The sequence below is a fragment of the Aplidium turbinatum genome, chromosome 16, assembly GCF_918807975.1.
Source record: "Aplidium turbinatum chromosome 16, kaAplTurb1.1, whole genome shotgun sequence".
NCBI lineage: Eukaryota > Metazoa > Chordata > Ascidiacea > Aplousobranchia > Polyclinidae > Aplidium > Aplidium turbinatum.
Window position 1 is genome coordinate 9961473 of NC_137487.1, and position 51992 is coordinate 10013464.

At 37.4% G+C, this 51992-nt stretch overlaps 2 protein-coding genes across 2 annotated transcripts; both read right to left on the reverse strand.

Annotated features, from left to right (window-relative positions):
- Positions 1–2767: 2767 nt before the first annotated feature.
- On the reverse strand, positions 2768–6590 carry LOC145785188 (uncharacterized). Its single transcript, XM_082596881.1, has 5 exons — positions 6387–6590; positions 5009–5191; positions 4022–4182; positions 3425–3549; positions 2768–2955 (listed from the first exon to the last, which is right to left on the reverse strand). Exons 1-5 carry the CDS (start codon positions 6588–6590, stop codon positions 2768–2770), a joined length of 861 nt encoding a protein of 286 aa, XP_082453007.1.
- A 12887-nt stretch (positions 6591–19477) lies between these two features.
- On the reverse strand, positions 19478–33835 carry LOC145785124 (pre-mRNA-splicing factor SLU7-like). The gene is made up of 13 exons (XM_082596825.1): positions 33615–33835; positions 28537–28771; positions 27902–28011; positions 27230–27353; positions 26522–26745; positions 26065–26132; positions 25203–25399; positions 24363–24467; positions 23366–23507; positions 23004–23188; positions 22744–22859; positions 22513–22621; positions 19478–21717 (listed from the first exon to the last, which is right to left on the reverse strand). Exons 1-13 carry the CDS (start codon positions 33791–33793, stop codon positions 21538–21540), a joined length of 1974 nt encoding a protein of 657 aa, XP_082452951.1. The 5' UTR covers positions 33794–33835; the 3' UTR covers positions 19478–21537.
- Between the last annotated feature and the right edge of the window lie 18157 nt (positions 33836–51992).

Consider the following 51992-nt stretch of genomic DNA (forward strand, 5'->3'; position numbering starts at 1 on the left):
GGACCCTCTCTCCCCTTATCTGACAGTTTCAGCTAACCCCCTCCCCCCGTTCTGACGCATCATATGACATTTTGATATACCCCACCCCTATTTAAAGGCTCAAACAAGTCTAATTTCAACCCAAGTAGAATAAATTTAAACCAATTAACTGCCATTTTCATCAAGTTTGAGCTTTCTGTGTACTACCGTTGACTACCCCGTGTGTACTACCCCCAGACCCCCATTGGACTCCAGCCGCCGATTCAGCCGCTGCGCGGCTGACTGACACAATGTCTTGGCCTCCCCCTAACAAAATTTCTAAATACGCCACTGGTCCAAGGTATACAGTACATTTATCTAACGCTAATTTAAACTTTACTATTATAACATCAATTAGGGAACGTTCAAATATTACGTAACGCCTTCGAGGGGGAGGGGGGGGGTTTATGCAAAGCGTTACGTTAGCGTCACATCGGGGGGGAGGGGGTTCAAGCAAAACGTTACGTAACGCTTTCGAGTACGGAATGGTAGTTTTTTGTGCTGAATTCGTAGTGAAAAAGCGTTACATGGGGGAGGGGGGGATTTAAAAAAGCGTTACGTTGGCGTTACATGGGGGAGGGGGGGGGTCAAAAATTCGGAAACGTAATATTTGAACGTTCCCTTACTCCAAAAGTGATATGACATTTGGACAACACCATGAACTCCAAACAGACTTAAGCAATGATATCCATATGCAGACAATAGGCAAAAAGTGTTTACTAATTCCTTTTAATTGAATCTTGCTTGAACATTTTTAATTATTTCAGACATGTTGGATCAATGTGCTTGGCCTACGCAGTTTTTGAAGTCAAGATTCAGTTGGTCAAGCAAAAATAGTCGGCTACACATTTAGCCAAACGCAGCAGCACCACTTTTCAAGATTAAACAATAGAAACCCGTTAATGATGCAGAAATCAGTAGTCTTAACAGCATCAAATTTTACGTCTTGAAGCAGTTTAACATCGCCTGTCTTAATACGAGAAGTAGAATGGGGTGACTTTGGTCCAGTTATGAGACACCGCTTACTTTAATTTTACAATGGTTCTGGGAGAAAACTTTAATTAACCCATATTGAGGGCTATCAAGAGCCCTTACATGTTACCAAGTTTGAAGTCATTTGGTCCATGCGTAGAGTTAGAAAAAAAAAAAAACTATAAGTGGTTTTCACTCCAGTGTTTTAAAAAAACTATAAGCAGTAATCTTTTTTCAAGACATGCTCATTGCCAACCCCAAAAAGGGGTGTCACTGGCCCCTTTCAGAGTTTTTAAAATACTTTCAACAATCAGCACTCGTGATTACGTATAAAATATCAAGTTAATCGAACGAAAATGTACCACTAATATATGGCCTGGCACCTGGTTTCCGTTTGTATTTCCTATAGGCATGTCAATTTTTGAAATATTAATCTGCACTCCATCAAGCCAAAATTGATGAAAATGGATCACTAACACAACTAAAATCCTGTAATAAACGACAAAAAGTGGATTAACATCATACAAAAGTGGCCAAAGTCACCCCATATTTTCTACATGTCAAGGGGTGACTATAGCCACCTAGGTGAAAGAAGCAAATGCTCAGCAGCCAAATTACATAATTAATACTGAACCTAGAGCTAAGACCTACTTTCTGTCAATGCTTGGCATACCCAGTATGGTCAGACACTGGCGTGCCAGGTAAAAGTTTGCAAAGTTATTTTTTGGTGTTATTTGGCGGCCATATTGGATCCTCCAGAGTGAACAACTGAATTCACATTTTTCTTAAAAAATTCTGAAAACACACAAAAGAGGATATTTACAAACCTATGCAAATTACCAAAATATTGCAGAAATATTTTAAGTTGCTCAATTTAACCAGTAACCTTTTTTTTGTTTGGTATAAAGTCACCCTTGATGGCCAATGTCAACCCATTTTACGGAATGATTTGTTCTTGATGAGAAACATCTGAAGTAGCATCTATCCATGATCGAAAAATGTTTGGAACTGCCTATTTCATCCAAAAATTTGTTAATTTTTTAAATTGGTACACTATTGTTTTTGTGGCAAAAATGGGACCCCCTCAAACTTAAATAAACGAAAAACTACTCGTTTTTCCTTTACAGTACTTTGCTAGAGGAGAAAGTTGCCCGACTTCCCTCCCCCTCTCGGAGCACCTGCTCGGTGCCCATGAGATTAGCGGGCCCCTAATCAAGGCACTTCTAACAAAAACGCACTTTGTATAAATATACGACTTAGTTTCTTAAATTTCCAGGACCTCTCGGAAGGGTTGCGGGACCCTCAAATCATCTCGGGTCCGAGTCCAAAAAATATACCTCCTTGTCAATGTACTGATTATATGTCTCGGCTTTTGTTGTATTGCATCTGTGATGTGTCATTGTCTGTACAGTGGGCTATGTTGTCGCAACGCGTTCAAGACAAAAGTGTTACAGTATAAATGTCATAATGGGACAAACTGATGTTTCTCACAGCTAGAGCAAGAGCAAGACGCTAGCCGTTTTGGTAACTTCTTCACTTCAAAGTACACGCAACACAATTCAAGTTTAAACTCTCTCTCCTCAGAATTGTTTAGAGAGTAGCCTATAGCATACCTACCCAAACAAACGAAACAATTTCTCTGTTATGGCTGTGAAAGCTTTGTCGTTTTTAAGTGTAAAATTCGCACAACATGGACTACTCTTTGTATTGTTGAGTAGCCCTAAAAAGGGCTGTTTTGGTAGCCCTAAAAAGAGCTTTTGAATGGGCGTTGGGGATACTACAGCAGCGGATATGATTCGGCAATGGCTCGAACAGCTTCTGGAAAGTACTGTTCCCGTGCGAATTGGTGCCTCCACATAAATTCATCCAAATAGCCAGGAATCATATCTCTGCTGGTACCCCCCATTCTTTTTAGCTTCCTTTTGCTGTTGAGCCACATGTTTTCTACGTGATTGGTATGAGCTCCTGTGGCAGACACGTATCGATAACTGTGATTAACTGTTTGGTGTACATATCCAAGATCTAAAAAATGCAATATGAAGTGCTGTATAATTAGGCTATAATGTTTTGTTTTATGAATGATCTATTAAAAATGATGTATTCAAAATGATCTATAATCCTTTTTTAAATTAAAAGATTTGCTACAAAACGTTCCATTCATCTGGCAAGTAGCATGCTAAATGATTGTTTTGACATAAATTCGTTTAGACGATTATTACCCACAATCCCGTATCACTAGGCTACGGTCATTAAAACTTCTTGAAATTCTTTCTATCAAATACACTAAGAAACTTGTGGTTAGTCTACGTGTCGAGAACTGCAGATGATTAGACGCAGCCCCTTGTTATTTATTTAACGGGGACACTAGGCTAACACAGGCCTATTGACTTTATTGCATCTTTGCAATGAAAGTGAAAGAGAAACAAACACTCACTAGATAAATTTGAGTATGCGCCCCATTCGTCGGAATGGATTTCAGTGCCAGGAGCAATGTAGCGTACAATTTCCGCCTCGAGAGTGGCTCGGTCTCGGCGTGGCACCAGTTTGATGAAACATTCCCTAACAAAAATTGGAATTACAACCACTTTAAACATGGTGTTTATTGACGTATCATAGTTTATTGTCTACAAATAACAAGTAGCCTATCGATTACAAGATATTGGCCAATTGTTGTATCAACTGTGTTCGCTAGACTTAACCACTAAGCAATTATTACCATGCAGAATTTTCACCACAAAGATGTTGACTGAAAACTGTTATCATAACTTAACGATTAACAAGGCTGAGTAACCTTCTTCTTTCCGATCGAAACAGGCAATGTAAAATCTTGTTGGGCTAAGCATGTTTCAGAGGTTGAAGGCGCCAAAATAACAGGTCGTTGACCGTAAAAGCTCAATTGCTTTGCTTTTTATTTCGAAATTGTTTAGTTAGAATATAATTCTTACCCCATACCAGAATGTTAGTGATATTTTGGACTTAGATAAATCAAACATATCAAGAAAGTACGTGACATGTTAGTATTGTCACCTACTTTGTTGTGGTATCAATTCCACCGAACATCCACTGTTGGGGCACTGGACGCCCTTGTGCGTTCCCAGGTTTCCGTCGTGCGACGAGAGATTCGTCAATGGCCACGACGTGCCCCGGTCCACCGATCTGATGGATATTTCGCAACAGATCTTCAGAACAGACCTGCAACGTTACCAAAATATATCACTATTGAAACTACCTCAAAGGCGTAATCGAGAGCTAGGCTAGAATCCCCTTGAAACCTTAGCAACGTAACGATTGGGCAGTGGCGTAGATCAGTGCTACTCAAACTTTTTTATACAGCGTACCGGCAGAGGTCTTATTGTCATTCGGCGTACCTTCACACATTTCAAAAAAAAAATAGCTATAACAAGGCCAATCTTAGTTTTGCAAGTGTACATTGAGCAAATTCACTAACAGTTTAATCAAAAATCAGTGAATCAAATCCAAAATAATTAAACAGTCAATCTAAAATTTCTAAAACGATTTATTATTCTCTACTTTAAATTGGAGGGTTACAACTCCCCCTTTGGCACGCGTGTGACGTCACGACATTGAGAATAATGCTTTCAGTTTCTATGTCCCTAAAACAAAGTTTGCCTTATTTTAAACGAAACTGCATTGAAAGAGCGAGTTTTGCCAATACCAAGCATTCAAATATCTCAGCCAGGAATTAGCAACAAGAAAACATAGAGACTTAGCATTATTACCGAAAAATGCCCAAGAAAACATGATGTTATCCTTTTGCTATGCCACCGTACAGCACCATTTTACAGGAATATTTATACCCACATTTTTGTTGAAAATGCTTTCAGAATGCACCAAATTCAAAGTAATTTTTAACAAATTTCTGGGGGAGGCCCCCAGATCCCCCGCCGCTGAGTGTCGCCTTTGGCGAAGACGCCGTCGGGCTTAACCCCCCTTTTAAAAATTCCTGGCTACGCCACTGGTACAACATATAACCTATAGCTGCATTAAATTAACAAACCTCACGTAGAAAAGCCATCCACTGCACCACTGTTGCTTTGCTAACTCTCGCATAGCGACGAATTCCTCTTTGTTGTAACTCGTCTTCGGCCCAAAGAAAAATTAATTCAATGCCAGTTGTGAGGTTCAAATTAGATTTTTCAAAAAACGAACCCTTGCGAATAGAACTCGTGGTTCTGCAAGTCTACACAGAAATGTAATAAATAAAAATGGTTAAATATTGAAAAAAAATTTCAAAGATATAATTAAACTTTTAAGGTTAAATATAACTTTGTCTCCGGTAGGAGAAGGCGGGGCAAGTTGAGCAGGTTTTTTTTCAAATCTAATCTTTTTTATTTCACTAACTTTTTCGAAGACTCAAGTATTGCATTTCAAAAACATGCTAATAAACCAAGTTTTAAGACAGAAACTGGTTGGTTTTATTTATTACTTTGCACTGTATTCAAGTTTAAGTAACGATTGCACAACTTGCCCCGGATTATTTTTCCGGGGCAAGTTGTGCAGCACCATGGGGCAAGCTGTGTAGCACCATGGGGTAAGTTGAGCAACAGTAGGGTCTAGGGGAAAGTTGAGCAACATATTACGGCCAGCAAAAGTACAGACAATTTAACAAATCAGCTATTTTTACATTCATTCACTATCTCCAGACTTTGAAACTGTGTTAAAATGGTTAATAGGCTACAACATTTGTAAATTAACAAAGGCGGTTTACACGAACAGTTGCACAACTTGCCCCGTCATCAATTGCACAACTTGCCCCATTCACACTTTTTTTTAAAGAACAAAAAATTTCAAGTAAACTAACAAATGCACGAAGAAATTTTACCTGCGAAAATACAACTACATCATGTCTACTGACCCCTACTGCTAAAGTTTGACTAGTTCTACTGTGCATCCCAAAAATCAAAATTTTGTTTGCATCCGAATTCAGATCCTAAGACCTAAACACCTTATATCGTTGATCAAGCCTGACCTGCCCAAAAATCTGATAACTGCGATTCAAGGCTTCAAAGGCATTATAGGTAAAATATAATAACGGCGTTAAAGATTCATTACGCTCTTTATTTCCTTTCAAACAGGGACTTGCACAACTTGCCCCGTTGCACAACTTGCCCCGCCTTCCCCCTATTTCTCTTCATGGGCAGTGAGCACCTATGGAGAGAAGTAGAATTCAGTGAAACGTCTGCGTTGGCATGAGCAACAATACAACATAACAAAGGTCATTAAGCGGAATCAAAGTAACCATAAACCGGTAGTGTTTAAAGTGCAGCCCGCGGGCCGCATGCAACACGCGAGAACACTATCTGCGGCCCCCGACTGGGCATTGTACATTGTAAAATACATTTATCAGACTCTTTGGAAACTGATTTAACTCTTACCTTTTGTCTGCAACGCCACACTATTCCATCCGCGACACTACTTTTCACTCCATCAAACATGTTGCTTCCACATTTAGGGCAAATGCATCTTGTAGCAAGCAATCTGTACTCCCTAAGCCATGCAATTGCATTGCTTGTGGAAGAAAACACTCCCATTGAGTGCATATCACTGTAATTTAGTTCATGCAAATTTCTGGAAGCCATTATTTTTGAATGTCCGAAGCATGTATAGTAAAATGCAAAAGAAACTTTATGTGCAGTCTCAAAGATTCATACAATCAAAAAAAGTAGGCCGGTTTGTGATGTCACAAGAGAGCGGGACATCTGACAACTTAGTCTAGTCACCCAATCAGCAAATCCGTGACTTGTTAAATCACATAATTTTTTTGTCGATTAGATGTTTATATTGTAAAAATTGAATTGCTGAGAATTGGTACAAAATAGTAAAGTTTAAACCATCAGTTAATGGCTCCAGTGTTTATTTGTGAATTAGGGTTAACTGATTCGTATAGAAGAAGCATAATGCCATCCAACGATAGTAAAATTGTTAGATTCCGAGCAGAAATGAGCAAGCTACAGCATATTTGGTGGAGGCAGTATTCATCGATCACAGCAAACTGTGGGCGGCTTATACTGAACCACGATCGAATCGCCTTGAAAAATGCATTGAAAAAAAGCTTCGTCGAGCGGTTACGTTTGAACAACGATTTCTCGTTTTGTGGATAACATATAAACGTGAAAGTTGTTAGGTTAATAAAACAAGACATACTCTTTTAATTTGTGTTGGTTTGGTATTTTTATTGTAAAAATTGAATTGCTGAGAATTGGTACAAAATAGTAAAGTTTAGGTTAGCGCTACATAAATATAGTGCCTACTTTAGATTGGCAATTAATCCCTTCGGGTAGATGAAGCATAATGCCATACAACGATAGTACAATTGTTAAAATCCGAGCAGAAATGAGAAAGCTACAGCATATTTGGTGGAGGCACTATTCACCGATCGCATCAAACTGGGGGCGGCTTGTAATGAACATTTGAAACTGATCGCTTTGTGTTTGCATTGTTTTGGTAAAAAGCTTCGTCGAGCGGTTACGTTTGAACAACGATTGCTCGTTTTGTGGATTAGATATAAATGTGAAAGTTGTTAGGTGAATAAAGCAAGACATACTCTTTTAATTTGTGTTGGTTTGGTATTTTTATTGTAAAAAATGAATTGCTGAGAATTGGTACAAAATAGTAAAGTTTAAACATTCAGTTAATGGCTCCAGTGTTTATTTGTGAATTAGGGTTAACTGATTCGTATAGATGAAGCATAATGCCATCCAACGATAGTAAAATTGTTAGAATCCGAGCAGAAATGAGCAAGCTACAGCATATTTGGTGGAGGCAGTATTCATCGATCACAGCAAACTGTGGGCGGCTTATACTGAACCACGATCGAATCGCCTTGAAAAATGCATTGAAAAAAAGCTTCGTCGAGCGGTTACGTTTGAACAACGATTTCTCGTTTTGTGGATAACATATAAACGTGAAAGTTGTTAGGTTAATAAAACAAGACATACTCTTTTAATTTGTGTTGGTTTGGTATTTTTATTGTAAAAATTGAATTGCTGAGAATTGGTACAAAATAGTAAAGTTTAGGTTAGCGCTACATAAATATAGTGCCTACTTTAGATTGGCAATTAATCCCTTCGGGTAGATGAAGCATAATGCCATACAACGATAGTACAATTGTTAAAATCCGAGCAGAAATGAGAAAGCTACAGCATATTTGGTGGAGGCACTATTCACCGATCGCATCAAACTGGGGGCGGCTTGTAATGAACACTCGAAACTGATCGCTTTGTGTTTGCATTGTTTTGGTAAAAAGCTTCGTCGAGCGGTTACGTTTGAACAACGATTGCTCGTTTTGTGGATTAGATATAAATGTGAAAGTTAACATATAAATAAAGCAAGACATACTCTTTTAATTTGTGTTGGTTTGATATTTTTATTGTAAAAAATGAATTGCTGAGAATTGGTACAAAATAGTAAAGTTTAAGTTAGCGCTAGATCAATATAATGCATACTTTAAACTTGCAACCAATGAATTCGGATAGATGCAGTATCGTGCATTCCAACGATGGTAAAATCTTTCAAATCCGAGCAGAAATGAGAAAGCTACAGCACATTTGGTGGGGGCAGTATTCACTGATCACAGCAAACTGTGGGCGGCTTGTAATGAACACTGGAAACTGATCGCTTTGTGTTTGCATTGTTTTGGTAAAAAGCTTCGTCGAGCGGTTACGTTTGAACAACGATTGCTCGTTTTGTGGATTAGATATAAATGTGAAAGTTAACATTTGAATAAACCAAGACATACTCAATTTTAATTTGTGTTGGTTTGGTATTTTTATTGTAATAAATGAATTGCTGAGAATTGGTACAAAATAGTAAAGTTTAGGTTAGCGCTACATAAATGTAATGCCTACTTTAGATTGGCAATTAATCCATTCGAGTAGATGAAGCATAATGCCATCCAACGATGGTAAAATTGTTAGAATCCGAGCAGAAATGAGCAAGCTACAGCATATTTGGTGGAGGCAGTATTCATCGATCACAGCAAACTGTGGGCGGCTTATACTGAACCACGATCGAATCGCCTTGAAAAATGCATTGAAAAAAAGCTTCGTCGAGCGGTTACGTTTGAACAACGATTTCTCGTTTTGTGGATAACATATAAACGTGAAAGTTGTTAGGTTAATAAAACAAGACATACTCTTTTAATTTGTGTTGGTTTGGTATTTTTATTGTAAAAATTGAATTGCTGAGAATTGGTACAAAATAGTAAAGTTTAGGTTAACGCTACATAAATATAGTGCCTACTTTAGATTGGCAATTAATCCCTTCGGGTAGATGAAGCATAATGCCATACAACGATAGTACAATTGTTAAAATCCGAGCAGAAATGAGAAAGCTACAGCATATTTGGTGGAGGCACTATTCACCGATCGCATCAAACTGGGGGCGGCTTGTAATGAACACTCGAAACTGATCGCTTTGTGTTTGCATTGTTTTGGTAAAAAGCTTCGTCGAGCGGTTACGTTTGAACAACGATTGCTCGTTTTGTGGATTAGATATAAATGTGAAAGTTAACATATAAATAAAGCAAGACATACTCTTTTAATTTGTGTTGGTTTGATATTTTTATTGTAAAAAATGAATTGCTGAGAATTGGTACAAAATAGTAAAGTTTAAGTTAGCGCTAGATCAATATAATGCATACTTTAAACTTGCAACCAATGAATTCGGATAGATGCAGTATCGTGCATTCCAACGATGGTAAAATTTTTCAAATCCGAGCAGAAATGAGAAAGCTACAGCACATTTGGTGGGGGCAGTATTCACTGATCACAGCAAACTGTGGGCGGCTTGTAATGAACACTGGAAACTGATCGCTTTGTGTTTGCATTGTTTTGGTAAAAAGCTTCGTCGAGCGGTTACGTTTGAACAACGATTGCTCGTTTTGTGGATTAGATATAAATGTGAAAGTTAACATTTGAATAAACCAAGACATACTCAATTTTAATTTGTGTTGGTTTGGTATTTTTATTGTAATAAATGAATTGCTGAGAATTGGTACAAAATAGTAAAGTTTAGGTTAGCGCTACATAAATGTAATGCCTACTTTAGATTGGCAATTAATCCACTCGAGTAGATGAAGCATAATGCCATCCAACGATGGTAAAATTGTTAGAATCCGAGCAGAAATGAGCAAGCTACAGCATATTTGGTGGAGGCAGTATTCATCGATCACAGCAAACTGTGGGCGGCTTATACTGAACCACGATCGAATCGCCTTGAAAAATGCATTGAAAAAAAGCTTCGTCGAGCGGCTACGTTTGAACAACGATTTCTCGTTTTGTGGATAACATATAAACGTGAAAGTTGTTAGGTTAATAAAACAAGACATACTCTTTTAATTTGTGTTGGTTTGGTATTTTTATTGTAAAAATTGAATTGCTGAGAATTGGTACAAAATAGTAAAGTTTAGGTTAGCGCTACATAAATATAGTGCCTACTTTAGATTGGCAATTAATCCCTTTGGGTAGATGAAGCATAATGCCATACAACGATAGTACAATTGTTAAAATCCGAGCAGAAATGAGAAAGCTACAGCATATTTGGTAGAGGCACTATTCACCGATCGCATCAAACTGGGGGCGGCTTGTAATGAACACTCGAAACTGATCGCTTTGTGTTTGCATTGTTTTGGTAAAAAGCTTCGTCGAGCGGTTACGTTTGAACAACGATTGCTCGTTTTGTGGATTAGATATAAATGTGAAAGTTGTTAGGTGAATAAAGCAAGACATACTCTTTTAATTTGTGTTGGTTTGGTATTTTTATTGTAAAAAATGAATTGCTGAGAATTGGTACAAAATAGTAAAGTTTAAACATTCAGTTAATGGCTCCAGTGTTTATTTGTGAATTAGGGTTAACTGATTCGTATAGATGAAGCATAATGCCATCCAACGATAGTAAAATTGTTAGAATCCGAGCAGAAATGAGAAAGCTACAGCATATTTGGTGGAGGCACTATTCACCGATCACATCAAACTGTGGGCGGCTTATGCTGGACCACGAGCGAATCGCCTTGAAAAATGAATTGGAAAAAAGCTTAGTCGAGCGGTTACGTTTGAACAACGATTGCTCGTTTTGTGGATTAGATATAAATGTGAAAGTTGTTAGGTGAATAAAGCAAGACATACTCTTTTAATTTGTGTTGGTTTGGTATTTTTATTGTAAAAAATGAATTGCTGAGAATTGGTACAAAATAGTAAAGTTTAAGTTAGCGCTAGATCAATATAATACCTACTTTAAACTTGCAACTAATGAATTCGGATAGATGCAGTATCGTGCTTTCCAACGATAGTAAAATTTCTCAAATCCGAGCAGAAATGAGAAAGCTACAGCACATTTGGTGGAGGCAGTATTTATCGATCACATGAAACTGTGGGCGGGTTATACTGAACCACGATCGAATCGCCTTGAAAAATGCATTGGAAAAAAGCTTCGTCGAGCGGTTATGTTTGAACAACGATTGCTCGTTTTGTAGATAACATATAAACGTGAAAGTTGTTAGGTTAATAAAACAAGACATACTCTTTTAATTTGTGTTGGTTTGGTATTTTTATTGTAAAAAATGAATTGCTGAGAATTGGTGATAGTAAAATTTCTCAAATCCGAGCAGAAATGAGAAAGCTACAGCACATTTGGTGGAGGCAGTATTTATCGATCACATGAAACTGTGGGCGGGTTATACTGAACCACGATCGAATCGCCTTGAAAAATGCATTGGAAAAAAGCTTCGTCGAGCGGTTATGTTTGAACAACGATTGCTCGTTTTGTAGATAACATATAAACGTGAAAGTTGTTAGGTTAATAAAACAAGACATACTCTTTTAATTTGTGTTGGTTTGGTATTTTTATTGTAAAAAATGAATTGCTGAGAATTGGTACAAAATAGTAAAGTTTAAGTTAGCGCTAGATCAATATAATACCTACTTTAAACTTGCAACTAATGAATTCGGATAGATGCAGTATCGTGCTTTCCAACGATAGTAAAATTTCTCAAATCCGAGCTGAACCACGATCGAATCGCCTTGAAAAATGCATTGGAAAAAAGCTTCGTCGAGCGGTTATGTTTGAACAACGATTGCTCGTTTTGTAGATAACATATAAACGTGAAAGTTGTTAGGTTAATAAAACAAGACATACTCTTTTAATTTGTGTTGGTTTGGTATTTTTATTGTAAAAATTGAATTGCTGAGAATTGTTACAAAATAGCCTACAAATATTTAAAAATCAATAGGCATTCCGGTTTTACTTCTATTCCGCGTTTTTGCACCCTTCCTAAAAGTAGTTGCGTTTTTTTGCATGACGTCACAGATTTTTGTGACGTCACTAACCAAGGCGGCCGATCCTAAACCAGCACCGCATATGCTACTTTTAATATGAGTAGTGATAGTGCATATTTTTCATTGACTGGTAGGCGGTAGCGCTGCTCTTTTGGTGTATTGTAGCAGTACTTTGAAAATAGCAGACGCCCACCTCTGATGATTACAGATTCTACACAATACAGCAAATATGTTATGAACAGTTAGATTTGCAAGATATTGTATTTTTAAACTTTCACTTCAATGGGAGTGCTGGGTGTGCACTTAACAGATTGTAAAGACTGCTGTCCATTTTGCGGTATGGTACCTACTGGATGGAACAATTCACAAGAAAAAAACCCTTTTAATTAGCGGAAATTTTACTCTGTCAAACAAAGTGACCGGGCCTGTGTCATGGGTTCAAAACCTCTACTGTATGAAAAACTGCCGGGGCTCTCAAAGTCGAAGGATAAAGATTTTTACAATCAATCAACAAGCCGCCAGATGTGTACTGATCCAAAATTTTAAGAATCCTGTTCCTATCCTGTTTTTGCTCTTTGAGATCCGAATCTGATCCCGCAACCGGCAATTTCTGGATATCCAGTGTAGCGCTGCAACAGTCGAAACTCGAGAAGTTACTATATAGGGAAGGGTTGCCAGATGTAAACTTGGCAAGGAGCCAACTGCACGTTCAAAAAGGGCCAAAAAAGAGTCAACTTTTAAAACAAGGGGCCAAAAATAGGGCCAACTCAATTTTCAAGTACTAAGAAGCTATTTCACTGAATTAGCAACACATTCTTAGCAATATAGCTACATATTTCACTTGTAAATAAAATAATAAAGTAATAGCCTACCTTAGTTAATAGTTACTGTGTAGGCCTACACAAAAATAAGGAAAATCGACAAACATTATTGTTTGACATAGGAATCAATCAGCCAGTTTATTAAACGTTAAGCTATTTCCAGAAGTAGCACAGACAATGCAGCACTGAAACATAACATATATACAGACAAGGGCGCGGGAAGTAGGGGTGCTCAAGGGGCTACAGCCCCCCTAGAGCTAATTCAGCCCCCCTTGAAATTTTCGATTATTGCTTCAGCCCCCCCTAGAAAATTTTGACAATTTAAGGTACATGACGTTGTAAAGGAGGTGAGGCTTATTGTCGATGCCTACTTCGTTCAAAGAGTTGCAGTTGCAATTGGTGAATAGTCTAAACGTAAATCTTTATTCATGTTGCTTTTTGGTTCTGATTAAATTGCCTGCAATTTGCTGGGTTTCTGTCCTACTCGTTGGTGCGTTCGTGCTTCTGCCCTCGCTCGTGTTGTTAAGTGCTACCTTACCCTGTTGCAATGTCTGACCGACATGACAGAAGATAGTGCAATGAGAGGAGACGCACGTACAAAGATATTCGGCTTCGTAAAACAAGCACGCACGATGCGACTTTATTTTTCGATTAACTGCAGTGGCCGGTGAAGTTTTTCAGCCTGCAGAAACCGTCGCAAGATACCTTCAAAACAAGAAGATCTCTGCTTCTACAGCTTTAGAATCCATCACCATTCTCCACAAACGGATCAAAAATCTCAGAAAAAATGAATCCATTTCTAAGCTTACGGAAGCAGCGAACGTCTTTACGCCTGCCTATAACCTAAAGACGCCAAAGGATCCCCGAGAGTGCAAAACTCCAGTAAGATTTTGAAACACAGAAGAATCGGATGCTTTGTCGTCTGCGGGAGAAAGAACGTGGAAACGGCAATACACCGAAGCCCTTAATTTGGTTCAAGCTGAGCTTGATCGAAGATTCGACCAGGCGGATCTGCTTACAGCAGCCAACAAGGAGAAGGCCCTTCTGAGCTGTGTAAACGGTGAGGAAAGATCTGATACTGGAGATCATCTTACCCGATGCCATCAGAAAGATCGCCTAAAAACGGAACTTACCTTGCTCAGCGATGTTGTAAGAGGAAAAACCGCAAACTCCGTTCAAAAAGTTGCTGAGATACTATCGCAACTAACCCCTCAAACACTAGATCTTTTCAAAAAAACGCGAAAATTCGTGGAGCTCTGCCTTTGCCTCCCGGTTTTAGCTGCATCATCAGAACGTTCTTTTTCTGCTCTAAGACGCCTGAAAACATGCTTGAGAAGCTCAATGACACAAAAAGACTTAGGCTACTCATCTTGCGTTGATACATGTCCACCAAAACACTGTCGATGTCAAAGAACTCATGACACAGGTTATAGAGAAAACACCTGAGCGAAAAACAAGCTTCGGAAGCGTGTGAGAGCTCATTTCCACAAACTGTCGTTTTCATATCACTTTCTAATTTGTTCGTTTTCATTTTGAAAACAGCTGCTTTTTTGTTGCCGTTCTTCATTTGTTACAATTTACAAAGTGTGTGACTTGGCGTCGTTTCTGACACAGGAGGGGACCGAATGCTTACTACCGTACCAGCTTTTCAATGTTCACCCACATAAGGGGGGTCTGGGGGGCAAAGCCCCCCAGAAGCTGACAACACTACGGCAGCTTCAGCCCCCCTAGAGAAAAATAGTTCCCGCGCCACTGTATACAGACAATACAGCATGTAAGAACATGCTTTTAGAGAGCAGGGCCTCTGAGAGATATTTTCACTAGGGGTACGAAAAGTCATTCCGGCCCCCCTCTCACTCCGAGCCCCCTTTGTCTTGGGCAAAAAGTGTGATGTTTGTTTAGGCGTATTGCACACCACACAACATTTTACTGCAGAATTGGACATCTGTGGGCAATAATAGTATCAGGCTGCAATAAAACTATTATTTATAGTGTTTTGTGCATATCATGTGATCTGTCCATCGCCAATTTGTGTATCCTTCATTGAATTCGTGTGTCAGTTGTTAATGGTGCTGTTGAGAGGTGTCGCTTGTACATCTTTAATGTAAAAATTTTCAATTCATTTTTTTATTTCTCTTAGATGTAGTTTATAATTATTTCTGAAAAGGACAATATGTGGTGTCGAAAACGTTGGATTTAGTAGTTTTTTCATGCTTTTTTGTGTGTTTAATGTTAAATCCGTTAACGTTACTGAGTGTTTATATGTATCTGGCACAAGCCAAGCTCTCGATCTAGGCTACCAAAGCTCAAACATAATATCTTGTTAAAACATAATCAAGTTAATCATCTGACCAATCCTAACCTTTCTTCATTAACTTTTGCATTCACCACATGCCCAGCACTAGCAGAGATGAACGAGAGAAGTCTTTTTTTTTTGACTCCGGCTCCGGTCCTGCTCCGAAATTATTCTCCGGCTCCTGTTCTAACTTCAAAATTTATTTTGAAGTGACATAAGCGTGAAACTACTGTTAATTTTATAATCGCCTTGAATATTATGTCAAGTACCAGCCGAACAAGCAAGTCTTGTTGTTTCAAGAAAACCTCTGAAACGTCAATCGTGTTTTCGTGTTGATAGAATTATTACGTTACTTTTACAGACATAAAGCTTGTGTTTAGCCTACTTAAATCCATATATCTCTCTCCACGGAGTTAGTAGTCTATCGAATTGTACAAAAACAATTTACATTTTTAGCAATTCCTTGTTCTTCCCGAAACACAAATTTAAAATAATTGCTGTCAGTTTCTAGACAAGAGACTGGGCTTGCAAGGAATTGACTCATGAAACGGCACCAGAGTATCTGTAGTGTGTTGTTTTAAAACGCTATTTTTAACTCTACTGCTCTAAAAAACAATTTTATGTCATCTTGTGGGCTGAAAATTAATCGTTGTTTTTCATCATCCATTTAAACATTGGCATAGCACGGCCAACGGTAATTCAACGTCTAAATGTCGTTTGTCTGTATGTGAATGTAAATACTTGGTGTAGCACAATATTTCTTCGAAGCTTTCGCCGCATCTTGAAAGATGTTGTATGAACGTTAGCGAACGATTGTTATCCGCTTGCTTGCTTCAACGAAGGCATATTATTGAAGGTATTTTTTCTTATCCTTGTCTTTATATAACGCACATCCTCTGTGTTTGGCTGCAATCAGCGTAAAAGCTTAGCAAAGCGAAGTCTGTTTACTTGTGAAGGCATAGACGAGTAATTCTCTTTGAGTTTTGTATTAACTGCATTTGGTGAAACGAGATGTTTAAATCTTAACTCTTAAGCATAAATTGAGAAACTTTATGTAAATTAAATTTTGTATTCTATTTGAATAAGATGCACTAGTAGAATCAATTGCTGTATAACTGTTACGACTTGATATCATTTGGATTATTGTTTGTACGGATTATCACTTCAAGCCCTGCTTCTGCTGTCTTGGTGAGTCGACTAAACTGTCCCCCACCAGCTCTGTATAGGATTGAAGTAGCCCATATCTGCGTACTAAATTTGTTAAACAAACCTGCGATCTGCAACTTATGATCTTGTGGCTAAACTTGCGACCTGCAAACCTGCGACCTGCAAACTTGTGACCTTGTGATCTTCTGACCTGTGATCTTGCAACCTTTCTGCCATAATAAACTAACAGAACTCAAGACCGTGTTAAGATTCAATCTACTTGGCTTGTTTCTCTGTCTGTTGTAGGCGCATAACCGTATTAACTAAGCGACGCATATAATAATCCAATCCACTGTTTGGCGCCAGTGAGAAAGATATTCTTTAACGTAGAATTCGCGTCAAAATTCTACAACTACCTTTGTCAAATAGTTTTATAAAAAACACAAAAAAAAACACCCGGGCTTTTTGCCCGGTTTTTCTCAATCGTGCTTTTGCTACGCTATGCCCCTCCCCCCGGACAGGAGAATAACTAACTTTTATGACTTAATTTAGGGTGCTTTTAACAGAACATTTTTGCACGTAGGCTAAAGCACTAAATTACCACTTTGGGCCCATAATTTGCTCACAAAGCACTCAATTACCTTTCTTGGCCCTTTTGCTAGATTACGGTCCCCCCAGGACTATAGAATAACAACTTTTATGCTTGAAATCAGTCGTTTAGAATGGTTTTAACCAAACATTTTTGCGCGTAAATTATAAAACCACAATTTCGGGCCCACCAACAAACACAGGCCTGCGGGCCCTCAAGGGTACGCCGTACCCTCGGTACCCCCCTCTCATAGGGCTTGCTGGAGAGACACAACAATAACAAATAAACAATTTACAAAAAGGCATGCAGAGAATGTGACCTCAATAAATTCCACCGAGCAAGTTATCTAACAGTTAAATAAACATTTCCACATTCAATTCATCATCATCCTCCCATTCGAGTTCACAGCATGCACAATGTCTGTGGTAAGTTTTTCCCCAATTACCGTACTATTGTATTTCCTACCGCTCTCATATCCTGCTTTCTACTTCTTTGGCATCCTAGTAGTCTTCCTGGATCAAGGCCAAGTCCAACAAACACAACTGAAATAAAATAGTGTACCGGTATTACACTGCCACAGTAGCCTAACTAGTGCTATTGTGTTACCGTACCACCTTCTCCAGTAGACAAGACAAAAAGTTTCACTTGCAAAAAGACATTTCACAATCCCTCACACTTTGAATTATTTTGAAAACGGCCAAACAAGGGCCAAACTAAAATTTAAGGAACCAATTGACTCACGGATATATTTACTCAGAAAATATGAGTAAATATGTCCGTGAACCAACTGGTTTTCAAAAAGACCAAAAAAGGGCCAAAGAGCCAACCCTAACATTTGCAAAGTTATGAAGCAGTCAGAATAACCTTCAAGGTGGGAAATTTACGCACGGACTTTCCATGCTTTGCGAGTTTATCAAAACCAAATAAAAAAAGTTCATTAAATTTTTGATAGTGGTTTTCATGCGCATAACCCACCTTGCCATTTCGCATTGTTACGGACAATCTTCAAATCAAACGTCACATAAAACCGTTGTCTATACTGAACCTGACGCTTTACGTCATGGACTGTTGCTAGAAATAAGCAAAGATTGCATCACCTTTGTCACACCTGTGAAACATTACATAATCGTTAAATCTTGAATTACGAGATATGGTGTAAGCCAAATTTAACAGGTGCTTGAATAGCTTCATAATGCTTATCATTATTACGTCACAGAAGATGGTTACGTGCGTTTGAAATATCGTAATCTATTCTCTCATTCTTAAAATTGTTGCTTGAAAAGTTGGTCGCATAATAAAACGGTTTTGCTTGTGTTTACCAACTAGACGAAATTTCCGTCTTTTTCTCAGTAATTTGTATTGTAGTGACAAGTTTTAGTGGGTACGGTGTTTCTTCATTCTTCGACAGCCTTGGGGCTATTTTTACAGAAATAGGCTACAATTCTTGAATAGACGTTTTCAGAAGAGTGTTTTTTTCGATCATTGCATACAGACGAACGGATCCGGGAAATTTATGTTACAACTTTCCCACGAAGAGGTTATGGTTTACCGTTGTGACCACGTATGTCAAGGCTTTGAATGACAGACGCAGGCCCGACCGCGATTTTTTTTCCCACGAACTTTTGTTACTTCGCTTAGAGTTTGTATTACCGTAATACAGTGTGAATGCAAACATTTTTCGTTGGCGTGTTTGGTTTATTCTTTTGCCTTACGTTCGTAAGGACTACGGTTCGACGCCCACATCGAAGTCATTTTTTTCTTTAAATTGATTTTTGCGGTGCACAATAGCTTTTCAAAAAAAGTAGGGTTAGGTTAATTCTTAATCAATTCGGAAAATTTTACTTTTAGAGTGAACAGAATCGATTTATTTTCTCAACTTTTTTAAACTTGACTAGGTGTTTCTCCAGGCTACGTTATTTTTCAAGTTCAATGTTTAGCTTTGGACCTGGAAGGCGAAAACTGGCTGCTGACTTTGAAAACCGCGCGAAAAAAATTAATCGGTAAAAACAGTTACGCGCGCCTCGCGGTAACCAGTAGCCTAATGGCTACACTTACAGAAATATGCAAATGAGACAAAAAGTTCGTGGAAAAAACAATTTCGCGGCCATCGAGTTTGACAAGAATAAAGTTTCTGACTGTTGTTGGCTAAATTATTCCATCCACTCGCAGCCGCTGAAAGAACAGTCCTTGAATTGCGTTGCTGAAGCGTACATCCCGAAAATCGAACCAGTGCCGCTTGACCTTGCTGTTTCTTCTTTCGTAAAGTCAGACGCTTAACTGAGCTATCGAGGCGGACTGTACATCTCTGGTATCCTATCGGTAACACAAGAGTTGAATTTACAGTTGCTGATATTCACTCACTCATGCGTAACGAATATTGTCAAGTAAAAGGATTGCAAAATGATGAACAATCATTTTTTATAGTTTTTAGTAAGACAATAAAATAATATCCAACTTTCGAGTACGGCTGAGCGTTTAAAAAAAAGGATGCTGAGACTATAGCTATTCCGCGCACACCAGATGTTGAGCATTATCCTAAAATGTGTTACACTGGCTGGACTATATTTTACGTGTTGCACTCAAATATCACAGACGCCTTTATACAGGTGTGAAAACCGTTATTTTGGGTTAACCTATTTAAGTTGGTAAAAGCACAGTAGCCTGTAGCCTACAATCCTACATGGTCATCAATAATTAATTAACGTTACAACTTCAAACAACTGTATTTAACATCAATATTACGATGTTACAACTAACTATGTAATTAACGTTACAACTTCAAACAACTGTATTTAACATCAATATTACGATGTTAATAAATTGAATATTTCTTGATTTTGTATTTTTTAGGCCTAAATTTTATAGGCCATGAATGAAAATTTGAACAAAAGAATATGTATTGTAGAGCTCTTTAAATCGGGAAAGTCAAGGAGTGATATTTGCAAGGACTTAAAATTTCACAGAATGTTGGTCTGGAGAACTCTCAAAAGACACAAAGAAACTGGAAATGTCAAAAATCGACCTGGCCAAGGTCGGCCTCGAAGCGCCAGAACTTCAAAATTGATATCCAGAGAAAAAGTGCGAAGAAATCCCAAAAGATCCATTTAAAAACTGGCAAAGAAGGCGAACGTGGCCTATGGAACCATGTTCACAGAAGGATTTGAAGATGAGCCCATTCAAACACATGAAGAAACAGTTGCTAAATGCCAATACCAATGAGAAACGTCTCTCCAGAGTCAGAATTCTGCTCTCTCGCATTGAAGGAGGCACGCTGCCAAACCTTGTGTTTAGCGATAAGAAATTTGATGTCCAGCACCATTTTAACAGTCAGAATGATTGTGTTTGGTCAAGAGATGGTGACGTGGAACCCCGGGTAGTCACTCGGAGACAAGGGGCGGCATCAGTGATGGTGTGGGCCGCAGGCAACGAATCAAGATGAAGTCCATTGATTTTTGTGGACCAAGGAGTGGAATTGAACCAAGAAAACTATCGAAATGACATTCTTGAGGGTTTATTGTTGCCTTGGGCAAAGAAACACAAAGTTTCAAAAAAACGTAATTGGTCATTCACATGGAGCTAAGAAAACGCAAAACTGGCTTTCAGCCAATGTGCCGTTCTTCATTTCCAAGGAAGAATAGCCTCTCCTTCATCTCCAGACCTGAACCCCCCTAGACTTTGGTATCTGGTCTTACTTGGAGAGCAAGATTTCGACTAAACACCACCAAAATTTGGAAGCGCTGAAGGCTAATTTGAAAAAAGAATGGACTAAAATACCTCAGAGTTATTCATGACTCTTGCAGGTCCTTTTCGAAGCGTTTCCGACTTGTTATCGACGCAAATGGCGGACACATTGAGTAAAACTTGTTTTTCCTAAATATTTATTTATTTGACAATAATATTATATGTTTATTACTCAAAAATTGTCTACCATTTGTTAAATTCAGTTGTTTGAAGTTGTAACGTTAATTATTGATGACCCTGTATTTGGTGTTATGCGAGGAAGCAAAGAAAAGAAGATGGTGTCACAAAGATGTTCGACCAGTCGCTAGATGTTCCTGCAGGTTGCATTGTTTTTCCCGTTAATAATGACGACGATGAACAAGAAGTAGACAAGCATATCAGACCAAAGTTACACAAAGATTAATTCTAACTTCACAGAAACTCTAATGCAATGTCAAGTGCCACCTCAGAAATCCAACAGATTCATCTTTCCAAGTTGCTAACGTCACTTTACAATTTTTACATGTTAAACAACCTATTGGAAATGTTCGGCGAAAAAATTCTCTTCAACGTGCCCCCTCTCTTCGCCAAAGGCTGGATTCTGTTTGAAGTCAACTGCCCATTCGTTTTGGGAGTTTTGCTATTCATATACGTTATTATGACGCAAAATTCGAATCAAAATCATTTGCTTAGGAAACTGCTCATCGGGTCATCAGTATTCCTTTGTTTCATGTAGTAAGCCTCCATCTCTTCCTTTGTCGGTTCGCGAATTTCAATCATGCTGTTGTACGGTCGCTTCCGCTCGTCCATGGATAGGTATTTGTCCACGTCTTTCACTCGGCTCTTTTCTTTTCGAAGCGCCTGCGAAATGCAGCATCAAGTTAAAGAAAGTTAATTTAAAAGCTCGTAACAAAGACTGTCAATATTGCTTTTTAAACATAAAGCTTCAGCTTTGGCACATAGTTCCATAAAACGTAGAGAACATAATACTGTACTACAAAATACTGTTAAACAATGCGGTCACGTGATCAATATTATGAGTTTTCTTCGGTCAGACTGGTTCAGTGCAAGAGGAAAGTAGTTTTGTGCTTTAACGAGTCATCCTACCGACAGGGCTTGGCATGTAAGTCTTACTGCGGCACCTGCAACTGTGTGCTAGTTATCGCCCAGAAAACGAGGCTTAACCTGTGTGTTTCATGAGTACGCCACCAGAGTCTAGCTATGGATTTCTCTTCCAGGCTCTAGCCAAATTTATTTTCCAGTAGCCTATTGCTTGCAGTACATACAACCATCAAAAGTTGAAATTTTTATTGTGGTGAGAAACAAGGCTGTGGAAGAATATAGTTGAGCTGTAATTGAGCAAGTGCTCTGTTGCCTCAAGCCAATGCCTGAAGCTAACATGTCGATTCCATTGTTCACTGTTGGTGAAACTGCGTTTCAGTTTGTGCAGATTGTAGTGAAAGATGTTGATTTAGCTGGTTTGGTGTTAACTTCGAATTGTGTTGTAGTGTGGTGTGGTTATTTATTTTGCAGATTCGAGTTTTAAGTTTAATAAAGCCAAATCATGGTTACAACAATAATTTCAGACCAGTGTGTTTTTACTCCATGCTAATCGGTAAAGCATTGCTAGATAAACAATTTCGTGTAGAATCTCACTTCAGCTAGCTTCTTTTTAGATATTTTTTGTTCTTTTTCGGCTTCTTTTATCAGTTTGTTCCTGTTGCGTTTCTCAGGAGGCTCATCACTGTCAGAATCCGACGAAGAGCTAAAAGATAAATGATAAGAAGCATTGAAGAAAGAACTAGCACTACCACACGATTTGCAAACGAAACCAAGCAAACCAGAAAAGATGCATAAAAAAATGGTACAGAAAAAAATGCCACGAACTCATCGCTAGAAGAGCTCTCCTGTTTTTTCTTTTGCATTTTTCGTTTATTTTTATTTTCCTTTTTCTTTCTTCTCCTTTTCTCTCTTCGTTCCGCTTTCAGCTTTTCCCTGTGTTGCTGCAAAAAGTTTAACATCGATATAAAATATTTGAAATACCTGAAGAAAGAGATGAAAACAGTATGAAATAAAAAAGCAGTGAAAGAAGTCGATATTAAAATTGATTACGAAAAAAAATGAATCTAGAGAAATAGTAAGCCTACTTGTAACAACGATTTCTGGTGTTGGTCTTCGCTATCTTCTGAACTACTTTCTTTCGCATCCGCTTTTTCGTCATCCGGTGTTTTCTTTTCCTCTTGGTCTTCAGCAGAAGCAGAGGGTTCTCCTTCAATTCCTAACGCTTTTGTCCATGAAGAGTGTTTCTCTTCCAGTTTCTGTAGCCTGGCCTCTGTTTGAAATAAACATATTGTCGTAAAAAGAAGCACTCCGACTTGTCTCGTAATGAAACAAAATTCAATAAAAATGTACTAAATATTGTTAGCACGACAACAAACGCTGCAGCCATGATAATAATCAAAAGACAAACAAACATAACTTAAATCCAAAAACTCTTTAAGTACCGAACCTTTTTTGGTAGGTGGCGGCAGTGTTAATTGATCGGGTTGGATTTGCTTTCCAGCATCGCCAGTGCAATAGGAATGCTTGATAAAAGAGTGACAACAGGCGTAACCCCACTTTCCCCCTTTCCAAAATGAACCCCAGACACTCTGAAAGAAAAAATGGATAAAGATAACACCGCACGATGTTTGCATCAAAGCTGTCAATTTAACTGTTTTCGTTTGCAGACGTTATATCAACGTAGAAAGGATGGAATTGTACATGCGATATTATTATTGAATTGAAAAACTTTAAATAGTTCATGCACTGAACAATATTGGCTTTTAGCAATCCGATAGATAGTTGGTACAACTCAATCAATATAGTTGAGCAATGAGCATCAAAAACTTCCTGTTTTCAAGTTGATTCGATGTCGACCAACTATACAAATGATTTGCTGGCTAGTTGTTATCTTTAGTCGTGGGCATGAGGTACTAACCTCAAATTACCTAAAAAGAAAAATCTGTCATTTTTACAATGATTTAACGCCTGTAGGTGCCGTCCTACTTCAGGTGATGGGATGGCGCAGCGGATAAGGCGTTGGCTTTCCAATAAAGCGAATCTGGTTCAATACCCGGCTTAAGCGGGTTGTTGATAAAACACCGCTCACCTCAACCTAGGCCCTAGGCTGTAGTAAATGGGTGAGCATAGCTGCTGAAGAAAAGGCGGCCGAGAGAAAGAAACTGGCCACCTTACCCTCATAAGCGCGGAAGGCTTAGTGTGATGACAATCTTGTCTTCTCATTCTCCAAAGCGCAGTAGGACTTTTACCAACGCCTGTAGACGTTGAATCAATGTAAAAATGTCGGATTTAGCTGTATGGATACTTGGCTCAGTTGTGAAGCCGGTTAACGATCTGCATCGATTTCCACCAATGGCATTCACCAGGGTGAAAAAATAAACAGTTAACGTGTTGAAAACATGAGAAAACATGTTATGCGATGTTGGTTGAATGGTTTTACTTACCGTGTGATTGTTGATGTAAGAATCTTCGACGTATTTCGACTTTGTTTTGGCTTTTTCTTGACCCTTCACGACCGTTCCTTGCCTAGAGTATTCGACATAGTTCTCCTGCAAATGCAAGTATCAGTCAGCACTCAGCATAATCATCTAAAGTGTAAACATTCCCAAATCGACTTCTTTGGGTGCAATAAATCGAAACTATTTCTCACAAAGTTCCAAGACCTTGTATTAGTTTGTCTGACTTCAAAGTGGCTACCCAGCTATCAAAGTGGATGTATTGATCTGTACCCGATCTGGACCAGATGAAGTGGCTGTCTGGGGTTAAATCCCCTGTGAGATCACTAATTTCTGACAGTCATGTGAAAAATTCGCTTCGCATTGCTACATCGTCCATCTCACCGAATATTGCCAAACTTCTAGAAAAACAGTGCTAAACTTCACATTGATATGTCGACGTATGACTTTGAATGATATATCTTGGTATATTTATCGTTCATATTTGTAAAAAAGGATATTATACATTTCTAAGATTAGAACTTTGGTGTGAGGGTTTTATTTGAAATTATAACACAGCCGTTTCTGAGATTACAAATTAGCAATAAGCACTCAAGTGCCCAGCGCAATCATTCGTAAACCGCATGTGGCTCTTTGGCCAAAAAGGTTGGACTCCCGAATTGGACAGGCAAATTCTGATGTACACTTGTGCAACGTCAGTACTGAAGCAAATGTAAAGCTTGCCATAGAATGCCTGTGCACATACCTTCGAGCATAACACAACAAAACGTAGGCAATAAATTTTAAAACTAAATGTTTAAGGATCGGTTTTGAAACTTTCCCTCTTACAGTTTGAGCTAGAAGTAGTTCCTTGGGAGGTGCGTCAAGATGTTCCAGACCTCCGTACTTCTCCAACACGGAATCACGTTGGGACTTCTTGAAGTTGTCCTTTTTGACATCAAACGACTTCTGTAGCATCTCCAAGCGAGTGGGGTCGGCTTGTAAGTGAACATCGACGCCTTTGTCTCCAGCCTCCCACGCAAACACTGCAAAACGATGTTGTATCAATGTAAGACTGTTGGTATCATTTTTATGTTAAGTTTTAGATCTTCAGAGGGTGCATACCTGGCGCCTGCACTGTGGTGCTAAATAATTTAGGCGCTATTTCAAGAAACGTGCATTTTATTTGGTGCATGGTGGTTGTGACCAAATGGTACATCTTATTAACAAACAGGTAACAATCACACATAACAGGTAGATCTAATAAGCAGCTTGTGTGATAGGTCCGCTGGTCAGGTATTAAATCAAAATATCTGGGCTCAACAGTAGAATTTTAAACACTACTTTGTTGAGAAACTTTTTCTGTCACTGAAGAAGTACAAAACTGTCAGTTCCAAAATCATAATACAAAAGATTGAAAATGACCCTGTTATCTGAGAAAAAGTTTCAATAACCACAGTTTGGGGCATAAGCATTGCCGTTAAGGTTACTTATTACCTTTGGTGGTTACTCAAAAAGATTTCATAACAACAGATATTCACCATACAATAATGTTTTAATCAATTGTTGTGATGTGTAAACAGCAAGCTTTAAAGCCAACAGAAAAAAATCGCTTGCCAAAATGAGTTGAAAAGTTGCTAAACCAAAAACAAAACAAACGATCTTCTAACATGAAGCAATGTTTGCGCTCTTTGCGCTACTTCAAACTTACTTTGCATTTTCGCCATGTCGTGCGTATCTCCAGTGTACCTCACAAAATTATCACCGGCGTAATCCACTCTGGAAAGAATAACGTTCCAAACTGTGAATTGTTACAGTTCAACAAAAATGTCATGCCGAAAGACAAAGGATACCACAACAGTTTCTCAGTGGCTGGTCTAAAACACCACAGTACCCAAAAGTTGAAAAACATAAAACCTTGCCTTCTTTGTATTGGCAGAACAAACCGCAAGTGTGAATATTATTAAGACAAACGATAAAAGTAAAAGTAGTACACACAGATACATTTGGTGAACACGCAGCAACCCAAAGGCGTTGACTTCGATATGATATGGTCCATCGATAGGATTGATGTGAGACGTTATAAAACAGAGTAGCCTACAGTAGAAAACTAATTTATGTTGGGTAATGAAAGCGAATTGCATGTTTAAATAAAAACATAAACTTACTCTGACACGCCTTTTCCAGTGTCGGCATAAGGATTTTCTCTCATGGCTCGAGTTTTGGGATCATAATAAGCGGAGTTGGGGTTGAGATTTCTCAAGTACTTGGCAGTGTCTTCTCGAATGCGCAAGTTTCGCACAGTGATACGACGCTTGCTGTCAAAGTTTGTTCCAGGCATGTCTATTTCGTCAGCATATTTATCCTCGTCACCAGAAAACTCATGTTTATCCTGCCAAATAGGATCAGTTTAAACGTTTCCTGCATATACTACTACAGTATCATAGCGGCGGAATGGCCCGTTTCGGCTAGTCCGATTCGGTTCGTTCCCTATTCGATTACAGTCTTTCTCGGCTAGCTCCCTATTCGGCAAATTTTTGAAAATCCAACCATAATCCTTCTGTAATCCAACAAAATCCTTAAGTAAATCCAACGAATCAGCCGAATCGAACTAGCCGAATAGTAGCTGACCCCATAGCGGATGCGCCCTTTGATGAACTAGATACTCCGTTTGTAATTTTTTCCAGCGCTCCCTATGTGGTGCAATAATCCCAAAGTGTTCTCTTGGTTGGCTTTCATGATTATAAATGTCACCAAATGTGAAACAAAAATTTTCGGAGTGAAGAAATACATTTTGAAACCAAAACATGTAGAGATTTAGTAGAAAGTAAGAACTTTTATAAAAAAAAATTAATAATAAAATCATTCTATCGTACTTCTGAATCAGCCATTTTTCCTGTCAGCAACTCTTCCTGCAACTTTTGTGCTTTCACAGCTTGTTTTGCTATCTCGATTTTGGCGTAATCTTCAATCACCTCCTGATGTTGTTCAGGGTTATATCTGCAACAATTACGCAAAACTTCAAACTGATAATACAGCAAGTGGCTTTTGGTGGAAAACTTAACGGTTCAGATACAACATACTGTGCAGTATGAATACCACAAGGATAGTGATGAGCCCAGCCTCATGGGCGAAACATTGTTGAGCACTGTTACTTTTTGCTACACTCGGCTGCCGAGAACGTTTAACTTCCAATCTGGCAAAATTGGTCCTTAAGCAAGCCCAGGCACATCAGGGATGCATATGTGGGACCTATGATCTTAATGCATAACCATCTACACACAGCAAAAAGTAGGTAAAAGTAACTTGAAAGAAGCAGGCGTAGGTAATGATTATGTTTGTTTTATAAAGAATTGAAGAACACTGAGTTTGAGACTAAGATTTGAATATTTTTTACCTGATTAAGTTTGCACCGAGGCTTGCATAGTAGATGCAATGGCAGTTATTTTTATGAGGCTAAAAGAATCAAAGCAGCTGGTTCATTAGGCCTAGCACTGTTTAGCAAAAAATGTCAACACAGCGGACAATGCAAATGATTCAAAAATTACCCATTCCATCTGTCACGTTTCCCATCAAAATCTAATTTTATGTCAGGCTGGACATGTTCATCGGGGGCTATGCCTTCACCCGTGTACTTAGCTCCAATTTTTCGTGGTCTCTGCAAAAGTTGAATTTGAATGAGCTCAAAAACTTACACAGTAACCACAATGATTTGTAGTGTAACTAACACTATTTTATTACCAAAGCGTGTATGTAAATGTTAAGCAAAGGTAACTAAAACTAATCCAAAATTTATGTAGCCAATCGGATTTGCAAATAGAATCAAAACAGTCGCACATGACATCACTGCTAACAAGGCTTAATAAAGGTTTGCAAATCACTAAAATAGAAAAATCCTAATGAACATTTTCTCTTTTAAACTACTGCACATTGCACAATAAATGCTTTGTTTAGCATTGAAAATTATGACATTGATATTTTTCAAAATAAAAACAACATTAAAAATGAAAACACAAATAAAGATTCTGCAATGTATAGCAAGACCTCATGAGACAACTTGTTTAAGGTTTTCTTCATTTTGACTTTTTGCAATAATTCTGTTGCACAGTAGATTGCAAATAATTAAAAATTAGTACTTAAAAGTGCAGGCCAAGTAAAACTGTAGGTAAGTAATCCAACTTACCTCCATGCAGTCTTTCTTTTTGTGGGTCATTGCACCACAATTAGTGCAAGCACCTTTTCTATATTTAGTTGCAATTTTCTTCTCTGAAACTCCCCGCTTGTACCATTCATCTAAGCGAGCAAACTCTTCAACTTTTTCAGGTTGTACTCTCTGATGTTTCAGCGATGCACGCTGTGTTGGATCAACGTACCATGGTACTGTTGAAATATACTGCGGAATATGAGGATTGATGTCCCTGCAAAAATAGATTCATTTACAGTGCAATTCGTAACAATTTTCATCAATAAATATTAGGGTGGTTCAAAAAAGGTGAAATTTTGAAATTGTAAAGTCTCACCCTTTCAAAAGTTTCTATTTACTACAAAAACACCTTGTGTAAAATATTTTTGAAAAATATTAATGTTTAGGGGTAGCTCAAGGCTTTCGAAATTTGGGGGTATTTGACGAAATGGGTCAAACTTTAAATACCTGTATTTCGTAAACCCTTAAAGCAAACATACATCTGTTTGGGTTCATTTTCATCAGATTGGAGAGTATGTACTATAACTTGGTAAAGTCAAACAATGGTAAATATGTACTTTTGGAAAACTGCGATTTTAAAATTTTTACAAAATGAATACAAAAACACTTAATACATTTTTTTAAACATTTAGTGGTAGCTGAAACAGGTTGAAATTTCAGTAAAATCTGAAAATTGTTGCAATTGATATATGTGATGCGCAGCACAATGCACATAGTCATACAAAGTCAAGTGCCAGACAATTGATAGCCACACTGCACACTCAGTGCACAACCTGTGACAGATACTGAAATTGTTCCTCATCACATGTTAGTAGGCCACTCAACTCCTGAATTAGAGCTACTCCTTGTTCTGCGTGGTCGTTGACAACTCTTATGGCCTGCACAATGCCACACGCTGCTTGAAAATCTTCTCGCCCTTTCCGTGTCTCTGGATCTGCTTTGAGAAAACCATCAGGAAGGTTCTTTCTCTCAAAAAGCATTTGGGATCTTTGTGTGACAAAGTCAACCAAACAACTTCTAGGGTTGCCAGAGGTTAATATAAAAAAGAGCCCAAGCTTATGCAAAAAGTAGCCCGATTTTTTGGGGGGTTCTAAAATGGAGCCCAAGCAAAGAGATACGCTATTATACAAAATTCTTCCAGAGCGCTTGATCATCAGTGCCAAATTATAAGTGTTTTTCCAATTCTTCACATCTTTTAAACAGTTTGGCAACCATGCATTCACTCTACTGTTTGTTAAAATAACTACAAACAAGTACGGTGCCTAAATAAAAAAAATGGTGTAATTGCTTTTTGTGATGAGTTAACGCATCAAGAGTGTTCCCCTCAAGACCATCAACAGTTTTGATAACCCACGAAGGTTGATCAACGTAGAAACTATCTTTTTGTCTTGTTTTTTTTTTTATTCATATAAATTGTTAAAAAAAATTCACTAGCTTTTTTTTCATCTTTCTACATTTGTAAAAACTTTATTAAGGTGTTGCGACCATGCCATAACTGATTATCCTGCTTTGGCATCATGCAGGTTATAGCGTCCGTGTTTTGTCGCTTCTACCTTTTTCTAGACCCCTGCTATGTTTGACATATTGTTTTTCGTTGTGATGGTCAGAAATAAAAACAAACTGAACTGATGTCTAAAACAAAACTTCGTTCCTAAGCTTTTCATTAAATTTTCCTGTAATGCAACTGATGATCCACTGGAATGCGCAGTCCTGGGTTTCTTTTTTCGCTGAGACTTTTCGGTCATTTGTCCGAAATGACTTGAAAAAATTCAGTCATTTTTTATTTATTTCGGTCATTTTTAGTCATCTTTGGTTATATATAGTCAATTGACTATATAACTTGAGTCAATTGACTATCTAGGTCAATTGACTACATGGCTGCACGATGGGTAACTTGGCTAATTTGAGCTTAGGCTAATTTGGCTTGGCTACATGGCTAACTTGAGTCAATTGACTACATGGCTGCACGATGAGGCATTGCCAATCTAAGCTACTACAAGTCAAACGAGAGAAGAAGAATTGACTATCTATTTTTTCGGACATTTTGACCGAATTGACTATATTTTTTTCGGACATTTTGCTAAAAAATCGGTCAATGACCGAAGTTGTTCTTACGTTACATTGATGACATTTTTGCGGTATTCAATAAAGAAACCTCATGTGAAACCTTTTTAGATGTGCTGAACTCTCAACATAAAAACATTAAATTTACAATCGAAAAAGCACGTGAAACCCTTCCTTTTTTGGACGTTGAAATTAAAATTAATGCCACTGGATTTGATACTTGGGTTTGGCGCAAACCAACTCATACTGGTTTGTTTTTGAACTTTGATGCATTATGCCCATTGAAATGGAAGTCTGGTTTGATCTTGTGCCTATTAGCTCGGGCTAAAATGATTTGCTGCAATGATGCTCTTTTTAATATTGAAATAGAGAAATTGAAACAAATGTTTTATAATAATGGTTATCCAAAATTGTACTTTGAGAAAATATTGAATCGCTTTATCTCTGAGAATTCCAACCAAAAAGAAAAGGCTGAAAATGAGTTAAATGTGAAGCATTGCTTGTCCATTCCGTTTGTGGGAAAAGAATCCAAAACGTTTGCTCGTAAAATCGGACAGTTTATGAAAAATAAATTTGATGTGGACGTTTTTCCTGTTTATAAAACATTTAAAATTAGTTCGTATTTTCAACTAAAGTCCCAGACGCCTTCGTCTCTCTGCTCAAATGTCGTATATTGTTTTACATGTTCGTGTGATTCGGCATTGACGTACATCGGTATGTCCACCAGACATTTGACCACGAGAGTACGGGAGCATCTGAACTTTAGAGACTTAAAGAAAAGTGCCATCAAGGACCATATCATGGATTGTTCTTTTTGCACAGATCAAAAATTCTCTGCTGACTCATTTAAAATTTTACGCAAAGGCAAATCCCAATTTGACACAAAAATTCAGGAAGCGTTGTTAATCAAACGCTACAATCCAAATCTAAACAAACAATTATTTGCCAGTGGCGCCTCCATTCTCCTCAATATTTATTAGCCTAGTTGTATCACGTACTCCGTGGTGCAAATTCGTTTGTAACTTAATCATGCAGTTGCCTTTTCTTAATGTAATTTTCGTCTGTCTGTATGTTTTCCACTCCAGTGCTTTTAATCGTGCGTGTTTCTCGATGCTTTTAGTTAGTTACGGTAGTCACTGTCAAGAAGTGAAATTTATTGTAGTTTATAATTATTTACAGATTCCTGATGAGGACTTAAGTTAAGTCGAAAACGTTTGATATGTTGAACTATTTGTAAATATGTAATATACTGTTGTAATGCTCAACCCTGTGTTATTGTTGTGTCTTGCCTGTCTTTGGTATAAAAAAGCAAACTCTCTCCCGAAACTATATTATTTAAATAAACTGATTCTTCTGACTTGGTGTGATATTGTTTAGCCTACTTTATTTGAACTGATGTCCACTGCATTTTCATGAAAACCTGGATCACTTAAGTTGCCGGGATTGCCAGATATTAAAGCCTAAACATGCACATTTTTGAAAACTGGCATCTTTATACCAAATTTGTAACACTGCCTGACCGAAGCCTACAAAAACACTGCTCCTCAATGAAATAACTACGAATCAGGTAAAAATCTTTAACATGATACAATTTTTACATAAAAATTTATAATATACTATATTTAAAAAAAAAGTAGCCCAATTGGGCGCCAGCCAAAAAAGCGCGCCCAACGCGAATTTTTGGAGCGTGGAGAAATCAAAAGTAGCCTAATTGGGCGTAAAAGCGCCTAATCTAGCAACCCTAACAACTTCCTTGAATATTTTTAGATTCATGTGAATTCGCTTCGGAGGATCTGCATGTCTCTTGTTATTGCAATGAGAGAACCATTTTTCGTTTCACCGCTGCAGGCGCATTCTTGTCAAACAAGGCCAGTTCAATCAACTTTTCTGATAAATACTACAGGTGGCCAACGAGCTTCACTGCTGCTGCTTTAGAAATGGCTGGGTTAATGTGTTTGTACTGCACCACGGTGCACCAAAGACTGCAAAATCAGGAGGTCATTGTTGGGAGCACAGGCTGCGAGAGGAGCTGTCATGTGTTTAAAGTTCATAGTGCTGTCATGTGTTTAAAGTTTAAAGCTGTCATGTGTTTAAAGTTCAGAGGATATGACCATGTTTAAACACGGTCACATCCTCTTATGACGAACGGAAAATTACCCGGAGAAATTCTCAAATTCAAGAAGATTAAAAAACTCTAACTTTATTACTCATAGTTAAACAAAAATGCAGCAGCCTAACGATTGAGTTAATTTGGGTCAAAATTTAGTTAAAAAAAAAAAAAAAAGAACGCTTCCGCGTAGTATCGAACTCATTCCCTCTGGAACACCAGCCCGAGACGTATCCTACGCGCCACCGAATCTGTTGAACATAATTGTCGAATTTAGAACTTATATAGGCACTCTTCTCGTCTTTTGCTTTGAAAGAGAAAAAGGTGCCTATATATAGTGACGTCATGACCGGTCAAATAGTGTTTCAGATTCAAAGACCGGAGCTGGTCAAATAGCCACTGCCTAATAATAATTAAAACAAGAAAGACTAGATGTGTTTTGCATCATAAAAGTTTAAAAATTATGTACCCAAAATAATTAACCTATGTCTTGTGAACATCTGGTACATTAAATTAGCCTGAAACTGCAAAAAATTTCTACAATATGCAACTAAAATTAGTATCAACCATAGAGATAGACTACGTAGTTGACAACTAAAATCACATATAGCCTCTATAGTTTTCCTGTAGTGTATATCTATAACATCTTTTGGCTTATTAATGTTATTAATATTATCTTAATACAGTAGTCTCCGCTTATTAAGCCCATGGTTAATGGGCCCATGCGTTACTGTATGCATAGGAGTGGCAAAGAATCCTCTCCCCGCTTATTAAGCCCATGAAATAGTCTGGTCCCGAGGTGGGCTCAACAAGAGGAGACTTTTGTATCATATATATTTTTACTTATAATATATATAATATCAGTATTCAGTGCAGCATCTCTTACTTTCCTTCTTCATCAACTTCTGCTGGTGCAGTTCCCAGTTTTCTTGCTTCTTCCAACTCTTTTTGTTTTCGCCATTCTTCTCTTGATTGCTTTTTAGGCTCTTCTTCTCTCTTACTTTTATCCTGTTCGCTGAATGGTTTTGCAACTTCTCGGCTAAAGGCCTTTGTTGCAGATGACATAATAATTGTGTAATTCAAAATTTCAATATTGATTGGAGTACAGTTTCTGCAAAATAAATTGTTGTCGGTGAATTACGGTATTCCATTCACTGGATGCCGCGGAATGGAGAGCAGTTCTTAAAATAAGTTCAACGCACACCGGGACAACTAAACTAATGCTGGTTGATGAGTTGAGGTTTTCTTCGCGCAAAAAGTAGATTTTATTCACAATGAGTTGTGACATTGCTGGGGTAGGGAAGCTTTGTTTACTTTTTTTAAAGCTGTTGTACAAGTCTTTGCACTGGTCATAAATGCTATTATTTTGCAATTATAGAGCAGAAACTGCACTCCAGTTAATATCCCTGACTGGGCCTGTGTCATTAGTCTAAAACCTCTACAAATATTAAAAAAACTGCCTGAATTTAAGCTCTCAACAAAAGCTTTCTCAGTCCGAGACTCCGAGCCCTGAGGATAAAGATTTTCACAAAACCAACAAAATGACTTTGCCTTTGACGTCATCGATTAGACTTCACTATTCTTCGAAAGAGAGCAATAGCTAACAATTTTTTTTTTCAAAGGATTGATTGATTAATTGATTGATTAAATGGATTAAACATTAGAGAATAAACTATCTTTTCACTCTTTTACTGACGATCTATTTACTAACTACTTTTTAGACCTTCTTGTTTTGTCTATTTTCCTAATTCTCTCTTTTTAGATGTTCTTTTCTTTCACTAAGGCAAGAAACTTTACGATAATTGCCTCTACCCAGTGATCGATTTCGAGTAATGGGTAGTACCAAATTTAAGTCATAAGTAAAGTAGACAACCGGAAACTTTACGATAATTGCCTCTACCCAGTGATCGATTTCGAGTAATGGGTAGTACCAAATTTAAGTCATAAGTAAAGTAGACAACCGGAAACAGACATTGCAGTCGGCTGCAGCGTGGGTCAGGTGTACGTCGGAAGGCGTACACCGATGCATAGCGCTCAAGTCCGCTTTCCCGCAATGCAGGATAAAGATAAACAAACAAACAAACAAACTAATTGATTTAAACATTTCAATACGTTCTTTTCTTTACCACTCCCTTGTTCATTTTTAATTCATTTCTAATATAAAATTTTCATTATGACATCATTATTGAAATGCATTTTTACTTTTAACCTATCGTTGCTATGCCAATGTCATTACATCTCAACATTCTTAGAATTTAGTAGCTAACTGCTCTTGGCTGATGCTGAGCTGCGTCGGAGTCTGCCTCGCTTTCTGACCTAGTCTTATTCTGAAACGATCCCTGTTCCATATCTAGAAAGCTAAAACCTCAATTGCTAAGGTAACAGGGATCAGTTGTCAGTAGATGTTACAGAAAATATATTTCGCACTTATTCAGTGCATCGTCAGTTCTGATAAAGGGCAGTTAAAACCTACAAGTAATGTTTTAAACAGCATTACAGTGACGCAATAATGTCAAAACATGAGCGTAAAAAATTGAAAAAGCATAAGCGTAAATATTGAAAAAATGCTGAATGAAAACTAAACCAAGCCAGCAGTAAAGTAAATTACGTATCAAATATAAAATATAAACTAGAATTGATGAAAGAGCGATGAGCAAAGCCTGCAAATGTAGCGTTGTGACAAATTACGGCAAAGAAAATAAAGTAGCCTATATGCGGAACACGGCAGTCAAAGGCAGTGATAAACAAACTAAGTACAGCGATAAATAATTAAATGGAGCGTCTTGGAAAACACAAAATGTAGCGTTGTGGAAAAAAGAATAGTGCTTGTATAGTGCTTTGAACACACACACCACATTTTCTGCTGAAGCTAAGAAAACAACTGTTGATTTAAATAATTTCTGTATGAACAATGTTGTGACTCAATATCAAGAGCATTTTTTCACTCAAACTGATGGTATTATAACTGGAGATAACAACTCAGTTTCACTTGCTAATATAACTATGCATTTCATTCTGCAATCTCTGTGTACAGTTATTAACCAAGCATGCATTTTCAAAAGATTCATCGACGACATCATTTGGCTTTCATTTGGACTCGAAACAACTAATAATATAAAATTAGCGCTTATTGATAATTTCGCCAAATTTGGACTTGAATTAACATTCAGGCAGGTTGATACTTCTCAAGAGACAGGCGCAGTGGAATTTTTAGATGTCAATCATTGCATCACCCATGGTAACAAGTTTAAATTTACCACTGAAGATTTCGTCAAAGCTACAGCAAAAGATCGTTGCTTCATAAATGGAAAGTCGCACCACCCTATATCCACCTTCAAATCCATATTATACGGAGAAGCCATTCGAATGCGTCTTCTGAATGAGTGCCATGAACATTACATTTCCAGCTTGTCAAGACTCAAAGAAAAAGCTACTAGGTCAGATTTCCCTATCGCGATGACAAATGACATGATTGGAATTGCTTCAACTTGGACTGACAGACTTAGGCCACCAAAACCTCAAAAGAAAAACAGCAAGACTGTGTGGGCTACTGCTTTCCCAGCTCTATTAAAAATGAGTGAAAAAGAAAAGGAACTTAAACCTGATGTCATGGTCACATACACAAGGCCAAAAACACTTGGAAATTATGTTACAAACTACAAAGATCTATCAAAAAAAATCCAATCGTCTGTTCTACAAAGAGGTTATTCTGCCCCTTGTGGTCGCTGTGCGTTGTGTGGTAACCATGGTCATCATCGTTTGTCAATGGTTTCACGTACAACGACATTGAGCACTCCGCAAAGACTTTTTAAGTTAAAACAGGAACTCAATTGCAGCAATTATGGGATTTATGTAGCAACATGTTTACTTTGCCATGAACAATATGTTGGACAAACGGTTAATAAATTTTCGGTTCGCTGGCCAGGCCATCGTGCAACTTGGAACACTTTCGAGTTTTCTTCTAATAATGACAGGGCTGCGTTATTAAAACATTTTGCTGTATTTCATGATCTAAGTACTGAACCACAACTTTCCCAATGCTACAATGTCACATTTGTTGAACAACCCAATATTGATAATCTAGATGCTTGTGAAGATAAATGGATACATAGGATACATGCCAAAATAAATATCCAAAAATTAATTCTGCCACAAGTTTAATTTTTTGACGCTCCACTACATTTTTGGTATTTTTTCAATATTTTACTGCCTTATTATTCACTGCCGTCTTTGCCTACTATTTTTTCCACAACGCTACATTTTGTGTTTTCCAAGACGCTCCATTTAATTATTTATCGCTGTACTTAGTTTGTTTATCACTGCCTTTGACTGCCGTGTTCAATCAATCAATCAATCAATGTTTTATTTGTCAGTAACAGGAACATAGGTACATGTTTGAAATACAGTATGCAATTAATGTACACAATGCAAAGTTACACAAGTTCCCATACCGACTGGGAGACAACGAAACGACCATACGGTCTACAAGTCAATTGCCACCCTACGGAAATGACGATTTTGCCATTTAAACTAAGCTTACAAGAGAGAGAGAGAAACCTTTTCTTTTGTCTGTTGCGACAATTGCAATTGCGACAATTTCGTGTTCCGCATATAGGCTACTTTATTTTCTTTGCCGTAATTTGTCACAACGCTACATTTGCAGGCTTTGCTCATCGCTCTTTCATCAATTCTAGTTTATATTTTATATTTGATACGTAATTTACTTTACTGCTGGCTTGGTTTAGTTTTCATTCAGCATTTTTTCAATATTTACGCTTATGCTTTTTCAATTTTTTACGCTCATGTTTTGACATTATTGCGTCACTGTAATGCTGTTTAAAACATTACTTGTAGGTTTTAACTGCCCTTTATCAGAACTGACGATGCACTGAATAAGTGCGAAATATATTTTCTGTAACATCTACTGACAACTGATCCCTGTTACCTTAGCAATTGAGGTTTTAGCTTCTTAGAATTTAGTTCTGTTTAAATTAGCGGTTCAGTTTGTTTGCATCTCAACATTCTTTGAATTTAGTTCTGTTTGAATTAGCGGTTCAGTTTGTTTTTATTCCTTACTATCACGATAATAAATAGTGTAGGCTATGTCATCGTTAGAAGTCAGACAAATGATAGGAGCTACGTAGAAACTAGTTTTATAGTTAAAAGTTCTCTTCAATTACAATTTTAATAGATTTGAATTTTTACATGTTGATTATCATCTTATTTTCTGATGTATTGACCTAAAGTCTTGTAGTTATGTATAATATTTGATCTTTTCTATTCTTTTACTACATTATCTACTTTTTAACACTTTCATTAAATTTTATAATCATCTTAATTGTATATCATTCTTTATTATTGTTGCAGTTTATACTGATGAAGCCACACTTGTGTGGCGAAAGCTCTGTATTTAAATAAACCGATTCTTCTGATTTGGTGTGATATTGTTTACTTTATTTAAAATGTTTTGTCACACCGTGCATCCCAGTGGATCATCAGTTGAATTATAGGAAAATTTGATGAAAAGTTTAGGAACGAAGTTTTGTTTTGGATTGATTGATTGAATCTTTATCCTCGGACTGGGAAAGCTTCTTGCAGAGCTTAATCCTTGCAGTTTCGCATACTTGTAGAGGCTTTGAATCACTAACGCAGGCCGGTCACCGAGATTGACAGAGTGAAGTTTCCGATTGTTGAAGTCTTGTTGCTGAGGAACTATTCCATCCATTAGATGCCGCTGAATGGAGAGCAGTCCTTAACGTGCGTTGCTCAAACGCACACCCCGAGAGTCGAACCAGCGCAACTTGATCTTGGACGGGAGGAACGGGCAGGGGATGTTAGTCGTTTTGGAGTGTTTCGAGGCCTTAATACTGAAAATACATTGAAAGATGTTGAAATGTATAGAAGTAATTTAGGCAATAATCAAACGAAAACGAAAGACGCCTGTTCTTTCTTCCTGGTATCAGTTATGCATTAACCCTTTACTCTTCCATGAATAAGCTACTATACCCAGAGATGGGCAAGATCACCAGTATTGGTGATCTTGAAGATCAAGATCACCTGGAATAGGTGATCTTGAAAATCAAAATCACCAAACTATGTGATCTTGAAGATCAAGATCGTGATCTTGAAGATCAAGATCACTTTCAAGATCACTTTTTGTGTACCGGTACTTGAAAAAAAATGAAGTTTTTGATCAATGATGTTGCAAAAAATAATTAGCCTACTATAAGCAACCTGGGTAAAGGTATATAGTTGGTAAAGTTGGTATTGCTAACTTTTACTTTTAACTACTTGATCGCTGGCCTAAGACTTGTAATAAGTTAGTGACTGTTGCTATTAGGCCTATCAATTGTTGACGTAGTTTGCGTAAAATCGCAACGTTACACCCAAGGCCGAGGTTAATTACAGTACTAGACTACTGAAAAAGTCGCAAAATTTGCAATTAGTTTTATATGTTTTATTTATAATAAATAAATAAAAATAAACTTTGAACTGCATCATTTTTTATCAAATTTTTGTCTGGTTCATGTGGAAGTTTTTATACGTGTTTCTAAGTAGTTTTAACTTTCACTGTATTATGTCAATGTTTATTGCACCATTTATCCATCTGGCAACCTTGATACTGTTGTCTGCTATGAAAAAAGTTCAGAGGTTTGCGGTCAGACAAACCGCTCCATACTCAGACCCTAAACAAGTCTTGGTCTGGTTGATTTGCTGCAATAAACCACTTTACATGACCAAAGTCGGCAGGAGTCCAGATTTTTTAAAACCGCCATTCTAGACTTTTGAAAATTGGGTCAAAGAAAGCAAACATTTTTTTTAAAGTTCACACATGGAAATTGTGAACAAATTTAAATCATTTTTATTATACGTCAACATAAAGTACACGCAAGTTGACTTCTTTATTATGACCAACACAAAAAAGTTTTTCAATTTTGAAATGGCAACACTGACCAGATTAGATGGAGAATTTATATCGTCTTTTGTTGGACAAATATCATATTAACAGTTGCTTAATGTTAGTAGTTGCCACTAACTAGCCTACTTTGTAGGCTACAGCATACGAGTTCTAAAAACGTGCCTCTATCTAGTAAAACTTCAATTTTAAAGTGATCTTGATCTTATTATTCTTCAAAATCACACAAAAAAAGTGATCCAAGATCATCAAAAAAAAGTGATCTTAAAGATCACGATCTTGATCTTCAAGATCACGCCCATCTCTGACTATACCATATTGCATAATTTAATATTGGCCAGATAAGAATATATCACTTTGTTACTACCAGCTTGCATGTAACTACTCCCTCACTATTATAAGCTATTATGTTCGTTCAGAGGATCGCTTGACTTTTCGTAAGATTATTATTTAAGTTGGTTTGGAAAAGATGCTTGAAACAACTCAGACACTACATCCTTCATCGGCACTACCAAAGAATCTTCACCTCTCAGCAATACCAAAAACACTCCATCCCTCATTGACGCTATAAAAGATGATTCAACTCTTATTAGAAATACCAAAAACACGCTGCTATATCATCATGCTTCTTATGCTCTTACATGCGCAGGAAATTAATAAAAAAAAAAAGCTTTTTTAACTAACTTATTTTATCTTGATAATGAGCTGCCATATTATGTATTTGTTCTGCAATATATAGGCTACTTAATATCGTTGCTGCGAACACTTTATTTCATGATGAAATCTGTAAATAGTCCTTGTTTTGATAGTCCGTTATGTAATTTCAATATGTGTGTGTAACCGTGTATATTAGTTTGTTTTTGTGATGTTGTTGGGTTCAGTCGTGTTCTCATTGCTTTAAGAATTGGCGCTCCAGTTGTTCCAGGAACGAGGAGGCGACTGATTCTTAACTAATTCATCAACTTATTTTAAAGTATCAGGTATGGTGGCCGTGCTTAACTATATTTATTGATGCATATACCGCAATATTAGCAGTGTTGTACGTTGACGGCGTCAACTTTTTGTTGACGCTGAGGCTAGCGCCGTCAATTTATTTTTCAGTTGACGGAAGTGATAGCGCCGTCAACTATTTTGCCGATTTTAAGCGTCAAGCGCTAAGCGTCATTTTTTGTTTTCATGGAAAATCTCGTTTCACAATAAGAGTTTGGCAATGTATTCTGGCCAGCGCGACTCATCCGAATTACCGGCTTTTGCGTTGGTTGGAATGGCTCCCTGGAATACATGCGGAAGAAGTTCGCCAAATAGTGATCACCCATGTATTGAGAACGAGGGATCAGAGACAGAAAGCGAAAAATCCATGAATGGCATCGCGGACGTTGAATATGCTTTATTTCAAGAGCTCTATGCCCCTGAAAAGAACGATGTTGGTGCAGTGGACCTCGTTAAAAGATTTATACATGCTAAACTATCACCGCACGCTTGGAACAGTGATAGCCTACCTTTCCGACGTTTTCAACTTGTTTTTGAAATACAACACACTAATACCAACCAGCGCTGCCGTGGAACGCATGTTTTCACTTGGAAAGGACAATATGCGCAGGGGCGCCGGAAGCGGGGGAGAGCAGGGGGAGCGGATGCCCCATGCCCTCAAATTTCTGTGGATGAGGAGGGAAGAGGGGGCAATGGTGCCCTTTTAAGGTCATGTAAGCTACTGCACACTTTGCAATATAACAATTTATGCTATTTGCTTTTAGCCTAATTATAATGTTCTATTTTTGTCTCAAAATAATATTCACGACACAAAATTCTCCATCACAGTAAGTTATATTACATCATTATAAAATAGCATGATGCCCTTCCGTGCCATTGTTCTTTGTATATAGCGGACACTTGTATCATTACTCGATAATGAGCTGATAGATGAGCATTATCGCTATATCTTATCTTAAAACTTACAAAAAAAAATTGGCCTTTCAGCAACAAAAGTGCCCTTTTTTCATACTCCTTCCCATCCAGTCAAAAATCGCTCCGGCGCCCCTGAATATGCGTCCCAAACGCAGCAGATTGTCAGACAAACGTTTTGAAATGCTTGTTTTTCTGCAAGGAAATAACTAATAGGCTGAGCAGCTAATTACAGTACAGTCTCAAAACATAATACCTGCTCTTTATTTATAGCTATTGTTAGCTTCACTTGGTTGAAATATTTTCGTTTTATGAGACGCTGGCAAAAAATAGCGCTAAAAATTAGCGCTGACGCTGACGCCGTCAATTTCTTTAAGAGCTTACGCAGTCCTTTACGCCGTAAAGTTTTTAGGCAATTCGCGCTGACGCTGACGCCGTCAAATTATTTCAATGACGCGTACAACACTGAATATTAGATCCTTTCATGCACGTCTTAAACCATTAAGGTTTTGCCACCTTTTCCTTTTGTTGGTTTTGTTACCGGTACTGTATTTCTTTTTCACAATATCATTTCTTTTGCATTCTGACAAAGAAAAATAAATTGAATTTAATTGAATTAACTTGTTCCAGTGGCGTAACCAGGAATTTCGAAAGGGGGGGTTTTGACGGCGTGTTCGCCTAAAACGACACCCAGCGGCGGGGAATCTGGGAGGGCCTCCCCAAAAAAAATTTGAAAAGTTACTTTGAATTTGGTGCTTTCTGAGAGCATTTTCAACAAAAATGCGGGTATGAATATTCCTGTAAAATGGTGCTGTCCGATGGCATAGCAAAAGGATAAGATCATGTTTTCTTCGGCATTTTTCGGAAATAAAGCTAAGTCTCTATGTTTTCTTGTTACTTCTTGGCAGAGGTATTTGAATGTTTGGTATTGGCAAAACTCGCTCTTTTAATGCAGTTTAAAATTAGGCAAACTTTGTTTTAGAGACATAAAGAGACTGAAAGCATCATTCTCAATATCGTGACGTCACACGCGTGCCAAAGGGGGTTGAAATCTCCAAAAGCCCCCTTGGCTACGCCACTGACTCGTCCGCCCCATTAGCTCAGTGGTTACGTGCCCAGCTCAAGATTACGCGGCGCTGATTCGACTCTTGGGGTGTACGCCTGAGCAACGCATTTCAAGACTGCTCTCCATTCAGTGGCACCTAGTGAATAGAATAATTCTCCGGCAATAACACGTTCAACTATCGGAAAACTTACGGAAAACTATAGTGTATCGTAAGTGATATGTTATGGAAACCAACTTGCCAGTTTCATAATTATGCAATACAACATATTCAGTCGGAAACTTGATTAATCTCTGCTTGCTTCTTGGAATTTTGTGTTTAGGCCTACGTTATCTTATAAATATGTTGTTTTTTTTTGGTGCGTATGTTGAAGCGCGGAACGTTTTAACGTTTTGTTTTATTTTCCTCTTGTAAGCTTATTTCAAATGGCGAAATTGTCATTTCCGTAGGGTGGCAATTGACTAATAGACCGTTTGGTCGTCTCGTTGTCTCCCTGTCGGTATGGGAACCTGTGTAACTTTTGCATTGTGTATATTATATTGCTTGCATATTTCAAACATGTTCCTATGTTCCTGTTACTGACAAACAAAACATTTATAGATTGATTGAACTTCACTCTGCCAATCTAGGTAACCGGCCCTGCGTCAAGGCCAAACCAAACTGCTACCCAACCTGTCTTTCTTCCTAACTTTTGACCCAAGTTCCACATGTGTTGAGTGAAGATTATATATTGTCAACAAGAAACGGGTTCAGTTGTGATGTGGAATAGTCACTGGACTCACTGCACACTCTAATTAACATGTCCGTCCAATAGATTCACACATCGTCAAAAAAGCCGAACCTCGTTTTCGCAAGGCAGCGAAAACACTAGTTGCCGATAGTGCGGAAAGAATAATGAGAGATTGTCGCTCAAGCGTGACACTGCATCGCATAGATGACGTCACGATTGCGTCACAACTCACAATCTATGTTACAATACGGGGACAGATAGCTGGGCAATAATTTTGTGAACAACGCCATACTTGAGTTCCACTCTTGTTTGGCATCATCAGTTGTGCATATCAATCTTGTCTTAACCGAAAATCGAACTTCCAACATTGTGGACGTCCTGGACTTGAATGGGAACTGAACCTCTTTCGAGTTTGCACTACACTACAGTGTCAAGCATGTGTTTATGCATATAACTTACGGACTGGAGGTTATCTGCTAACAGTGGCACTGGCATGACTGGTTGATGATGACGATTACTTAAAATATACCAACACAACAGAAAATACACTTTAAATTACATGTTTATCACTGAAACACGTTGTTTGTAAAGAGTTTTTATAATACTGAGCCGGGGATTTAGTGATGATTAGATTTTGCTGGAGATGCAATTTAGGGCTTCCGAGTTGTGTGTCCAAATTGGTCTTAGTGTAGCAAGTATAAATATTATATTTGCATAATTAAAAAAATAATCAGTATTGCTTGATACAATAGTAGGGAGTGTGTAATTTGGACCACACAGCGATGTGTAATTTGAAGCAAACAGCAATGTGCAATTCGGACGAGTTTTTCACCCACTTCATCAAGCATTTGCTTCTGCTACAGTCACAGAAAAGCCGTTTGGTAATTGTATCTTTTGATAATTATTATTTGCGGATCCAAACACTATTTGCGGATCTAACACTATTTGCGGATCTAAACACTATTTGCGGATCTAAACACTACTACAGATTGGGTATTCACTCCCTTTCCCAAAACAGCTTGGCTTTAATATTCTGTTCATAAGCTGACCTAAGTGTAAATCAATATGAATTTCATGTTATTTGAGAAGGTCTTCCCATAGACGCGGAATGCTAGCTTTGTAACTGTTATACGTTTCCTTTAGGTAATTTTGTTTTAGATAGTTGTTGAAAGATGGTATTCCATATTCACCTAACCTAAACCATAAAATAGTCATTACTTGAAAAAGATATCCAGACATGCTTGACAATGAACAACATGCTTTGCCGTTCACCATAAAAGTAGGTAGCATTCAGAATCGAGCGGTTGTTACCTAATGCAACTGCCAGTTTTTTGATTTAAACTAGTAGCAGTGGTCAGTAAGCTACAAGGCCAATAAGATAACATATGGAGTGTAGAATATGTGATTTAATCAACACTTGCGACGGAGACAATGACTAACTCTTTATGATATTGCGACCAATCTGTCGCTTTTAACAACTAAAATGTTATATGAAGATGATTAATCATTTCAATACTTCAAACATTTCAAAAAAGGCTAATTTAATCTAAGTTTAGCTACTGTATGCTAATATAACTTTACTAACAAAGCGCCAACATTTAGAACAAAATTTATGAACTTAGGCTACACAAATCGTAGTATATCAACAATCGAATAGTTGCAGACCCAGAGGAAGGGCAATTGGGGCGATCGCCCCTCTCAAGGTTGGATCTGCTCAGGCAATTAAATATTTTTATCCTGTTGCATAATTTTCGATTTTTGTTTATTTTGAAGTTTTTCAGTCTGCAAACCAGTCTTTGTTTGCATTGATTCAACGCGTACATATATTAAATCAATGTAAAAACAAACTGATTTTCTATCCAGGTTTGTGTCACAAAGACGTGCGTACATTGACCAAAACACCATATAAATTGCTGTTCGCATGCAAATTATGTAGCCCAGTGCCAACGTGACGTGATGTTAAAAAAGTCATGTTAATGTCCAGAGAAGAAAGACCTAATTGTGACATTCCCTCAATTTGTTCCGTATTTGTTCGTCTTGCAGAGTCTCACTTCGTCAGGAACTGCATATGCAATTTCGATGTGGTCTGGCTGAGACTGCCGAGATTTCTTTTTGGTTTCCCACTTTTTTAATGAACTCAAATGATCTTTTTCTGCATGTTATCAATTATTAATGTACTGTACATCGCAGGCCAGTTGCTTTAGCAAATTAATTTTGCGCAGACAGGTAGGTAACTATAGGCTCCACGTGTATCTTGTCATTTCAAACAAAAAATGTATAGTTTCTACCACAATTTAATGAAAAGAGGCAAATTTTGATTGATCAACAATTGTGAAATGGTTTTGTATGTGTCAGCACTGTCGTGAAATTAATGTAGGAATACACGCATTCTGTTTCAATCAAAGTATTGGTCAGTAGCTTATTTCAATGGATGTGAACCTTCTGCCGAACCACAATGATAAACTGAATTCTCAGCCACCAAACCAAATTCTTCTTTTTTTGCATTGATTTACTGCGTGCATCAATGTCTACAGACGTTGAATCTATGTAAAAAAGACTAATTTAGTGGCGGCGTTGACATCTCAAGCGTAAAAAATCTCTGATAAATGGGAAATCACAAATGAAGATGTGTATTTTCTGTTTGGTTTCTTCGTTTTGACACTTTGAATCAGATTCAATCCAGAAAGTAAAAACATACTCTCATACATCATTGCAGCGTTGTTAGACGTTAAAACAACGTACTATGAAAAGGAATAACTACTGGGAGAATGCAGACTCATTGTTGTAGTCTTCAAAGTTGAATTTGATAAAAGCTTTCACTGTAATTATCAACCCAGTTTCTAGAGTAGGCCTAAGTCTTATATCAAATGCAGTGAATTGTATTTGCAATTGACTAAACAATTTTCCATTTATGCTTTCTTATAGCAAACCTCCCTAATGAACAGATTCCAATTTTAGTCTGGAAGATTAATGGAACAGATGTTTTACAAAACTACAAAAGCAATCAGATGGAAAGTTGCGCAATTTTATTCCCGATTGTCTCAAAAATTTTCCAAAATTTTTCATCGCCAAATGTTGATGACGTAGTTGATTGGGATAACGTTTTGAGCCTAAAAAGCAAAACGAGCGTTAGACATTTTAATAAAATCTTTTTTTGGTCTTGTTTTGGTAAAAATAACGTTGCAGTGACAACAAATTAAAGATTGCTGCGTGCCAACGTCAACGGAACGCTTAGACGTATAAATAAAAGATGATGATTGGCCACTAATTATGACGTGGTTGTGCAGATGGGCAAAGCACAAAATTTTAAGTCAGTGGCTTGGACATCACTGATGCATCAACTTCATTAAGTCATGCGACTGGGCGTGGAATGTTCATAAAAATATTTGCTTAATGGAAATGCGTAATGCCCTAACTACTACGATGGATGAATCAAAGATGTAACGCGTCATAATATTTTTTGTGCTGGACATCTGTGCAGTGCATATTGGGAGTACGCAGCATATATTTTTCTATGACTCAACTCAAAACTCCCGCGAGTAGCTCAGCTAAATCTACCGTTAACAGACAGTTGGTTCAAGAGTGATTTAGAACTGGGTGTTGGTTGTGACAATATCTTATTACAGAAACAAGTTACAGTTTTCATCATGATTGAGTAGCCTAATTGGGCATCTGTATAAGTAGATTGGTGTTGGAGCAGATAGAATGCAGCTTTTGAATAGAGAAGTCGAAAGTTAAATTGTCAAATGTAAAGTAAGCTAACTTGTTTAATGTTGTAATGTAAACAAAAGGCTGCGGCCACAAAGTGCTTCAAATGATCATAATTTTCCTGCATTCGGCTGTATTTCATATCTCTAATTTCATACTGTCAAAGCGGGCATAGCCTACCATTCATTGTCATAGCGTCTTTTCAATTTTGTGTTGCTATTTGGGCACGAAACTGCAACACGAAGCATATCTGTCCGTATCTCCCTTCTCAAGTAGGCCAATAATGGATCTAGCAAAAAAGAAATTGAAGGTAGCCTACCAGAACCAAAAATGTTAAGTTACAAATAAAATAAATTGGCTAATGTAATGAGTTTTTTTTGAGGAATGATTTATAAGTTAGTAAAAAAAGTTAAAGTGGAGGTTGGTGGCATGTCCCCATAAAAATTAATTTTACAAAACATTACATAGTTAGGCTAATTGTTTTTAGATTATTGACCCCCGAAGTAGCTACATACAACTTGCAAGTAGCCAAGCTTATAAGCCAACTATTAAAAAAAAATTAAATCTGACTTTCAATTTTGAAATATAGGCTACCACCACAACATAGCCTAAAAGGTTTGCCCGCCGCGAGCTTGACAGTGACCCGCTGCAATTATGTAATGTCACATATGTTTATGGGAAATTTTGTATGTAATTCGTTAAAAGGTTTAATAAAAAAAATCTGGAAATTTTGTTGCTTTTCAAATCCTTATAAATACTCAATCATTTTCAATTTGAATTCTATCCTCGTTTTCCCTGTTGTAGGCTACAACAAAGTTTAGTTTCTTACAGCAAATTCAGAGTGATTGAAATCAGGGACCTTTGCAAGAAAAGGGTTCAGATTCAAAAACATAAGTTCGTTATTTCAAAAATTTGTGATTATTGTTAAGGCTCTTTTATATGGGTAGGCTATTCCACTTCTTCTTATCGCAACCTGGCTTAGGGTATGTGATCTCGGCCTAGCCTATGTTTTTTGTCTAAATTGAGATTGTGCCAAGAAAGACTTATTTTTGAAGTGATAGGCAATGGCTAAGAGATCGTCTGCTATGGAACGAAAAATAGTAGGAAGTTAGCCTAGACTAGATTGTACCAAAATTTTTAAAATTATCATTTGCTGTAGCCTACACTCTACAGCACTCCATGATTTGGTTGTTGATAAACCGATGAGAGACGTTTCAAACAAAACTTGTCCATTGTCAGTCAGTCCAATCGCACTACGCTTCAATAGCCTACTCTTAATAATTTTTTATTTTTTTTTATTTCAAATCTAACTTAATTTTCAGCAGACTACAGTTTTCACCATTGATTGAAAGTTTGGAGCATTCATTATTATTTTAATCAAACAAAAACGACTTGTTGTAATGGGATTTCATGTGTGGCCTACATTGGCTGATTTTAAATCTTCATTCTCGATTTGAAAATACCTCTGATATGTTATTCCTAACAGTTTCGCATACCGTATCTGTAGAGGCTTTGAATCACTCATGCAGCCGCAGCCCGCAGGCCCGTTATCGATATTGACCGAGTGAAGTTTCCTTTAGCTGTTGAAGTGTTGCTGTTTGTCAATTATTCCATCCACTAGGTGTCTGTAAATGCACAGTTGTTCTTGAGGTGCGTTGCTCAAGCGCACATTTCGAGAGTCGAATCAGCGTTGCTTAACCGAGAGGTTTCATTAGCCTATGCCGAAAGTCGGGTGCTAAGCCAACTAAGTTATCCGGGCGCACTTGGCTATTAGTTAAGGTTGAATCATAGAATATCTTTTTAATAATCCTTGTTTTTCATTGCGATGCAAATTGTAACTCTGTTCTTTTATCCAGAGTTTTATTTTTTAGTTTGTTACTATTTCGTGTTTGTTTGTTTGTTTATCTTTATCCTGCATTGCGGAAAGCGGACTTGAGCGCTATGCATCTGTGTACGCCTTCCGACGTACACCTGACCCACGCTGCAGCCGACTGCAATGTCTGTTTCCGGTTGTCTACTCTATTTATGACTTAAATTTGGTAGTACCCATTACTCAAAATCGATCACTGGGTAGAGGCAATTATCGTAAAGTTTCTTGCCCAGAGAAACAACAGCAAGTGCGGGTGGCTGGAGTCGAACATACAGGCTCTCGACTGCGAGCCCAACGCGCTAACCACTCGGCCACTGCTGCTGTTCGTGTCGTTGTGCGCCCGAAACATAACATGGGCCTAAATCTGACGTTCCGCAATAACATCAGTCACCAACTCTTTCAACAATATGACAAATTTTGCTCTCAAATATTGACTGTAGGCCTATTTTTATAACCGACGAAATAAAAGTTTTTGTTTTTTCTAGGTTTGGTGGCTGTGCATTTTTAAGATAGTGTTTCTAAATGCTGTTTAATCAATGCATATATTAAATTGTTTAGTTTTGTCACCTTTTCCTTTTGTTGGTGCCAAATTTGTGTGTTTACTTTATCGTTCTCTAGCCTACATGTTCGGCTGTTCGCGCCAGCAAAACAAAATAAACTTACTTTGTTTGTTGATTTTAATTTTTTTAAACATGGCCTACATATTTTATTAAAAACTTAGAATTAGCATAACTATTCTATTTAATTACTTGACCGTTTTTACAATGCGGACCTGCAGCACGGTATCAAAAAGGTGTTGCATTAATGCATTTCCAGTTTTAATTAAGCAAAAAAATAATGTCTATTTAAGGCTAGTGTGAAACATCTATTTGCATTGCTTACTTTTAAAGACAATGGTTATTCTATAGTTATGAGAACCGATTTCAAACCCTCATTTGGTAGATTAAAATGAGTAATGAGGAAAAACTTCTGCTTTTACACTTCTGCAGTGGGTTTCGGTTTTTCGATTTTACAGAGGAATAAAAGTGGTGATTTCCCCTTTTCAGAAATGATATACAACCTGAGTAAGATCTTGATTCATAAAAAGGGCGAGTCAGAGTAAGTCATCTATGGTCAGAGCGTTTGGCTAAATATAATGTTGTATTTCGTTCAACTAACTCTACTTCTGGTTTATGATATACATTTTTGCCGTTATTTTTTTTACATCGACGACAAAAGACAAAGTTAGAACTGCTTTTTTGTAACTTTTTCAGTGCAATAGTCAGAAACTATTGAATAGTAACCCAGAACAGCATAGCCTAATTTTAACTTGACTTTTTATCTGACACAATTTCATTAGAAGAAACTTTTTAAAACTTTAGGGTGGCAGAAGAGCCAAGTTATTTCGAACTTTTCCATGCATAAAATTGATTAGGTTATACTGTACTACTTGAAGATAATTGTTACTTAATAAAAAATAGCAGTCGTTACAACTGGAACTGACCCCTGTTGTTGGTTTGCATTCCTTCTATTTTTAATCCTCATTGTATGTCTTCGTTTGGTATGTCCAATATGAGATGGTAATATCTGGTCAAAGCCAAAATATCCTGGTGTCCTGTTAAATATTCTCATAGATTAAATGGTACTTTACAAATGTAGATACAAACGACCTGTTTTAGCCTTATGCTGTGGTAGTAGTGGTTTGCACTAGCTTTCGTAAAACAGTTTCCTAGTCTGATGAATGGTGTTGGCGTCAGTGTGTCGGACTCTCCTGAGCAGTGGAATCCAGGATAAAGTTTTCAGGATAACCTTATGTTAGTTGTTACTTACGGTAATGTTTAAAAAATTAGTCTGTAGTAGTTTTGAAAATTTGTATTGTACCGGTAGTTGTCTTTTTGACTTCTTAAGAATGTTAAATCAATAAGGATATTACTGTATTTATACTACTGTATACAAATGGTGGAAAACTTTTGGTTGAAATTGTACCGGTACCACATACGGTATGTCTTTATACAAAATGTGCTAAATCATTGGTTGTTAGAGTGACATATTGGTTCCCTTTCTTAAGATTAGTAATACAATCTTCATATGGCAACCACGATTTAGGAGGCAACTTGGTATATAAATAAAAATTTTGGAAGCAGACTTGAGAGTATCATCTAAGGATTGATAAGGCTTATAACTTTATATAAACTACTATAATATCAAGTATAATATTGTTAGTACAGGTTAGTATAATAATAATATATTTGATGCTCTAAGCACCGAGGCACCTTTTTCATCATTGTGATTGTATGCATTATATTGTATATAATGTACTCAGTTGCACTTATATACAGGTGCATTGACATCTGCTTTATATATAAAGCACTGAGGAGCAATGCATTCTGCGATAGATACAGTGCTATATTATATATAAAAAAGCATTATTATAATGCAGTTGCTGTTAAACTAAGTTAACAGCTACACTTTTATAACTAATTTTGCTAATAACAATAACTATAGCCTATTTATAATATAAAATAACATAAATAAACTCTAAGAACAAATTAGGCATTTTCATTCTGCTCATATTGATATATTCTTGGGTGGCAGTTGATTTTGATCACTTTTTTAGTTTTTTGAGCACTGTCATCTTAGTTGTTCGAATTGAATTTCTTTTATTAGGATAATGTTTGTGATTATTGTGTTTTGCCAACATAATCAAATGAACTGAAATTAAACTATATATCATGTCTTATATATTATAATAAAATTCTATTTGAATAAGGACCTTCTGTTGACCCCCCTTAAAGGGTAAAACAGGTGTAGAGGTTTTACAAAGTAATAATGTATTTTTTTTAAATATAATACAGTGACATTTAAGTAGTAGTAGCCTACTGTAGTAGGCTGAGTGATGAGAACATCTGCGTGACGTTCGAAAAGACGTGGGTTTGACACCGCTCCAGAGCATGCAGCATTGCAGCTGTGTCTTGGCAAAGACACTTATTGATATAGGCTATGCAATATTAAATTATAAAATGGTCTATTGTGGTACAATTCGATGTTAAAATTTTTGAAAACTTTCAGCTTTTATACCTTAGCCCAGCGGTTCT

What these genes read in the sequence shown, in the direction of transcription:
- LOC145785188 (XM_082596881.1), bottom strand. Translation starts at nt 6,590, where the DNA reads ATGGCTTCCAGAAATTTGCATGAACTAAATTACAGTGATATGCACTCA. An exon ending in TGTGGCGTTGCAGACAAAAG is followed by an intron (nt 5,192 to 6,386) that starts GTAAGAGTTAAA and finishes ATTTCTGTGTAG; the next exon opens with ACTTGCAGAACCACGAGTTC. An exon ending in CGCATACTCAAATTTATCTA is followed by an intron (nt 2,956 to 3,424) that starts GTGAGTGTTTGT and finishes TGTCTGCCACAG; the next exon opens with GAGCTCATACCAATCACGTA.
- LOC145785124 (XM_082596825.1), bottom strand. Translation starts at nt 33,793, where the DNA reads ATGTCATCTGCAACAAAGGCCTTTAGCCGAGAAGTTGCAAAACCATTC. An exon ending in CGACATGGCGAAAATGCAAA is followed by an intron (nt 25,400 to 26,064) that starts GTAAGTTTGAAG and finishes ATCGTTTTGCAG; the next exon opens with TGTTTGCGTGGGAGGCTGGA. An exon ending in CTAAAAAGAAGCTAGCTGAA is followed by an intron (nt 21,718 to 22,512) that starts GTGAGATTCTAC and finishes TGCATTTCGCAG; the next exon opens with GCGCTTCGAAAAGAAAAGAG.